Source organism: Podarcis bocagei (genome assembly GCF_964188305.1).
Source record: "Podarcis bocagei genome assembly, chromosome: 7".
NCBI lineage: Eukaryota > Metazoa > Chordata > Lepidosauria > Squamata > Lacertidae > Podarcis > Podarcis bocagei.
This window is the reverse complement of record NC_138132.1, coordinates 21,709,946-21,780,661: the sequence shown is the minus strand read 5'-3', so window position 1 is coordinate 21,780,661 and position 70,716 is coordinate 21,709,946. Positions and strand designations below refer to the sequence as shown.

General features: G+C 43.8%; 3 protein-coding genes and 2 long non-coding RNA genes across 8 annotated transcripts in view; 4 read left to right on the top strand and 1 right to left on the bottom strand.

Annotated features, from left to right (window-relative positions):
- Positions 1-1,944, top strand: part of CITED4 (Cbp/p300 interacting transactivator with Glu/Asp rich carboxy-terminal domain 4) — a 5,780-nt gene extending 3,836 nt beyond the window's left edge. The window contains exon 2 of the mRNA XM_081202070.1: positions 1-1,944. This exon is cut by the window's left edge and continues 148 nt beyond it. Coding sequence (XP_081058196.1) covers positions 1-531 — 531 coding nt within the window. The 3' untranslated portion in view covers positions 532-1,944.
- Positions 1,945-13,435: 11,491 nt separating this feature from the next.
- LOC308591365 lies at positions 13,436-15,120 on the top strand. Its single transcript, XR_014010145.1, has 2 exons — positions 13,436-13,940; positions 14,926-15,120. It is a non-coding gene; the product is annotated as an uncharacterized lncRNA (long non-coding RNA).
- Positions 15,121-21,978: 6,858 nt separating this feature from the next.
- LOC308591356 lies at positions 21,979-34,529 on the bottom strand. Of its 2 annotated transcripts, none has more exons than XR_014010133.1 (3): positions 33,470-34,529; positions 23,858-23,938; positions 21,979-22,013 (listed from the first exon to the last, which is right to left on the bottom strand). It is a non-coding gene; the product is annotated as an uncharacterized lncRNA (long non-coding RNA). The 2 variants fall into 2 exon arrangements; XR_014010134.1 differs by lacking the exon at positions 21,979-22,013 and adding an exon at positions 22,461-22,656.
- Positions 34,530-34,642: 113 nt separating this feature from the next.
- On the top strand, positions 34,643-49,777 carry STX12 (syntaxin 12). The gene is made up of 9 exons (XM_081202052.1): positions 34,643-34,906; positions 39,170-39,239; positions 39,949-40,048; positions 41,805-41,942; positions 43,098-43,141; positions 44,156-44,261; positions 45,508-45,580; positions 46,755-46,837; positions 48,303-49,777. The coding sequence occupies exons 1-9, from the start codon at positions 34,798-34,800 to the stop codon at positions 48,393-48,395; spliced, it is 816 nt and encodes a 271-aa protein (XP_081058178.1). The 5' UTR covers positions 34,643-34,797; the 3' UTR covers positions 48,396-49,777.
- A 910-nt stretch (positions 49,778-50,687) lies between these two features.
- PPP1R8 (protein phosphatase 1 regulatory subunit 8) lies at positions 50,688-63,986 on the top strand. Of its 3 annotated transcripts, XR_014010102.1 has the most exons (8): positions 50,688-50,825; positions 55,439-55,499; positions 56,752-56,905; positions 58,866-59,086; positions 59,564-59,708; positions 59,908-59,972; positions 61,493-62,127; positions 62,173-63,986. XR_014010102.1 is itself a non-coding variant. In XM_081202013.1 (7 exons), exons 1-7 carry the CDS (start codon positions 50,737-50,739, stop codon positions 61,844-61,846), a joined length of 1,089 nt encoding a protein of 362 aa, XP_081058139.1. In that variant the 5' UTR covers positions 50,688-50,736; the 3' UTR covers positions 61,847-63,986. The 3 variants fall into 3 exon arrangements, 2 of the variants coding, with proteins under 2 accessions (XP_081058139.1, XP_081058140.1); XM_081202013.1 differs by having other exon boundaries at positions 61,493-63,986; XM_081202014.1 differs by lacking the exon at positions 50,688-50,825 and adding an exon at positions 50,857-52,950 and having other exon boundaries at positions 61,493-63,986.
- Positions 63,987-70,716: the final 6,730 nt, after the last annotated feature.

The window sequence follows — 70,716 nt, the reverse complement described above, 5'->3', positions numbered from 1 at the left end:
CAGATGATGCAGTACGGAGGCCCTGCCCTGGACGGAGGCATGAGGCAGAGGCCCAACATCAATGGACAGATGGGGCACCACCAGGTCCCAGGCGCCATGATGTTCAGCAATCCGAGCCAGCAGCAACAACAACAACAACACCAGCAGCAACAGCAGCAGCAGCAACAGCAACAATACTTGGGACCGGTGGGCACTCAGCAGCTCATGGCTAGCATGCACTTGCAGAAACTGAACACGCAATACCAGGGCCACCCCCTCATGGGCATGAACAACGGGCCCATCGGGGCAGGGGTGCCGCAATACAGGATGGGACCCGGGCAGCACCTGGGGATGCAGCACCTGCCCTCTCCGGCCCTGACCTTGAACGTTATGGACACGGATCCCATCGACGAAGAGGTCTTGACGTCTCTGGTCATGGAGCTCGGCTTGGACCGGGTTCAGGAGCTGCCCGAACTCTTTCTGGGACAGAACGAGTTTGACTTCATCTCGGACTTTGTCAGCAAACAGCAGACCAGCGCCATCAGCTGTTGAGATGGCTCTGCTGTGGGAGCTGGCGCTTCTCTTTGTGGCTTGATCTCCACCACCACACACCCCTACTTCCTGATCTTCCCCCTGCACAGATCTACAGGCTTTCCCAGGTCGCCCTTGCCCCCACCTCCTGGAAATAACAATGGACAATCATTTGGAGGCTTCCCCCCCCCCCGCCCTCTTTTTTGCTTTGCACTGTCGTGCTCCTCTTGTGTAGGGGAGGGGGGAGGAATCGGAAAGGTGTCTGTGTTGTTGTTTTTTGCAGACGAGACGGCGCAGAGATGGAGTCGTGTCCTCGGGTTGTGCCTATGGCAGCTACAGAATTTCAAGAAAAACAAAATGGCCTTTTTTCCACCTGCATGGCCTTCTCTCTCCCCCCACCCTGCAAAAAACAACTACTGCCTTGAGTTTGGACTACAAGGGGGGGGGCAAGTTGCTGAGAATCCACTCCGCTGTTGGCTTTGTCAAGAAAGTCTAGCAAGCCCCTCTACATTCAGTGTCTGGTTTTTGTTTTTAAGCCATTCTTTCACTGAAAGAGTGGGCAGGAGGTAAAAATAAATAAATGGCTTGCTCTTCTTTGTAAGCCTCAATCTCTTTATTGCTCCTCAGTACTGTGGAATTAGCAACCAGTCTCTCTCCTTGACTTGAAGAGATCATAGATCATTGCCCTCAGGTTGTGTATTGTTCTGTGTTCTTTTTTACTTCCATCAGGTTTTTGTTTTGTTTTTAAAGCGAAACTTCAGCGGATGACATTTTGGGGTTCGGTGCAGGGGAGAGTGGGATTAACCAATCGGTTATAAGATCCTTTGACTTCCTTTTCCGGCTACTACAAACACGGGCTTTTAAGATGCCATCGGAGCTCTTCTTTCTCTGCCTCTGAAACCAAATAAAATCCTTGTAATTGTGTATATTACTGATTCTTTTTTAAAAAAAAAAATCTTATTTATCACTTGTGTGTTTCTAGTCCGTATTTATTTGGAAGGGCTCGGATTTATTTGCCTTCTGAGATTATTGGGAAGGGCTAACGGTGAAGGCTGGGGAATGCATGCCCCTCCAACACTTCCATGGGGTTTTTGTTCTGCTATCAGTAACTGAGAGCAAGGCTGAAAAAAAGAAAAACCAGCACCCTATCTATCTATCTCCCTCCCTGCTGGGGCTCAAATGTAAATTCTTAGTTCTTAATTGTGTTTCTCGGAAAAGAGGAAAATAAGTTTGCGGCGGAGCGGCTTGTTTCCTTTCTCGGTCTCGTTTCCAAAGGCTTTTGGAAAGTTTGCTGCTCAGGTTGGCGGGCCTCTGGAGCTTCTGCTGTCCCCTCTTGTCGCAAGCACACGGTAGCACATCATTGTTGATCGATGAAGTGAGAATGTACAGGTGATTTTTTTTTTCCAAAATAAAAGCTAAAACCTCAACATTGAACCTGTTTTGTTTGGGCCGTGCCTCTTGCTTTTTAAATCTCCCTGTTTAGAAAATGCAGCGTGGGTCCTGGAAGTGGTTGAAAGTCTCTGGGTTTCCTGTCTTTTTTTCTAAAAAGTGACTTGGGTGAGCTTATGTCTCTCTTGGACACGTAAGTAGTCCCGTTTTCTCTACGAAACTGACAACCAGCACATGTGCAAAGCTAAGCGAGAGTTTCTCGCTTGTCTGGAAACAAAAGGAGGGACTGTGTGCTCAGCACCTCACTTGCACGCAGAAAATCCTAGGTTCAGTTACGGCAGATCCCATTAAAGAAAGATCTCCAAGGAGCAGGTGCTGGGAAGAACCTCTGCCTGGTGGCCTGGAGAGCTGCTGCCAGTCCATGTACAGTACACAATGCTGGGCTCAGCGGATTAGTGCCCTGCCTTTGTATAAGGCAGCTTCCAGTACATTCAATGACTTCACATGAGTTGCGGGGGGGGGGGTTATATTAAAGATGCCTTTTGAAATTACCTTTATACCTCCCGCTGTCAGCTTCAAATGTGTGTCTTCTATATAGAACTGGCAGGGTAGTCTCTCTGATCTAAATAAGATGAGTCAACAACATTTTGGCGTTTGCGGCCAGACTAAATTTAGGTTTTGTTGGTGAGCCTCGAGTAAAAGGGAAACGGAGATAAACTAGCAGTTAACTGCTTTCCTGCCTGGTTTGCAAATGTACACAATTAGTAACTCAATCCAGCGCCGGTTCTTTATTCCTACTGCTGTACCACCTGCCCCCCAAAAAACCCACTTATGGTAATTGTTGATTAAATTTAGCATTTTAGTTTCTTCCTATGATAATGGTTTAGTGAGTTGACTAGCTTACCTTGGCCGTTTTGCTGATTCCTGTGTGTCTGTATGCCCTTGTTAACTGGCTGCCTTAATACTTTGCGGTGAAGAGCTTCCAGAGAAGCAGATGGGGCAGAGATGTAGAATTCAGGGCAGAGCGAAACAGGGTAGATTTTAGGTCCTTCACATTAAACAGCAAATTAAAAATTTCTCCTGACCTGTCTGTACCCCTGTCTGTGCTGCCATTTTGCCATGCTTGTAAAATTCGATCTTATTGCAACTTCTCAAAAACTGGACACCCCATGTGTCCCTTATGCAAAGTCTAGTGGTGACCTCTGAGGAAGTATTTTCCTAGGAGCATAGTTTTAATTCCATTTATATCCCTCCTTCCCTCTGAGGTGCTTAAGGTGGCTTTCTGCCCCTCTCCACATTAACCTCACCTCCCTCTCCTGTGGGCCAGCACAGCTATATGTGTGAAATGTATTTAATTTATTGATGAAAACCTCCAAGTGGTTGCATAAAATATCCAATGAAAGCAGACGTTAAAACGCCTAGCATTTATTAAAATAAAAACAGCTGTGTTAAAAAGATGAAGCAACATATGAAAATGAACACAGCTTCTAATGTATAGTTCAAAACTGCTGATTTTACGCAGTGTACCTGTGATTAAACAATACAAGTCTGTGTTGCTTTAAAAGTGGATAGGTCTGCAGTCAAGCAGGAGATAAAACAGTTTTCCTGGAAGTTCCAGTACAAAAAGCTATTGGCTCCTGATATTGGCCAGTGTTATGTAGCATTCCCGTGCGCTGCTCTGGTTTGCCAGAAGCGGCTTAGTCATGGTGGCCACACGACCCGGAAGCTGTACGCCGGCTCCCTAGGCCAATAAAGCGAAATGAGCACCACAACCCCAGAGTCGTCCGGGACTGGACCTAGCGGTCAGGGGTACCTTTACCTTTACGTAGCGGTTAGAGTGTCAGGTTAGGACCTGGGAGACCAGTGTTCAAATTCCCGCTTCGGGTCAGTCATCGCCTCCCAGCCTAACCTACCTCATAAGGTTATTGTGGGGATTAAATGAGGGTGTGTGTGAAAAGGATGTATGCCACCTTGAGCTCCTTAGAGGAAAAAGTGTGGTAATAATAAAATTATTTCTATTATTATTTGTAACCAGCCCATCTCCTGGGTTGTCCCGGCCACTCTGGGCGGCTTCCAACACACACAAAAGCTTAATAAAATGTCAAATATTAAAAACTTCGCGATACAAGGCTGCTTTCAGATGTGTTCTAAAAGTTGTGTGGTTCTTTATCTCCTTGACATCTCATGGGAGGGCGTTCCACAGGGAGGGTGCCACTACCAAGAAGGCATTCTGCCTGATCGCATATCAATAATTATTGTTCTGGTACAGTTACCCTATTACATGCTTGCACTGGAGCTGTAAAACAACAGCTTGGTCTCAGGCTATGACTGAAGCAACTTTCTCCAACCTGATGGTGCCCCAAACTTCTGGAGGGCACCTAATAGGGGAAGGATGGTCTGCAGGAATGCGATGCAAAATTCTTGAAAGTAAGCAGCTCTGGGACGACTCAGGGTTTGGATAGGAGGCAACAAAGAAATAATTCTTGGTTCCTAGATGTAAAGTATTACGTGACCCTGTGTACAGGGCACAGCGAAAAGTGCAAAATGGGCTATCAAGAAGAAGTAGCAAGGGTCTCTTTGGTAATGAGCAGTTGGACCTCTTAATACCTACAGATAAACAACACCTGAAAGAGGAATTGGAAAACAAACACCACAAGGGATATATTCACATTTTCAGGAAATGTACAGTTGTTGCAGAGAAGACACTGTTTTTGTTTGTGTGTGAGAGGTGGGGGGGAGGAAATACAGTGGTACCTCGGGTTACATACGTTTCAGGTTACAGACTCCGCTAACCCAGAAATAGTACCTCAGGTTAAGAACTTTGCTTCAGGATGAGAACAGAAATCGTGCTGCGGTGGCAGCAGGAGGCCCCATTAGCTAAAGTGGTGCTTCAAGTTAAGAACAGTTTCATGTTAAGAATGGACTTCTGGAACGAATTAAGTACTTAACCCGAGGTACCACTGTAACTTCCAACTTTTGTCATATTTTACTTTGATATATGGCATCTTCCCTCTGTCAGATGAGACCGTTTCTCTATCTAGCCCACCTCCAGGATTTCAGGGAGAGAGAGAGGTGTTTCACATGGCTTGCAAAACTGCTTCTTTAAACAAAAAAATAAAACCCAGTTCTGGCACCTCTCAGGTGGGCGCCATTCCAAGAGAACGAGGGAGGCGTTCATGGTGAGACCTCTTTGTAACTTTAGAACTCGTGGATTTCCGATGAAGCTGAACGTGTAAACGTTCGGGGCAGATTTTACAAAGTAGTCACACAGCACATAGTTATAGACTATGGAACTGGCTTCCACGGGAGGCAGCAATGGCCGCCAAGTGGGTTGCCTTTAAAAGAGGATTCGACAAATTTGGGGGTGGGATAGGGCTATCCATGGCTACCAGCTATGATGGCTGTGCTCTGCCTCTGTGGTTGGAGTCTGTATGCTTCCAAATGCTAGGAACTAGAAACCACAGGAAGGGAGAGTGCTTTTGCTCATGGGTCCTGCTTGAGGGGCTTCTCATAAGCACCTGGAGACCCATTGGGAGACTAGATGGGCCATTGGCCTGATTCCGCAAGGCTCTTCTGTACTCAGATGATGATGACCTGACTTGCTAGAAGGCAGTTTCCAGTGTTGTGTCTTGGCATGTTTTAAGAAGCCATAGCATCACAGAACAGATGCCAGCGCTGAATCCTGGCTTATTAACACCCCTGGCAGATCTGTGAACAAATGTTATGACTCCCGAGCTGCCGCCTGCTTTCAATTGCATCATGGATCGTTCTGAGCCCAGTCACCTTCTGAGCCCGGCTGACTAGCGGTCAACATACACAAACCCCAGCCTGCTGCGCAACAACAGGAAACGCTCATGACAAAGGGCCACTTCATGCGCTTCTTGGCCTGGAACAATTGTTCATTGATGGGATTATTCTCTGCTCCTCTCACATGAAGAGACTACTTCTCCAAACAGCGTTTGGCTTGCTCTAGTTATTGCCAGGTATGTGAACTGGAGCTTCTCTCCAGCTCTTAACAGCTTGCTCTCAGCTTGTTGCCATGATCTCTGCGACTGGGCGCACAGCACACATTTAAAGCACATGACTTCCCCAAAGAATCTGGGCAACTATAGTTACTTAAGGGTGCTGGGAACTATAGCTTTGTGAAGGGGAAAGTACGGTTCTCAGGATTATTGGGAAGAAGCCTTATGCTATAACTTGTTTTAATTTTTATTATGTATTTTGTGGTTTTATATCTTGATTTTATTATGTGAACCGCCCTGAGACCCCTGGGTATAGGGCGGTATATTATTATTATTATTGTTGTTTGTTTAGTCGTTTAGTCGTGTCCGACTCTTCGTGACCCCATGGACCAGAGCACGCCAGGCACTTCTGTCCTCCACTGCCTCCCGCAGTTTGATCAAACTCATGCTGGTAGCTTCAAGAACACCATCCAACCATCTCATTCTCTGTCGTCCCCTTCTCCTTGTGCCCTCCATCTTTCCCAACATCAGGGTCTTTTCCAGGGAGTCTTCTCTTCTCATGAGGTGGCCAAAGTATTGGAGCCTCAGCTTCACGATCTGTCCTTCCAGTGAGCGCTCAGGGCTGATTTCCTTCAGAATGGAGAGGTTTGATCTTCTTGCAGTCCATGGGACTCTCAAGAGTCTCCTCCAGCACCATAATTCAAAAGCATCAATTCTTCGGCGATCAGCCTTCTTTATGGTCCAGCTCTCACTTCCATACATCACTACTGGGAAAACCATGGCTTTTACTATACGGACCTTTGTTGGCAAGGTGATGTCTCTGCTTTTTAAGATGTTGTCTAGGTTTGCCATCGCCTTTCTCCCAAGGAGCAGGCGTCTTTTAATTTCGTGACTGCTGTCACCATCTGCACTGATCATGGAGCCCAAGAAAGTAAAATCTCTCACTGCCTCCATTTCTTCCCCTTCTATTTGCAAGGAGGTGATGGGCCCAGTGGCCATGATCTTCGTTTTTTTGATGTTGAGCTTCAGACCATATTTTGCGCTCTCCTCTTTCACCCTCATTAAAAGGTTCTTTAATTCCTCTTCACTTTCTGCCATCAAGGTTGTGTCATCTGCATATCTGAGGTTGTTGATATTTCTTCCGGCAATCTTAATTCCGGCTTGGGATTCATCCAGCCCAGCCTTTCGCATGATGAGTTCTGCATATAAGTTAAATAAGCAGGGAGACAATATACAGCCTTGCCGTACTCCTTTCCCAATTTGGAACCAATCAGTTGTTCCATATCCAGTTCTAACTGTAGCTTCTTGTCCCACATAGAGATTTCTCAGGAGACAGATGAGGTGATCAGGCACTCCCATTTCTTTAAGAACTTGCCATAGTTTGCTGTGGTCAACACAGTCAAAGGCTTTTGCATAGTCAATGAAGCAGAAGTAGATGTCTTTCTGGAACTCTCTAGCTTTCTCCATAATCCAGCGCATGTTTGCAATTTGGTCTCTGGTTCCTCTGCCTCTTCTAAATCCAGCTTGCACTTCTGGGAGTTCTCGGTCCACATACTGCTTGAGCCTTCCTTGTAGAATTTTAAGCATAACCTTGCTAGCGTGTGAAATGAGTGCAATTGTGCGGTAGTTGGAGCATTCTTTGGCACTGCCTTTCTTTGGGATTGGGATGTAGACTGATCTTCTCCAATCCTCTGGCCACTGCTGAGTTTTCCAAACTTGCTGGCATATTGAGTGTAGCACCTTAACAGCATCATCTTTTAAAATTTTAAACAGTTCAGCTGGAATACCATCACTTCCACTGGCCTTGTTATTTGCAGTGCTTTCTAAGGCCCATTTGACTTCACTCTCCAGGATGTCTGGCTCAAGGTCAGCAACCACACTACCTGGGGTGTACGAGACATCCATATCTTTCTGGTATAATTCCTCTGTGTATTCTTGCCACCTCTTCTTGATGTCTTCTGCTTCAGTTAGGTCTTTACCACTTTTGTCCTTTATTATGGTAATCTTTGTACGAAATGTTCCTTTCATATTTCCGATTTTCTTGAACAGATCTCTGGTTCTTCCCATTCTGTTGCTTTCCTCTATTTCTTTGCATTGCTCGTTTAAGAAGGCCTTCTTGTCTCTCCTTGCTATTCTTTGGAAATCTGCATTCAATTTCTTGTATCTTTCATTATCTCCCTCGCATTTTGCTTGCCTTCTCTCCCCCGCTATTTGTAAGGCCTCGTTGGACAGCCACTTTGCTTTCTTGCATTTCTTTTTCATTGGGATGGTTTTAGTTGCTGCCTCCTGTATAATGTTGCGAGCCTCCACCCATAGTTCTTCAGGCACTCTGTCCAGCAAATCTAAATCCTTAAACCTGTTCCTCACTTCCACTGTGTATTCATAAGGGATTTGGTTTAGATTGTATCTTACCTGTCCAGTGGCTTTTCCTACTTTCTTCAGTTTAAGCTTGAATTTTGCTATAAGAAGCTGATGATCTGAGCCACAGTCAGCTCCAGGTCTTGTTTTTGCTGACTGTATAGAGCTTCTCCATCTTTGGCTGCAGAGAATATAATCAATCTGATTTCGATGTTGCCCATCTGGGGATGTCCATGTGTAGAGTCGTCTCTTGTGTTGTTGGAAAAGCGTGTTTGTGATGACCAACTTGTTCTCTTGGCAGAACTCTATTAGCCTTTGCCCTGCTTCGTTTTGATCTCCAAGGCCAAACTTGCCAGTTGTTCCTTTTATCTCTTGATTCCCTACTTTAGCATTCCAATCACCTATAATGAGCAGAACATCCTTCTTTGGTGTCACTTCTATAAGGTCTTGTAAGTCTTCATAGAATTGGTCAATTTCAGTTCCTTCAGCACCAGTAGTTGGTGCATACACTTGGATTACTGTGATGTTAAAAGGTCTGCCTTGGATTCGTATCGAGATCATTCTATCATTTTTGAGACTGCATCCCAGTACAGCTTTCGCCACTCTTTTGTTGACTATGAGGGCCACTCCATTTCTTTTACGGGTTTCTTGCCCACAGTAGTAGATATGATAGTCATCCGAACTGAATTCGCCCATTCCCGTCCATTTTAGCTCACTGATGCCCAGGATGTCAATATTTATTCTCGCCATCTCATTTTTGACCACATCCAACTTACCCAGGTTCATGGTTCTTACATTCCAGGTTCCTATGCAATATTTTTCTTTACAGCATTGGACTTTCCTTTCGCTTCCATGCATATCCGCAACTGAGCGTCCTTTCGGCTTTGGCCCAGCCGCTTCATCAGCTCTGGATCTACTTGTACTTGTCCTCCGCTCTTCCCCAGTAGCATGTTGGACACCTTCCGACCTGAGGGGCTCATCTTCCAGTGTCATAACTTTTATATGCCTGTTGTCTTTGTCCATGGAGTTTTCTTGGCAGGGATACTGGAGTGGCTTGCCGGTTCCTACTCCAGGTGGATCACGTTTGGTCAAAACTCTCCACTATGACCTGTTCATCTGTTCATCTGTTCATTATTATTATTATTATTATTATTATTAACAACAACAACAACAACAACAACAATCAGTGCTTTTTCTGGGGGGGACGCAGGGGGACACATACTCCTAAACATTTTGTGAATCTAAGTTTCGCCTCATTGAGGGGCAGTATTTCAATATGAGTAGGAAAAGAGAGTACCCCTGAACATTTTTTTTAGAAAAAAGCACTAATAATAATAATAACAATAATAAAAAATGTTATCAATGCATGGTGTATACGCAACCTGTATCCCACTTCTTCCACTGACATCCCTCCCAAATGTCTGCAGAGATGAAACGCATCCCCTGCCCCCCAGTTTAACATAGTTTAACAGCAACAGCAGTAACAGCTTAACCGCAACAGCTCATCATATGCTGAGGAAATAGGTGGATTAATTCCTCCTCTTGTCTGGATCTCTGCTATGCTGGTAATACCCAGCTATGCTGGTACTATCTAGGCTAGCCCTGCGACAGACTATCAGGGTCCAAGAAGAGGCTTCTACGAAGGTGTGAAACCATAGCTGTCAACTTAGTTTTGAAAATAAGGGACCAGCAGCCTCGAAAATAAGGGATCAGCAGCCAAAATAAGGGATTTTGCTTCCCCAATTCCTCACGATGCGCCCCTGAGGGGGGAAAGGGAGAGACGGAGACGCGGCAGCTCGTGGGCGTGCTTTCTCTGGTGGCAGAGGACCCCGAGCCGCTGCTTCCCTCCCAAGCCGGGCAAGCATGAAACCCGGGGAAATTAAGGGACATCATCAATAAGGTAAGGCACAGCAGCAAGACACGGCGCTGGGATAAGGGAGTTTCCCGCCAAATAAGGGACGGTTAACAGCTATGTGTGAAACCCACGTTCTTTGCCAATGGGGAGATTCGAGAACTGAAGCAAATCAGAATAGGGCAGGATTTCAGCAGTCCAGCTTGTGCGTCTGAGTGGCGGATCACATGCGAAAGGTCCCAGGTTCAGTCCCTGCCTAGCATCTCCACTTCAAAGGACCAGGCGGCAAATGATGGGGGCAGTCAGAGCAGACAATGTTGGCCAAGACTGACAGCAGGGGCGAAATTAGGCTTTATTTCACCTTGGTCAAAGACTCAGTTTGGCACACCCCATACACATTTGTGTGCACACACAGGCTGGGAGCCTCAATGGCGCCCCTCTGGAGGCTTCACCCCAGGCAAAAAATGTGGCTATGGCTCTGGATATGACATAGGGGGAGACAGGTATGACCCAGTGTATTTATTCTGAGAACAACAGGAGAGGGCTATATATTGCTTCCTGGAAGCCTCTCGCTGGTACTTGAGCGAAACATGAAACTGAGCAACATGGACCTTTTGCCTCTTACAGGGTTCTTAAGTCATGCTATCCCAATTTCTTCCCTGATCTCCAAGAGCCAGCAAAACTGAACATCTCCAGAGAACTCTTAATGCCAATCCACAGGGACAGAAAAAAGAGCTTCTACCCTATTGAAAAATAAATCCAGAGGGCTAGGGTTCTATCCGCTCTGCAAGATTGCACAATTTTATATTATTTTTACACTGCATACAGCCTGTGCACACTGCCAGCCTGTTCTTGTGCCCTGTTTTCTTTTGCTTTCTTCCTTTTGCTCCAAGGCTCATGTGTGGCACATGTGTGCACATGCATGCACACACCTAGATGCATGTGCATATTGACACACAGTGCCTGGAGTAAACAGAATAATTGGGCTGCCAGGAATTAACTTGCTTGTCATACCACTAAACATTTTTTTTTTAAGTCTCGTGAGTTGCATAATTAGCATTAGACATTGGGTGTTGTTGTTTTAAGACTATGCTGCCATCTTGGGGCATGCTTCCTTTTGTTTTGTTGTTAGAGCTTCAATATGCTGCCTCAGCACACAAAGCCCTTCAAGTCCTTAAGATGCTACAAGGCTTTTTGTTAATTTTGCTGCAACAGACCATCATAGCTACACTTTAGGAAATAGGAAATTGTCATTCAACTCAGATCCGTACATAATCTTCTGACAGGACAGGGATGCAGAGAAAGGAGACTGAGAGTATGGCCGTAATATTCATAATAATGATAAATTAAACTATTTATTCACATTTATATCCCGTGTTTTCTCCAAGGAGCTGAAAGTGGCACCCATAGTTTTCCCCGCCCTATTTTCACTTCACAACAACCCTGCAAGGGAGGTGTCTGGCCCAAAGTTACTAACAAGCTTCCTGGCTGAGTGGGGATTTGAACAAGGGTCTCCCACATCCTAGTCCAGCACTCTGGCAGCGTGGTGTAGTGGTCAAGAGCAGTGGACTCGTAATCTGGTGAACTGGGTTCGCTTCCCTGCTCCTCCACATGCAGCTGATGGGTGACCTTGGGCTAGTCACACTTCTCTGAAGTCTCTCAGCCTCACTCACCTCACAGAGTGTTTGTTGTGGGGAAGGAAGGGAAAGAAGAATGTTAGCCGCTTTGGGGAGTGAAAGGCAGGATATCAAGTCCAAACTCTTCCTCCTCCTCCTCCTCCTCTTCTTCTTCTTCTTTCCCACTCAGTAACTCTCAAAGCGGTTTACAGACAATACAGCACATAAATAAAACAGAAAGTGCAAATCAACGCGTCAATGAAAGTGCTTAACATCCGTAATAAAACAAGAACCGATTACTATACAAATTAAACGGGGAATCAGCAGGGATACAGCTGGTTCCTGAATAGGGTGGCAAGGTTCTGAATTAACAATGGAGCTGGGCAATTTGTTCAGATAGTCACTAAAAGAGCTACAGTACACTGATTGTCAGCTATGTTTCAGGCTAGAGCCATCAAAGTGCATTAGGTTCTCTCAAACTGGGGTTTAACAAGCTGCAAAGTGGCAAGCCCTGAAATCATCCCTAAACTAGGAAACACAGGGTGATAATAGGAACTGCATGGCCAAAAAGAACTGTCTGCAGGTTAAGCGGCCCTCATCTCCATTATTCTATATTTGATACCTTAGAATTCTTATGACAAAAGCCACGGATGCACAACCCTAGGCAGCGCTCAAATACACAACGAAGCTATTGTTATTGTTGCTTTGTAGTTTTTGTGTAAGCACAGGCTTCAGCAACGGGCACAAAACTTAGCATGCCGAGAACGCTGTTTTTAATTTGTTTGCTTTTAAAAAGCAAGCTCCTAGCCCCTTCTGCTTGGAAATGTGTGAGTAACACCTGGTGAGGTTTCAGAACCAGAAAGAGGACTTCCAGAGACCAGGGGGTACTCCTCCTGAGCTCCTTACCCCTCCCTATGATGAAAGTATTAGGCAAAGTAATAAGATATATGCACTTTGGAGTCATTTGCATTTTTAATAGGTGACCCAGATTTCAGATTTCCTTGGTCCTTTGGAACAGAATCCTGACAGCTTTAGCTGGAAAGTAGATCTGCGGTTTTCACAGTACATTTGAGCAATTGAAGTTGTTCCGTAGAGCCAAGGGGCCATTGTCCCAAAAGCCATGGCCTGCCTTCAGTCAGCTTTTACCCACCTGCCTGCCTTAGAACCAGTCCATGGGGTTTGTCCTGGCTGCCACCTTCCCCCTCCATAGACTCAGCCTTGCCTTTGTAGAACGCAGCAGGGAAGAGGATGGGGTCGAAATTAAAATTGGTTGCCTCTGCCTGCAATTGGCTCTGGCTTCCCCTGCAGTTGGACTCCTTGGTTTCTGCCCTTCCAGTTCCAATGGGCACCATCTACCACTGCAGTCGAGTAACATGCCAGAGTAAGAATGGGGCAGCAGAGTGCAAGCAGTGTTTTTCAGAGGCAATGGGTTCAAGCGCCATATTAAAGCTCAGCTCCTTCCCATGCAGCTATGCTATGTTGTTGTTCAGGATGACATGAAAGGGGAGGGAGATGACTCTAGTTAAAGGTACGCACTGCTAGGCACCGTGCCCTCAGGTGCTTGTCGGTCAAACCACATCCTCTGCTGCCACTGCCAAGTGAAGTGAGACAGGGGCCTCCCAAGGAAAGAGCCTTTTTGGTAGTGGCACCCCAGCTGTATAAAAGACTCCTCAGAGAGGTTCATCTGATGACTCTGCAGTGGTTTCAATTTGAGGCAAAGACCCAGGCTTTTAAACTTTGTAGGAAACTCTGTTGTTTGTAGGAAACTTCGTTTGTTGTTCCCCTAACCCAAGTTGTAAACTGTGTACAGTATAGCACTGCCCTTGCTGCAACAAAGGTTTACACACTCTCATACAGTTGTGTTTTATTGTTTATTGTTAATTTTAATTATTGTCAATATTTTCTTTCCCCTCCTTCCCTTCCTTTTTACGGAAGCCATCCAGGGAATATTTACTGATGGGTGACTATACAAATTTAATTAACGTATAACAAAATCAACGAACATATGTCGATACAGCTGCGTGCTGAGCGGCTTACAGAACGGAAGTGGTATGGTCGCCTACTTGAATGTCCTGCAATCTCTGTAAGGGGAACAGGCAGCATTCTTGGGTGGTTGCTTTAAAAAGTGCTGGGAGCCACCATCTTTATTCCCCACAATGCCCTAGGGCAGGGACGGGGACCTATTTCATTCCCTTTTCATCAGATATTAAGCTTCTTCTGGAGAACCTTCTGAGAGCAGCATCCCGGTGGCAGGTAGGGCCACAGGCAAAAATAGGAGGAACAATGCATGAGTGTTATACCTTTGTTATGGTAGGCTACTTTCTCTGCCATAGGTGTAGCCAGGATTTATGTTGTGGGGGGCAGGACACCCACCTGTCATCTGTCTAGCAGATTCAGAATGAAATATCTCAAAAACAGTTGTTTTAAATCACTTTCTTTTGACCCCAAATGCTGGAGCCCACAACAGGTCAGGAAAGGCTACACATAGGACATTTGCCCCATAAAGTACCTATAGAAGAGGATGGGATAGCTGTGCATAATTGGACTACTCGAACCCCACACACCATCTTCTTCATCCCACAAAGTTGGCTTGGTTTTGTTTTGATGCCACTACTGCAAAACGGAGGAAGATGGGTTTCAAAACACAGAAATGTTGTGAATGGTTCTCTGTTGGGTTGCCTCACAGGCAAGCCAGCAAGAAAAAACAGACAGCTCTTCATTTCCTGTCTCTGTTGCAAAATCCAAGCGGAGTTGAAAGCCGTTAAATCGAGGCCAAAACAGAGTGTCTGTATCCATAAGAGCATAGGAAGAGCTTGCTGGATCAGTGTCCTGCTTTCACGGTGGCCCATCACTGTGGGAAACTTGTGATCAGGATTCGTGCAGAAGAGCACTCTCCCCTCTTGCAGTTTCCTGCAAGTGATATTCAGAAGCACTGCTACCTCCAACTGTGGAGGGCAGAGCGTAGCCACTGCAGCTAGCAGCCTTCAAGAGACCTCACTTCCATCTATTTTGAAGCATCCAAGATGGTGGCCATCACTGCCTCCTATGGGAGCAAGGTCCATCGTTTTAACTATGCCATACCCTCCGATGAAAATAGGGACGTCCCATTCCATAATGATAATTTTACTATTTGTACCCCACACATCTTACTGGGTTGCTGCAGCCACTTTGGGCAGCTTATAAAAACATAATAAAACATTGGACATTTTTATTTTTTTAAAAAAACTTCCCTATACAGGTTTGCCTTCAGATGGCTCGGGGATTGGATAACTTCATACCCTCCAACATTTCTCCAATGAAAACTGGAACATCCTAAGGAAAAGTGGGAACAAATCCAGAAACCGCAACGGTGTCTCTAAATCAGGGACATCCCTGGAAAATAGGGACACTTGGAAAGTCTGCTATGCTCTGTATTAAAAAGTACTTTCTTTTATTTTCTGTCCTGAATCTCCCAACATTCACCTTCATCACATATCCAGTGTTAGGGGAGAGGGAGAAAACTTTTCCTCTGTCTAATTTCTCCATGCCATGCTTCATCATCCAAAGGGAGAGACCTTGGGTGGGAAGGGACTCTGAGGGCACATGCTACTCACAAGCCAGTGGGGAGTGAGAGGGATTAAACCTGGAGGTGGGTGGACAGCAGAGTTTCCACAGCACAAGGGTCAATTGTGCAGCCTGAAAGGGCATTGGGCTGCTGAGCTCTCTGAGTGGCTGGGGGCAGGAGGGCTTGCTGATCCTACCAGGAGTCTTTACGTACTCAGTGGAAGGGATCCTTGTCAGTCAGGAGTGGGGGAACTTTTCCAGCCTGAGGGCCATATTCTCTTCCGGGCAACATTCCGAGAGCCACATGTGATTGGTGGCAGGGAAAGAGGCAGTGGTAGACAGGACAATACATGTGCATTCAGGGCCGTCTTAGCCAGGTGCATGGCACCTGGGCGCCAGGCTCTCAAGGGTGCCAGGCCGAGAGTCTGGGACCGAGCTGAGGGGGGGAGGCAGCGGGCAGCTGTGCCCCCCCCAGCATGGAACCCACACCCACCTTCATAAGCCCCTGTGTGGGGGGGCGCTGGCACCCCCGTTGGTTGGCACTGTGAGTCCCTAAAGGTAAATAACTATTCTAAAGGTAAATAACTATTTACTTTTAAAAAAGGTCAACAACTTTGGGGGTTCTATCCCTAAAAAAGGTCAAAAGGACAACAACTTTGGGGTGTCCCCCCCTAAAAAATGGTCAACAACTCTGGGTAACCTAGGGGTGCTGGGCGGATCTTTGCACCCCAGCGTCGCATATGCTTAAGACGGCCCTGTGTGTGTTTCTTCACACACTGACACACACCTCTCGGTCCTCCACCCAGGCAAGGACACATTTCTAGCCAGGCAAAAGCACTAAGGAGAGTGCAAAGTAGAGCCTGGAAGTGACCCAGGAAGGAGAGGATTAGTGTAAGCAGCTTAAATCAGTAGCACTTTTGCACTTCACTCAAGGTGCACCAAAAAAATTAAATTTGACCTTGGCCCTGGTCCTCAAAGGGCCAGGATGGGCTTCTTCACAGAGTTGCGCTTTGGTACTCCAGCGTTTTTTACTGTATGAATGCGGCAACTCAACCCTGCATTGAGTACCCTTTGTGTAAAAGGCATTGCTCTGTTTTCTGTTCCGAAAGATGAATGCAGCTTTGTGGATCTGCTGCATGGGTGGGTGGGTGTGTTTGTTTGACTTGACTGTTTGGCTTGGATGACAAAATCCAAAGGTCTTTTGTCATCTTCCCTGTGGTAGCACATTGCGCAGCCAAGATTTGCAATATAGTCAAGAATATCTGTTCGTTCAGGCCAGGGACCCATCTAGCCTTGCATTCTCATGCATGCTAACCAGGGCATGAGCAAAACAGCACTCCTATTAATGAGCCCCAGCTTCTTGCACCTGCCTCTGTCATACTGCCTCTGATACTAGACTCTGATAGATAACCCTCATGACTTGTAGCCACTATAGGCTCATCCTCCAGGAAATCCAAAGCATTCCTGCATTGTCTCTTCCAACTCTATGATTCTATGATTGCAGGGTTTTGGACTACAGTAGATGACTCTCAGGGTCCCTTCCAACTCTATGAGTCTATGAATTTCTCTATTCTTTAAAAGCTGTTCAACATAGGAACATAGGAAAATAGGAAGCTGCTCTTATACTAAGCCAGACCATTGTCACATCTAATTTAGTACCAGGCAAATCCCCATTTCTGCAGGGGTTGCGTTCTGGGTTAAAGCACACATTAGTAGAGCATGCTTAAGCCTGCCCTGCCCCGCCCCCATTCCTCCCTCTTCCAGGTCCAAAACAACCTGTGCAATTGGAATGAGTTTATACAGAATATAGTATGTTATTGATAATCATATATGTACATTGGCTCCCAGTACGTTTCTGAGCACAATTCAAAGTGTTGGTGCTGACCTTTAAAGCCCTAAATGGCCTCAGCCCAGTATACCTGAAGGAGTGTCTCCACCCCCATTGTTCTCCCCGGACACTGAGGTCCAGCGCCGAGGGCCTTCTGGCGGTTCCCTCACTGAGAGAAGCCAAGTTACAGGGAACCAGGCAGAGGGCCTTCTCAGTAGTGGCGCCCGCCCTGTGGAACGCCCTCCCACCAGATGTCAAAGAGACTACCAGACTTTTAGAAGACATTTGAAGGCAGCTCTGTTTAAGGAAGCTTTTAATGTTTGATGCATTACTGTATTTTAATATTTTGTTGGAAGCCGCCCAGAGTGGCTGGGGAAGCCCAGCCAGATGGGCGGGTATAAATAAATTATGATGATGATGATGATGATGATGATGATGATGATGATGATGTTACGGCTTGGTCTCTCCCACAAACGCGAGACTCTGGCTGTTAATTATTTCAGATTTATCGCTAAAACAACAAACTAAGACGGAGCTCCTCTACTCATCATCCTCCCCAGAAGATGGAGTTGCCCGGGCTGAGCTCCTCCCCCTTCCCCAGAACAGAAGCCCCCACCTTCTCTTCCGGTATCTTTCACGCATCTCTGCCACTTTTGAAATCCTACGAGATTTGGCAGAGGGTATTTCCTGCATTCCAACATCTTGCCCACTATCGTAGTTCTCACACATCTGTCTGTCCCTTTGGTCAGAGCTAAGATTACAGCTGTTCTCCCCCTCCTCTCTGCTTTCTGCTGCTAACTGTTCTCTCCCTATGCCTACTCCTTCTCCTGTCAGCATCTGAGCTTCGCTGACAATGTATTAAGACAATAATAGTACTTTAAAAGTTCTCTTTCCAAAGTTTCCCAATTCTCGGAGCATAGAAAAAAAATCACACTTTCGGTAAGTTGAAATTGGTTCACTTACAAACTCTTCAAAGGTCTGGTTCATGTGTTTTTCCATACATCAGTAAAAAAAAAGTTGTGTTGGCAGTAAAACTTAGATGTTACAAAGTGATCAAAGTTCCTAAATTATTGGTGGCTGGTGATAGCCATGCAGTCTGAGCAGGAGCAAACAACTCAAACCTGTTGACAGGGAGCTTCTCAGGGTAGACTGGAGGAGAACAAATGCTTGGTTATCTAGTTCCTCCCAAGGTGCAGGGGGACATAGCTAAGCCTGGTAGGACAGCTTACTCTATGGTATTAACCACTTCATGCATTACTTAGACTTAAGCACATTAGTTATATGAAGCTGGTTATCTCACAGGGACCACAGTATGAACTGGAAACAGCGAATACAAGTGGGGAGCAGCAGTGCCTTTTCCCACCCAGATTCATGGGTGCTAATCTCAAATACCGGTTCCTGTGCCTTGGCTTAGTAGCAATCATACATGCTTCTCTTTCGTTCTTCATCAAAGGAGACCACTAATGCTGAACTGGTGCAACTGTGAAAAGGCCAGGATAATGAATTACCGTATTTTTCGCCCTATAGGACGCACCGGCCCATAGGACGCACCTAGGTTTTTTTTGGGGGGGGAATAAAGAAAAAAATATTTTTCCCCCCCCAGCCACGGCTTCAGCGCGGCTTCAGCGCTCCCCACGCTCCGGGCAGCAGGCTGCTATCCGCAGCCTAGGGAGCCCTGCGGGAACTCCTGTGGGCTCCCCAGGCTTGCTGATAGCTTCCTGAAGCCTAGAGAGCGAGAGGGGTCAGTGCGCACCGACCCCTCTCGCTCTCCAAGCTTCAGCGAAAGCCTGCATTCGCCCCATAGGACGCACACAGATTCCCCCTTCATTTTTGGAGGGGGAAAAGTGCGTCCTATAGGGTGAAAAATACGGTACATCATCATCATTGTCGGACATTTCTTGTACCAGACAAGATGGATAAAGGAAGAGAAGCTGACATTTACTTACTTACTTACTTACTTACTTACTTACTTACTTATTATCTTTATAGGTCACTCCTGGCGATAAACCTCTAGGCAATGCACAGTATGCAAAAACAATTAAAACACTTCAAAGTACAGCAAACTACAGAAGATCTTGATTCACAAGATCCTTTTCACCTTGGTTTTTGCAGTGTGGCAAGGTGACCTCTTCAAGGTAGCAGTTTTCAGCACAGCCACACATCACTGTATTGCAGGCATGCCAGCTCCCATATCTTCTCAGAGCAGGCAACAGAGATAAGATGCAAATCAGATGCGCATTACAAATGCGTCAAATCCACACTGGTGGCAGCTGCAGAGGTTCGCTCCATCTAAATGTGGAGGATAGGCAGAGAATATGCATCTGGTGCGTGTGTGTTGAGGGAAGAGCCCTATAATCTTTGAAAAAGAGTCAGGCAGTGTATTTTAATGAGAATTAATTTACAACCTTAGCATCTCCATTCCGGAGTTTGCGATCAATTTTGCAAAGGTGTTTGACGAAGCCTTCAGGCACTCATCTATAAGCTCAGATGGAACACCAGACCATTTCAAGGCACGATATATTGTTGTGAATGCACTTTGCAGCCCTCCAGTGATACAGATCTTGCACCCAAGACTGTGCTAACCTTTGTTGACTTGTGGGCCAAAATAAATTGGATTTTTGAGCAGATGCTGTGGGGGCACCACACCCTCAGGTTGTGCCCAAGAGTGCTACCTTGGTGCTCACCTGTTCTGCTATATTCCTTTAGTGCTAACAACTTGCTTGAGAGCCAGTGTGGTGTAGTGATTAAGAGCGGTGGACTCGTAATCTGGTGAACCAGGTTCGCTTCCCTGCTCCTCCACATGCAGCTGCTGGGTGATCTTGGGCTAGTCACACTTCTCTGAAGTCTCTCAGCCCCACTCACCTCACAGAGTGTTTGTTGTGGGGGAGGAAGGAAAAGGAGATTGTTAGCCGCTTTGAGACTCCTTAGGGTAGTGATAAAGCAGGATATCAAATCCAAGCTCTTCTTCTTCTTCTTGCTAGGCATTGTGCAGGAGAGTGTGACAAAGTGCCACAACACCTTCCCAGAAGGCTTGCAGTCAACAATGGGCATAACAGACAGGGAAAGTAGGAGAGAGATCACAGATCTGCAACACACAGGGGAGTGAGGTGGAAATAAAAGCTCACTGTTGTGTCACAGTCAATAGACTCTCTCCTCCACCACCCTGACCTCCCCCCCCCCACCTTATTGCACATATTAGTTGCAACATCAAATGCAGCTGAAGACTAATGCCGCAGACCGTTAAACAGACGGCTTCAAATGTCACAATGCAATAACAGATGGTAACCACCAACCCCTGCCTCTTCCATCCAAATTGTCGGATTCCAAGGAATGAGCTTCATTCTGAGCCTGGGCAAAACAGGGCTCAACCCTAGACCCTGTTTTCAGTGCTGGGGTTTAGCCTGAAAACACAGGCATAAAGGGAAAACGCCTCCGAGTGCAGAGAACTTTCCCCTTCTCACCAAACAACTACATCCCTTCCAACATTTCACAGCTAAAGATAGAAACAAGCTTTTAACACCCTCAACACCCACACCAAGGGCTACTTGCCCAAGCCTCTCCAGGGCCATTTACACATCTGCTTTTGTGCTGTGATCATTTACTCTGCAACAGCAGGTCCTGTGCTATTTTAAAAGCCAATAAAGTGTGCAGTCCTTTGGTTAAATATGTGCTGGAGAGGGGGCAGGTTTGTCCATGGGTAGGCAAACTAAAGCCCGGGGGACAGATCCAACCCATTCACCTTCTCAATCCGGCCCGTGGACGGTCTGGGAATCAGCGTGTTTTTACATGAGTAGAACGTGTCCTTTTATTTAAAATGCATCTCTAGGTTCTTTGTGGGGCATAGGAATTTGTTCTTTTCCCCCCTTCAAAATATAGTCCAGCCTCCCACAAGGTCTGAGGGACAGTGGACCGGCCCCCTGCTGAAAAAGTCTGCTGACCCCTGGGTTTGTCCTACAGCAAGGATAGGGAACTCTGACCATTGGCTATGCTGACTAGAGCTGATGGGATTTGGAGTCAAAGAACATCTGGAGCACAACAGGTTACGCAAGCCCTGTCTGACAATCTGCTATCAACAGTTCAAAAGGCGGTCTTGGAATCGGGCAGAATGGCAAGCTGTGTGCAAGTGTTCACCTATGTGCATTTGCATGCATGTGAGGGAGAGAGAAGATAAAGTGAAAGGGAGGGGGGAGATTAAACAGACTGAGATGCCAGGGTGAGAGCTGGACGCAGGAGAATGGCATTTCTAGGAACTCACACCAACAACATTTTTACCAGCCTGCTGTCACTGGAAGTAGGCTGTCCTTCCCTGGCAGCATTTACTAAGCAGAGACTGGATAGACATCTGTCAGTGCACTAGGTTGCAGGCTAGATTAGATGACCATCACAAAAACAGGGGCAGTAATGTCCGCAAAATGGGGACCAGCCCTAGTAAATAGGGCCGAATGGAACATATGTAATTGCCAGCACTCAGGGTGCGAGTCCCTTGGGAGATAGTGACTTATCGGAACTGTTCCTTGCAAAGTGCCGTGAGCATGTATTGTGAACAATCAAAGTAATCAGAAATAGTGTAAATGGTTATATATGAAGACAGGGGAGATACAGGTATAACTCCTCACCCAGCCAAGGAGCTGGTGACCTTGGGCCAGTCGCTACATCTCGGTCGCACCTACTTCACAGGGTTGTCGTGAGGTTAAAAGTACAGTGGTACCTCGGGTTACAGACGCTTCAGGTTACAGACTCTGCTAACCCAGAAATAGTACCTCGGGTTAAGAACTTTGCTTCAGGATGAGAACAGAAATCGTGCGGCTGGGGCAGGAGGCCCCATTAGCTAAAGTGGTACCTCAGGTTAAGAACAGTTTCAGGTTAAGAACGGACCTCCAGAACGAATTAAATTTACAAATTAAAGAATTAAGAGGTACAACTGTAGTGAATCTCCACAGCTGCCAACTTGAGCTCTGTGGAGGAAAGGAGGGATATAAATGTGATGAAAAAGCAAATGATCAAAGTACTCACATAGCTGGGGGTCAGAGGATGTGGCTGCTGTGGACTCCCTGCAAGAAGAGGGATCGGGAAGCAGTGACATAATAACATAAGAAAAGCCTGCTGGATCAGGCCAGTGGCTCACCCAGTCCAGCATCCTGTTCTCACAGTGGCCAACCCATTGCAGGAAACCTGCAAGCAGGACCTGAGCGAAGGTCCTCCAAATGTTGTTGGATTTCAGCTCCAATCAGCCCCAGGCAGCCAGTGCAGCCAACAGGCAGAGAACACAACATCCAATTGGTCCCAGCTTTCCCATCCCCATTTTTTTGAAATTCAGCATTGATACGTTTCAGTACCCTTTTAAGGGGGGGAATAGCTAAGAGGCAATCAGTCATCACAACAGAGAGGGGGAAAAACATGCACACACACAAATCCTGCACAAATGTTTGTGTTTTTGGAAACCATGCTGACTGCAAGGCAGAGATATTTGAAACTTAATTAGATATTCATTGGACTTTATTAAACTCCCAAACAAGGACATGAATGCCTTTGTTCTGTTGAATGCCTGCAGTAGATCATAATCAAGCTCCATTTTCTTCCGCCCAGATCTGAAACATCCTTGAGTGAATAGAAAGCGGGGAGAGAGAATAACTTTGCAAGCAAGCCCGCTGGCCCCTAGCATGAGCACCAGCAAGTTCTTGTATATAAATAACCAGGTTCAGGAAAAGGCACTTTCCGCTTGGCTGTCAGAAGAACACAGTGTGAATCAACAGCTTTTTGAGCTGAAAATGGGCTGCCTTATCCTTTCGGTTTGAAAGCCTTGCATCTGGTGCACTTTGACAATGACTGGACTTCATTCATACCCACCTGGCTTCACCCATTTCAGATGCCAGTCTGTCCTTTACACACACACACACACACACACACACACACACACACACACACACTGCTGAAGGGGACGCCTTGTTTCTTGCAGGGAAGCAGTGCTCAAATTATGGAAGGAAAGGTAGAGGAGCCCTTACTGAATTTCACAACTTCTGACTCCCCCAATTTCTTAAGAGCATTTCTAATACCCTAGTCAGGACAAATGGCTCCCTGAACAGCTTACACCGATCAGTTAAAGCAGAGGTGGGAAACATCTGACCCGTGGGTCAAATTTGTCCCACCAGCCCTCTGCATTTGTCACACCAGGCTGTTCCCCCCCAAAACCACGCCCTCCAGCCCCATACCTGATGTCATATATGAGATGTCAGGTAGAAATGCTAGTGCAGCTGGTCTCTGAAAAAAGCAGTGTTGAATTCCCCACCTATCAACTGATGGATGGGGAGTTTAATCCTGATTTTTTCACTATCTCTTTCGCCCCGCCTTGCAGGCCAACTTTGACAGATGGGGAAGGCCATCCACCTCTCAATCACCTGATGGCATGTGATTTGCAGGTGGGTTAAGGTTGGTCTCTGGGGACGCTGGTGGCGCTGTGGTCTAAACCACAGAGCCTAGGACTTGCCGATCAGAAGGTCGGGGTTCGAATCCCCACGACAGGGTGAGCTCCCATTGCTCAGTCCCAGCTCCTGCCCAACTAGCAGTTTGAAAGCACGTCAAAGTACAAGTAGATAAATAGGTACCACTCTGGTGGGAAGGTAAACGGCATTTCCGTGAGTTGCTCTGGTTTTGCCAGAAGCAGCTTAGTCATGCTGGCCACATGACCCGGAAGCTGTCTGCGGACAAACGCCGGCTCCCTTGGCCTATAGAGCGAGATGAGCGTGCAACCCCAGAGTTGTCCACAACTGGACCTAATGGTCAAGGGTACCTTTACCTTTACCTAAGTTTGGTCTCAGGGTGGAGAGGAGATGAAGCTCTGATTGCAGAAGTCTTTCCCAGCCTCTGCTCAGGGGCTGACAATCTAAAAAGACAGGACACAAAAGGAAAAAGGATTGGAGATGGAAGCCAGGGGAGGCAAACTTGGACAGCAATTCTTAAACAGTAGTTCTAATAATGACCAATTGTTATAGAAATTGTTCAAAGATAGGTAGATTTTAGTCACACCATGCCTCCCTCTCTCAAAAGCCTTCTGACAGCACAGGGGCCATCACAAAAGCAGACCCCCTTCCCACTTTAATTCAAGTACTGAAGGGAAGCAATGATTCTTAGTTCAACCCAGAGATGCTTGAGGAATTTTACCTCTGCAAATTGTGGTGCTGACTGATCTGATCTGCACCTTCTTGATGAGTCTACCTAAGGGAATTTTCTAATCCACCACCTTTCATGCTTCCCAAATGTTGCGATCCAGTTCTTGCTTCAAAAAGGTATCAACGTTTGTTTAGACATTTGAGAATCCAAGCTTCACTCAGAGTGGTACAGTTGGAATTAACGGACCAAACTTAGTCATGTTCATTTATTTCAATGGGTCTGATGCTGTGAGGAGGACTAGCATTGGACACAATCCTTGGAAAATACAACTATGGTGCAATCCTAAGTGTGATCATCCACCACTTTCAATGTTCTGCTACCTTGCACTTTCCAGAATGGGAGATGGGGTGAACTTATCTCCCTACTCCTCTGTTTGTAATTTTCTTCCATTATTTCCATTCCCATTCTGGACTGGTTTTATAAGCTACCCTTGTAGGTAAGGCCATGAAATTCCCTATGCTACTCCATCCTCTCCCAAGGGAAAAAAAGTATTGGCTTGTCTGATGCATGTACGCTTATCTTAGTCATTTGCAGCCTAAAAGATGGAAAATAGCTTTCTTTGAGTAGCTGGTTATAAACCCCAACACTGTGTCTGCAATTCTGTGATCACTTATGTGGGAGAAAGCTCCACTGAACTCAACAGGACTTACATCTGAGTAGAGGCACAGGGGACTGAGATGTGCAAATCAGACGCAATCTTCCCCAGAGGTTAAATTCTCACACATGTCGTGCTCTCAGCAGTTCTTCAAACATTTGTTTTGGCACTAGCACTTGTCAAAGTTCATAGTCACAGATGTGTGGATCACAACAGTTGAATATAAACCAGGTATGAGGAACAAGTGGTGCCATTTATTCAGCAATAGCAAAAATAGCTTACAAATGCCAGGATGTTATCATTAGCACAGCTTCTCAATGGTCACTGATTTTTTATTTTTTTTTACATTTAAGCTTCAATGCAATTATCACAATCTGCATATTCTGCGTTTGGTTTCTTTCTGACCTTACTGCCACCCCTACGGCCAGCTGATAATAACATTCCATGCATCTGATGAAGTGGACTCTGGTGCCCAGAAACTCATATTAAGAGCCCCTCCAGCCTGGTTTTGTTTTTACAGATGCATTCTGCAACATTTATCTCTATTTTATTTCATAGAATTTATATACTGCTTGATCATAAAAACCCCCTCAGTTGTTTACAAAAAGAAGCAACCTAAAAGCAATTTACAAAAATATGTCATTGACTCAAAGATAGTGAATTAGTGGTAGATTTATACTATACAGTACTGGACTATCTATACATCATTCTGCTTTATTAGTTGTTCTGCAATGCTTCCCTGAGTGGCTGGGGAACATAGCTGTCAACTTTCAGATTTGAAAATAAGGGATCAGCAGCCTCGAAAATAAGGGACCAGCAGCCTCACCTGTCCTGGGGGCAGTCTACAGGATATCTAACAATCCGGGATAGCAGTGCTGGAAGCAGCGGGAAATGGTGCTGGAATAAGGAAATTTCCCGCAAAAAAGGGAAGGTTAACAGCTATGCTGGGGAAACCCAGCCAGATGGGCCGAGTATAAATAAATTTAATAATAATAATAATAATAATAATAATAATAATAATAATAATAATAATATCAATGTTATGGTGTCACTGTAGTCTAGAGGGGCACTCCTGAGCTATAATGCAACAAGTGGAACAACAAACAAACAAACTCCAGAACATTTGCAGTATGAAAAGTTACAGGGTTTCATCAGGAAGCAACAGGACAAGCACTGTTTGAAAACAAAGCAGTATTCCTGCCCCCCCCCCCCAAATGTTGCAGCCACAAGCAGCTTTGAAAGCATGTATTACCACCCCGACGCCATCAAGAGCACAAATTTGTATGAATGAAATAAAGAAACATCTGGAGGGGGCCTAAATGTGTCTTTAAGGTATCACATGATTCTTTGCTCTTGCAGCAACAGAGTAACACAGCTACTCCTCTGGAAATAGTTTTTTAAATTTATTATATTTATGTCCCACTTTTCCTCAATGGTTGTCGTGTGTGCCTGCCCCCCACCATTTACCCTGTATTTTAGTCTTGCAGCAGCCCTGTGAGGTAAGTTAGGCTGAGAGATAGTGACTAGCCCAAGGCCATCCTGTGAGCTTCAAAACTGAGTGGGAATTTGAACACGGGTCTCCCAGGTCCTGGTCATTGTAACGACTAGGCTCTCAGAAAAGAGCGATGGGGGAGAGGGGAAGGAAGGAAGGAAGGAAGGAAGGAAGGAAGGAAGGAAGGAAGGAAGGAAGAAAGAAAGAAAGAAAGAAAGAAAGAAAGAAAGAAAGAAAGAAAGAAAGAAAGAAAGAAAGAAGTGGGTGAGTGCCACTTCTCAATATTATTAAGGTATGCTTAGTTTCTGGGCTTAATACAAAGTACTGGTTTTGAGCTATAAATCTTCTGCAGCTCAGGACCCCCTGTATTTTGAGGACTGCCTATTCCACATGAACTAATCTGGACACTACATTTGTCATCTGAGGCCCTTCTTCATGTGCCCTCTCTGTGGGAAGAATGGAAGGTGGCGCCACAAGAACGGACCTTTTTAATGACTGCCACTTCTGGAATGCTCTCCACACGGAAGCATGCCTGGCACTATTGTTGTTTGTCTTTAGGTGCCAGAGAAAAATGTACTTATTTACCTACGCTTTGGGTTTTTAATTGGGAGGGTAGTTAAGATAGGTCAGTGGTCTTAGTTCTGCTCATCTTTCAAGTGGGGCAGATAGGACTTGTTCCTTTTAAGTATATTTTCAGATGAGTATTTTAGCTTTCGTTTACTGTTGTTTTTATATCTGATTTTAATGTCTTTGCTAATTCTATTTTTAATGTGTCACTTTGAGACACCTGAATGCCAAAATAATGCCAACAAATAAATAGAAATATGCTGCTTCTCTAACATTGCTGGTGTTACATACTAATTTTAGTGCAGCAACGTTTAAAGCAAGCAATCAGAGATCTTTTTTTTAAGACTTCAAAGGTATCCCTAATTTGGTGGCAATTTTTTTTAGAAAAAATGCCTATCATTTTTAATACTCATAAAAAATGCAGGTGACAGGCACCCTCTTGCCACACACTGGAGATGTAAACTGCTACAGCACACATGTGTAGCACTTAAAAGACAAATGAAGTATTGCAGAATTTTTTTAATTAGCAAATTTAATTAGCTGAGGGTGGCAGCATATCCCCTCACACAGATGTTACTAGACTATAGGATTTCTTGATCCGATTCACAGGATGAATTGACTAAGATGTCTTTATTCAGGAGGCAGCCCTGACCTCGTTACCTTTCTAACCCACCCTGAGAGCCCAGATAAATAAGATGTGGTTAAAATACTAGTGCACAACTTAAGCTGATGTTCATCCTCATTTTTCCAAAGCCAGCCCACTCAGAGAGCTCAACAGCAATTGCAGACTTTAGTAAGCATCTAGCTAGGAGAAGCAAGTTCTACAGGTGAGACAGCTATCAAGAGGCCACATCTCTCTAGGGTTGTCACATTGTTTTAGGTACAGAGACCATGTATTTTTAACAGCTAAAGGGTAGGCTGAAATCAACAGGTGAAGCTTTTTCCAGTCCCTGCTGGGAAAAGCTTCATATAGCAAGTTATAACTGTGTAACTGTTAAAGGTTACAGTCTATTTATATATTTAAAAGTGTCTATTTATATATTTAAAAAGTGTCTTCCCTATATGGAGTCTGCACACAGACAAGATGGATCCTAAGCAGGAGGTATTTCAGGCTGAGACTAAACACCACAATGGGGCATAAAGGAGGCAGTGGTCTCTGGCATCTGAGTTATTAAAAGCTTTGTAGGATAACAACAAGCCCTGCTTGCTTTAAAGGTCTCTCTTGTGGTGGGGAGCAGCGGCGTAGCGTGGGTTGTCAGTACCCGGGGCAAGGCAAGTAATTTGCGCCCCCTAACCCGTGGATTTGCACCCCCTAACCCTAACCCCCAGATGTTGCGCCCGGTGCGGCCGGCCCCCCTGCACCTCCCATGCTACGCCACTGGTGGGGAGGGTAGTGGCTTTCAAGAGCAAATGTGTCACTGACACATGCCCTGAGAACCAGCTCCTACTATTCTGAAACTTAGCCAGCAAAAGCAAATAAACAAAGGAAGGAAGCTTGCCATTTCATCATAACACTTAACAGTTCTGAGCTCCGCTTATCAAGTCGTATGTGCCCCACTGAAAAGCTTTCACGGGATGCTGCTGCCCTCTGCTGCCTGTTTTCTTCCAAAATGCAATTCTCTGGCAGCAATTCCAGATCATGGGTCACCAGCATGCTCCTACAGGGAGGAGTCTTCCCTGGCACTCGCAGAATGTGCCCATCCCCCTGCTGAAATTAGGCTTGTAAGAAGCATTCCTCTGTAGCCAATAAAACAGGTTGTGGTATGTGTGCAGCCATCACTGCAGTTTCTCTGGCTTGCAAATGTGTCCACGGGCACTGAAAGAGCAGAGACCCCTTTTCCAGAGGGTTTGTGCCAACTAGACTTCCTGCATATGATCTGAGAACAGCTCTCCCAAAACTTTCTTTCTAGGTATCCATATTTTACTTATCATAAAAGCCAAGTCAGCCAAAGAATATTTCAAAGGTTTTTCCGTACACCCCACCCCAACTTTTAGTGTATTGACTATATTGTGTCCAAAGGTTAATACTTATCCTGTGTGACCTGTTTCGATTGTTGTCCTCTCTGTTATCAAGGCTAACAATTATTTTCCTTCTGGGATCTGACAAAGAGTTGAAGGGAATTGCCCTAAAGCCATTGTGCTTTGTTAACATGGTGATCCTCAGCAAATGCACCCATGGACCCAAACAAACACAACTGGAACCTCCCACCTTCCCAAGTTTATTTGTTAAAAAATTAAATTTAAATCAGCTGCAGCATGCACAGGAGTGTCACCAGGTGCTCAAAACACTCAGGCCTGCCACAAATTTGCACAAATATACAGAGTGCCTGTGGGGTCAATAAAATAAGCTGTGCACACAGCATATGTTTTAAGCATAGCTGTCAACCTTTCCCTTTTTTAAAGGGAAATTCCCTTATTCCGAATAGGATTCCTCGCAAGAAAAGGGAAAAGTTGACAGCTATGGTTTTAAGTACTGTACATGACAAAGAATCCTTGCAACTGTAGTTGCTAAGTGAGGTATAAACTACAGTTGCTAGAATTCTTTGGAGGAAGTCATGTGCTTTAAATGTATGCTGTGTATAGAGCTGGGGTAGGAGTCTGGGGTCTCAGCACAGCATTTTGCAGTGTGCTCAGTGTTTCAAAAGGGAAAGAAGGGGGCAGGATAGCTAAGCCCATAGGACCTGGGTGACCACCTAAAAATACCCCTATCCAGGCAGCCTTATTGATGCATAGCAAACTGCTCAAAACAGAGTTTCTTCTGCAAAATTTGTTCTAGGTAACCTGGGAGTCTGCCTTGTTAAACTTAACAGGGACTGAAGTCTGAGTAGAAACGTATAGGTGCATCTGTCTCACTCATTATTAGGTATATAGCAAGCTGCCTTATACTGAGCCAGACCATTGGTTCATCTAGATAAATATTGTATATAATGAACTGGCTTCAGTTCAGTTATATTGTATATAATGAACTAGCATTTCAGACTGGGGTCTCTCCTAGCCCTAAATGGATATGCTGAGGATTGAACCTGAGAATTTTAAAATGCAAAGCAGGCGCTCCCCTACCCCAAGGAAATTTCAGGATAAATTTTAAAATGTTCTAAAATGTCTACTGAGGCATTTGATGGCTAAAAGATACCTTAACATTAGTAACAGTGGGGCACGTGATCACTTTCAAATGTTTGTAATGTTCTTTAAATTGCATTATTTTAACATTTTGATGTTTGCCACCCTGGACTCCTTTGGAAGGAAGGGTAGAATAGAAATTTTAATAATAATAATAATAATAATAATAATAATAATAATAATAATAATAGGGTTGCACTTTTAGTCCTGGTTAAAAGGGATGTTACTATGGAAAGACCTATTGGCGAAGATTATCTGCAATCTGACAAGTGTGGCCCATTAATTAGAACAGCTAACAATAGCAGATAATGCTATTTTGAATTAACATATGCAGAACGTATGTGAGTTATGTTTCTGAGTGTCAAACTAGATGTTCCATGATGAGAGGAAAGAAATCTAATACTTTCTCCCATGCCGTGACCCAGATCCAAAGCACACACACATATATCAAAGCTGCTGTTATCTGTGGAGAGAAAATATATATACAGGCACCTGTACTGTGCCTGTCCTCTTGGCTGGGAAGGATATGAATTCAATCAATCCCCTCTCCCCACTATGCTGTGGCCCTGATCTAAACTGAGCTCATTGTATCTACTTTTAGAAGATGAAATTTGCCTCAGGAGATCCAGTCACAGCACAGCATCCCTCACTGTGAACTCACAAGGACTACAGAGGCATCCAGAGACAAGGCTCCTTCTTCCAAGTCAGACAACAATGCAGAAAATTATCAAGGCTGGAAAATTTGCACAATAAAGCAGGCTAGTCTCACAGGGGGCTTTCTGATTGTCACCTCATCAAATCCCTCAGTATGCAAAGCAGAAGGCAACAAAAAGATCCTTTTTTTGTCAAGTCATTAGGCTTCAGGAAAAGGAAAGGAAGTTGAATTTCATCAATAATATACAATGCTGAAATGAAGCCCTTTCAGAAGACTAGATGTGTCCTTCAATCAAACAGCTTCAATGTCATTTTCATATCTTGCTGTGATTTCGAGTGATGTGTGCAAACCCATGCTGCCTGGCCCTCAAAAACATTCAGGCTTTTAAAGCTGGACCCAGTTTATTAATTTAAGCTGTTTATATAATGCTTAGTCCCCAGTGTTTATAAGCGGTACACATAAAAATTACAAAAAAGCATAGAGTGGATAAAATTAATTAAAAGGAATCATACAAACAGTTCAAAATAAGGCTTGCACAGTTAGGATGCAATCCTACCCAACTGTTATGTACTGAGTTGAATATGATCCAAATTGCTGCTGTCTGATTGGTCATAGAACAATAGGATTCAGAATGCAGCAGTGTGATTGGTCCTAGAACAATAGGATTCAGAATGCAGCAGTCTGATTGGTCCTAGAACAATAGGATCCAGAATGCAGTAGTATGATTGGTCCACAGGAGCCACCCAATCCAGCTCCAGGTGGAAGTGAATCCGCAACCTGATTGGCCTACAGGAGAATCCCAGAATTAGCCAATCATGTGGCGCCCACTGTGTAAATAATATATATAAAGCAGACATTTTGGGGGAACTTCCATTCCTCACTACTATGAGCTGAATAAAGAGCATGAAATGTTCTCGACTCTGAGTATATTTCAACAACTCACCCCGCACGCTGGAGAGTGACACAGACATGGCTGCATCTTCGCGGGGGGGGGGGGTAGCAGAATGACTAAGCCCAATTTGGACCAAATTGGTGTACAAATGGGTGCTGATGCCACCACATGACAGCACTGAGACCAGCTCAGAATCAAGCAGATCCTCTTGGCTAATTAAGCTGAGATGTGATTGTTTGAAAACAACTTCATTGTGTGTTTATAAATCGGGTCTGCCAGTGCTTGAGAATCCCAGGCTGATGAAAGAAAAGTACTCTATTGAATTATTACTTTACTATGTATTAAATTTCTATACCGCCCTTCATCCAAGGATCACAGAGCAGTTATAACATAAAAAACACAAAAATACATAACATAGTAACAAACATAAAGGTAAAGGGACCCCTGACCATGAGGTCCAGTCGTGACCGACTGGGGTTGCGGCGCTCATCTCGCTCTGTTGGCCGAGGGAGCCAGCATACAGCTTCCAGGTCATGTGGCCAGCATGACTAAGCTGCTTCTGGCAAACCAGAGCAGCACACGGAAACGCCATTTACCTTCCCGCCAGAGCGGTACCTATTTATCTACTTGACTTTGACGTGCTTTCAAACTGTTAGGTTGGCAGGAGCAGGAACCAAGCGGGGATTCGAACCGCCGACCTTCTGATCGGCAAGCCCTAGGCTCAATGGTTTAACACACAGCGCCACCCGCGTCCCAGTAACAAACATACACCCATTTAAAAGGCCAGATTGCTTAATTGGCCAAAGGCCTGGGAGAAAAAGAGTATTTTTGCTTGATGCCGAAAGATATGTAACAAAGGTGCTAGGGAAAGGATTCCACAAAGGGGCAGCCACTGCAGAAAAGGATGTTCTCATGTTGCCACCCTCTGGACCTCTCATGGAGGAGGCACAGATGAGGCTTGCAGGGTCCGGGTTGGTTCATATGCTGAGAGGCGGTCCTTGACGTATTACGGTCCTGAGCTGTTTAAGGCTTTATAGGTCAAAACCAGCACTTTAAATTGGGCCCTGAAACTAACCGGCAGCCAGTGCTGTCGGGCCACTGAAGTTACTGTGGCAATCCAGATGCTGCTGGAGTACAATTCTTTTTCCCTGACGGTTGCCCATGCTGGCTGTGGCTGATGGGATTTGGAATCCAACAGGTTTCCCATCTCTATACCCTCATTTTTTTATTATTATATCACGTATCATAGAGCTGATCCCTAAGAAGAGATTCTAGGGCTAAGTGCTGCTATAAATTAAGCCTTGCAATACAACAGATACAACCAGTTAACAGTGAATTTGGGGGCATCTTAAAGACTCAACAGATTTATTGTGGCATAAGCTTTCATGGACCAGAGTCCACCACATCAGATGCATTCAGTTGGCAGATATATAAATACATAAATTATGAACAGGTGGAGCCAAATGGAAACGACGACTTCTGTGCCTTCCAATTTGCATGAGTAATGACTGCACCTCTCACATTTTATTACCTTTTTGGCTCTGTTTTACAACTCCCCATGCAAGCATATACTGTATCTGCCACTTCATGCATATGATTTGACACTAGCTCACAAAAACTTCTGATGCCACAGTCAAACTATTAAAGGTACTATGGACTATTGTTTCTGCAGCAACAACTAATAGTGCAATATTACACCCAAGGCAGCAATCCAATGCGCACCATCCTGAATATAGTGGGATTTCCAGTTAATTAAACTTATAATGAAATGTGCTGGATAGGCTGCTATTCTGCCCAAGCCTACTTCCGAGGAAGCCTTGCTGAACTCACTGCTAACGCATGTCAGTACTTAGAATAAACAATCTTGTTTCTCAGTAAATTTGCAGAGGATTCTTGAGCTGATGCAATCCTATGTACATTCACCTGGGAGCAAATTCCTCTGAGCACAGTGGAACTTGCCTCTCAAGGAGCATGCACAGAATTTCGTGCCAGAGATGCAATCCGGTGCACGTTGATCTGGAAGCAGGGCTCACTGCATACACCAACAGTTACCCCCAGGAAAATATGTTGTTGTTTGTTGTTGTTTAGTTGTTTAGTCATGTCCGACTCTTCATGACCCCATGGACCAGAGCATGCCAGGCCCTCCTGTCTTCCACTGCCTCCCGCAGTTTGGTCAAACTCATGCTGGTAGCTTCGAGAACACTGTCCAACCATCTTGTCCTCTGTCGTCCCCTTCTCCTTGTGCCCTCAATCTTTCCCAACATCAGGGTCTTTTCCAGGGAGTCTTCTCTTCTCATGAGGTGGCCAAAGTCTTGGAGCCTCAGCTTCAGGATCTGTCCTTCCAGTGAGCACTCAGGGCTGATTTCCTTAAGAATGGAGAGGTTTGATCTTCTTGCAGTCCATGGGACTCTCAAGAGTCTCCTCCAGCACCATAATTCAAAAGCATCAATTCTTCGGTGATCAGCCTTCTTTATGGCCCAGCTCTCACTTCCATACATCACTAAAGGGAAAACCATGGCTCTAACTATACAGACCTTTGTCAGCAAGGTGATGTCTCTGCTTTTTAAGATGCTGTCTAGGTTTTGTCATCGCCTTTCTCCCAAGAAGCAGGCATCTTTTATATCATACGGATAATCGTGCTTTTGACCTGGAGAGGAGCCTTATCACAAAATCCCTGGCAAGGCGCAGCTGAAGCCAAGGGCCGCCCGCATAATCTGTGGGGGCACCAGAAAAATAATGCACGAGCGGGGCGCAAAAGGGGCAATGTGTATTTCTGCATATTAACGGGTGCGGAACCAGCTCCATGGGGCCCCCTATATCCGCCCTTGGACGTACAGTACATTCACTACAAAGGCGTCGTCCGCGTTTGCGGCCTGCCCCAAAGCAGCGACATCTCCGAGCCGCATCCCGTTGCCATGACGCCCAGCCTCCATTTTTTTTCAGGCCGCGCGCGTCTTGCTGGGCGGGGCGAGGAGGGGAACGCGACGCACGCGCAGAACCCGCCTAGGAAAGGGGAAGCCGAGGGCAGGTCGCGTCGCAGGCTGTCACTTGCGGGGCGGGTGCGCGCACTTCTTTCCCGCGCCTGCGCGGAGCAGGGCAAAAGAAGGCAGGGCCTTGTCCTTTGCGCGTGCGTCTTCGTGAAGGCGGCGGAAGCGGCGCTAGTCAGATTCGGCTGACCCTGACACAGATCCCGTGTTGTTTATCGTGTGTTTTTCCTTCTTTCGTTTTCTGTCCGGGTTTCAGGCTCGGCCATGTCGTACGGCCCGTTAGAGACGTACCGGCCCGGGGGGCTTCCGCCCCGGGACTTCAGCGCCATTATCCAGACCTGCAGCACCAATGTACAGCGCCTGGCACAATGCAGTGAGTGAAAACCGCTTCCTCCCCTTCCCCACACGACCCGCTGTGTCTTAAGTCTTGTCCCCTCAGGCCTCCTGAATTCTGTCCCCCGACCGCCTAAACAATCTCTGTTACCGCCCCCCTGTCATGGGTTCCACCTCCCAACGCCACCTTATCCTCCTCAGATTCGTCTTTTTTTTTTTTAAGATCCCGCCTTTCCGTTTACAATACGTTCAAGGCGGCTCACAGCTCCCTAAGGCAATTTTTCGACCTTCTGTAAACTTGATTCCTTTAGCTGCAGTGGCAGGCAGTTCCAAGGGCCCCCTTTTAGCGAACTTTAATCCGCAGTGACTGCCCGCTCTCTACCCCGATGGTCTATTAAAGACAATATTTAAAACCGATAGAAAGCCATTACAATCACTCACCCCCATGGCTTTCTCTTTTTTTTTAAAGGCCCGCTTTTCCCCCAATAGGTCCGTCCCCCCCCCCCTTATCTACACCCCACACACCCCTTTCCTTCGTGTTTCTGTCCTAAGGGTTCTTTTATTTATTTGGTTTGGTCTGCATCATAAAGTATTGCTTTCAAAAAATACAGTAAAATAGACCAACATAAACAAGAGGAAGCAAGATCTGTATTTATAAAAAAAGAAGAAGTTAAAGCCACAGGCAGTCTCATTATTCATATTCATATGAGTGGGAGAATTATTGCAAAGGGATGAGTCAATCTCTGCTCATTGCTACCTTGCCCATGCTTCACCTAATAGCTTCCTAACAATTATAAATATCACTGAGGCCGCTTCACGTGTTCTTTGTTGACTAAAAGGCAATCACTTCATTGTAGTCAAGAGGTGTGACCTGCATATAGAATATAATGGCCCTGTGGTTATGTATTTCATTGTGTGTCTTAATTCTGCCAAACCATTGACATCTCTTCTGGTTTCCCTATGTGTACATGTAGCAAAATACACTTGCATGTGATCACTGCGTAACAGTCTCTATATATTGTTTCCAGCTACACAAAAGTGCTTTTGAGGAAGGCAAGAACAGTCTCTGAAATTGTCTTGAGTCTAGTTAGTAAGGGCCCATCCAACCTCATCTTAATATGGAATATGTACCATTTAATTCCCCCTCATCTATACAATCATCACCAGAGAGAGCTGCTGTCCCAAACTTCCTACTTCCTAAATCTGAAGTTTCCCTGTCCTTCAAAAATCCAAAAGGGACATATGCTTCCTTTTAAAAGTGCCCCTGTCAGCTTGGGGCATCTTTGGTTCTCTTTTTTTTTTTTAGTGTGAAGCAACTTCTTCAGAGGTGGGGTTGCTTGAACCAGCATATAGTGGAAAACAGGGAGAATGAATGCCAAAACTCTGGGTTAAAATCACATCAGAATATAAACTGTTCAAGTATAGATTGTAAGAGGATGGGCCCTAAGAGACCTATTTGCCATGTCGTTTCTTTGACTTTTATTTATGCCTAGAGCTCACTCAGTCTTAAATCTGACAACAGTGCCTAGAAAATATACATAGTTACCTGTCTGATCCCATTCTCCTGCTCCCATTTACAAATGCTACAGAAGGAAGAAAGGACAGACTTCTTGAGCTTTGAAAGACTTTCCAATTTTTATGTATAAATTAATATCTGAAGTGGAAATGTAGAGAGGAACACAAGCTACAGTCATACCTTGGGTTACAGCCACTTCAGGTTGCATTTTTTCGGGTTGCGGACTGCCGAAACCTGGAAGTACTGGAACGGATTACTTCTGGGTTTCGGCAGTCGCGCATGCGCAGAAGCGCTAAATCGTGCTTTGCGCATGCACAGAAGCGCAAATCACAACCTGCGTGTGCGCAGACGCGGGTTGCAAACGCTGCGGGTTGCGAATGTGCATCCCGCACGGATCACATTCTCAACCCGAGCGTCCACTGTACTACTTTTGTGGCTGGGAAAAAATAATCTTGCAGCTCCTACTCTACTGCACTGCAGCCTTTCCACTAGTCCTAATCTCAGATGCTGTGGAGCTAAATAAGGGCTGGGGGGAGTAGACAGTTTGCATAAACAGTTAGTTTCAAGAATTAGCTACCTTTAGTAACATTTTGTGTCTGCTTTGATATTGGTAGGTATATATATATATAAAACAACCTCCAGAGGTTACATTTTGCCTCTGTAGTTCATGACTGGGAGCATGAGAAGTATGCTAGAAAAAAGACAAGTGCCCTTTCCCCAGAGGCATCCCATTTTATTTTTTGCAATATTGTAAACCACTCTGATTTTTTAATATAAATAATGGTGTATAAATATTTTAGTAAATAATTTGTTACATATGTTTCTCATCTTTCTATCAAAAAATGCCCAAAGCAGCTATTACCAAGGCACACAAAAACCAAGCAATATATCACAACAAAACTATATAAGATCAGGTTAAGGTGTTCAGCGTGAGGCAGAAAAAGGTCCTCCTTTCCTTCCTCTCTGCATTTTTAATCTGAAATCTTAAGCGCAGTATTGCGCCCAGAGCTAAGAAACTACTCACGCTAATGAAATTCCCTGGTGCAAAATGTGCCTGGAACAATGGGCGTTTCGAACACTGGGTGGCTCCATTTGGGGTCAAACAGCAAGGGGGACAAAACTGAACCCTGTAGGAAACCACAGGTCAACTTCAATGGCATTGAGCAACAATTGCCTGGTGCTGTTCCCAGGAAACAGTCCTAGTACTAGGAGCAGACCCACCGTAACATGGTGTTCATCTACTTCCCACTCACCGAATCACTCAAGGAGTTTACTGTAGTTGATGGTATCAAAAGCTGCTGAGAGTAAGAGAACCAGCGGGGTTGTCGTCCTCCTGCCCTTCTGCCACCTAGGTGTCCAGTGCAGTTTAGGTGTTATACCTGGACTTGAAGCTGGACTGAAATTGGCCTAGATAATCCACATCTTCTGAGCAGACTTGTAGCTGAACTGCAGCCACACTCTGAAACTAATTGATTAGGAAGCTGTGGCCCAGTTTGCACATAATGCTAAACTGTGGTTTGATGAACCTCTGTGAGCACAAAGTGTTTGGCTTGCATGCTTCCCATCCCATGTAGCCACAAGATGGGGAGCAGCAGCATGCGAGTATGACACTTTCTTGGGTTCATAGAGATTTGTCCACCTAACACTAAACCAGGATTTAGTGTTATGCTGAAACAGTCAAATGTGCATGCTCTGCCAGACTAATATTCAAGACAACTGTTCTGTGATTCTGCACAAGTAATTCACAATTGCAAGATTTTTTTATATTTTCGGGCTTTATTTAAGCATTGTTACAGACTAGCTTGATCTCATCATGTTCGCAACCTAGCACAAGCAAGCCATGAGTGTTAGGACTATATATACTGTATTTGCTTATAACTCTCAGAAGGTGTTTATTATGTCTGATTTAATTATCTGTTCTGTGGTTTACTGACATAAGGCCAAAATAAGCATCAACCTGGGACTGAACAGTTTTGAAATGTGAATGCAGAATAGTTCTCTTCCTGTCTCTGTCTTTGGACCTGTCTCTACCTCATCTCAATTCATCTTTCAAAAAGTTGCTAATTTGTACTAGAAAAAAGGAAGGAAGTCACTGAAATATATATTAATATTAAGTTCAAAGAAAGACATCCTGCACATTCCTATGGAAATTTACAAGAAGTCAGTCCCATTGAATTCAGTGGGGTATGGTTTATTAATCTGATGCTCTCTAGTTATTTGGGTCTACAACCCCGATTGGCCATGTTGGCTGAACATGGTTGTTGGCTGTGCTGGTTGGGGCTGATATGAGTTGTACCCCAAGGTATCTAGAGAGCACTAGGGCAATGAAGGCTACAATAGGGCTCCCAAGTCTGTCGTCTTCTCCCCAACCTCCCTCCCTTTTTATTTTAGATTTAACCTTTGCACTGTCACTTACTTGTTTTATTGCTGCTTTGTACTTTGTCACTTATTGCCGACAGATGTAGTGATTTCAGAAGTAGTTTTTTAATCGATTGAAGTTTTCTTCCAGTACTCTCTACAGTCATAACAATATTTTTTTTAATTAATTCATTGAAAGACAACTTTGTGTTGCCCCAAAGAATGTCTCCTTCTGAAAATAGTCAAATCCCCTTTAAATTCCTTTTGAAGCTTTAGGCTAAACGCACCACTGAAATGGATGCAACCTATCCTCAAGTAATTATAGTTAGGATCAGGCTATGATTTGAGCAATGTTTTTTTTCCCTGGCAATATGTCCTTAGAGAACTTTTATGCACAATGATAACGCACAATCAACTTTGCTTCCACAGCTTCTCAGATAAAGAACTTGATGAGTCAGCTGGGAACTAAGCAGGACTCCAGCAAACTGCAGGAAAACCTGTACGTATGACCAGAGCAGTTCTTAAAGTGCACATTACAATGGCAAACCCAAATACTTGGATAAATTTTGAATATCCTGCATGGGCAGTAGAATGTGGTTGGTTGAAGAGATGATGCCACTTCAGTCTGCAAGGGGAGGCATAGCATTTTTTAATACTCTCCTGTTTGTGTATCCCACAAAATAAAATAGCTATAGTATTTTAAGGAGGGGGTTTTAGCCCAGACTGCTGCCTGTTGTGCTAGTACACTACTTTGGGTAAGTTCATATAGGGCAGGGATGGGGAATCTACAGATTCTGTTGGACTTTTAGTCCCATCAGCTTCTGCCAGCATGGCTAATGTAGCAGAACATTCATGAATGTGATTCTCCACCTGCAGTCTAAAAAACTGCCCATTCTACATCAAGACTTCCCCATCTCATGCGGCTGCATCTGTAGGCCATTGGACACAGTAACAAACTGCTGTACAACTTGTTAATTCCAAAGAGACTAGAAATGCTTATACGGAAGGAATGTCTATTCACTTCTGGGGGAAATGAAATTTAGTATTGGGAGGCACCCAACAAGAATCATGTGGCTGTCCTAAATTGCTGCATAACCGAGTGAATGAAAAATTAGATTTGTGGGTAGCATAGTTCCTGTTTATGTGCTCAAGCTTCCATTTTGAAGAGTCTAGAAATCAAAGCTGAAAAATGCATTCTTTTTTCATAGACAGCAGTTGCAGAACACAGCAAACCGGCTTGCCAAAGAGACCAATGAATACCTGAAGGAGCTGGGCTCCCTGCCACTCCCCTTATCTGCATCGGAACAGGTATCTGAGTCTTCTGTGCTGCGATAGGTTGGAAGGAAAGCTTATTTCTGAAAATGGCGATATTAGTGATGTTTTTAATGGAATACCAACTTCATTGTTTTGATGGGATGTGTAGGATACTGTGAAAAGGTGAGTGAGGTCCATTTAGAGCAGGGATGGTTAACCTGTGGACCACAGCCACCAGCATAGGCAACAGTCAGGAATGATGGAGATTGTAATGCACCAACATGGGGAGCCCACAGATTTCCCATCCCTAATTTAAAGGCTGAACTGTTTATATCTGCAATTTACTGGCACATGGTGGTTTTTCCATTGGAATGTAATTAGTATTCTGGGGAAGAGGGTTAATCCCTCATTTCCATCTGCTGTAGTGAGTGAGGAAACAACAGATGGTTGAAGGCAAGGGAATCTTTCAGTATCTGCTAGTGCATGGAATGGATGTAAACACTCAGTTTAAATGCTAGTCTAAAGCTGAATGTTATCTAGGCCAGTTCTTTTCCCTTCCCAGGCTGCTAATGTTCATATATCGAGCCATAAATGCAGACTGGTATTTGCCTACAGCAGATATGAGATGCTGTGGGTGTCTAATAACAAGCAGGATCTGCTGCTCTCCTCAACACCTGACAAGCAGATGAGGTGACTAGCTTTGGGCAAGACACAGTGCAGAGAAGTGTTTGAAATGATAATAGGAAGATTCAGCACATGGGCTAATACTAATACTAAAGTTAAGAGGCCAGCTTTTAAGACTGCCTGTGTATTGCCTGTGTACCTCTGCTTGTGTGTAACAAGGCTTTATCCACTTCTGTATTATTTTGCTTTGCAAACCACGGAGGAAGGGAGAAAGAGGTTAAATGGGGGGGGGGAATCACTTCTCCTTAACTATGACCTATTGATGAACTCCCCCATGTCATATCAAATGGTAGCACAGCTGAAAGTGAGGGGTTTTTATTTCAGTGTGTAATGCCAATAAACAATAAGAGAGATTATTGCCCAAGTAGCACTGCGATGATAGTCAGCTGAAACTCCTCTTTCACTTCCCTGCCCCATTCCTGCCTACAGCTTCTGTAGAACCTTCTTAAGTAGTTTGCCTTTTTGCTCACTGCTGCACCAGCAAACAAAAGACAAGTTGTCTATGAAGCTGCAAAAAAAGTTAAATAAATATGTATCCCACTAACTTCAAAAGAAGATGGAATGGAGGCTGGGCAAAGGAATCCAAGCCCTTGATGTGCTGTGCTGGAGGGGGTTTGGATGGAGCAGAGGTCTCCTTCCGCCCAGCCCTGCTGGGCTTCACCAGCTATGTCTAGGGGAGAAGCTCCAACATCAGCAAGGGAGTTCTACTGGTGAGGAGCACCTCAGTGCACCCATCTGCCCAAATGTTAGACCAGAGCTATTGAACTGGTATGAGCAATCGGGCTGATCAAGCATAGCCAGAGGTTAGGATTGCAGCCTTAGTCCACTTTGCTCAGTTGCATTTCTGTTGTCAGATGCCTATAAACTACAGTATAGACCCAGAAACATGTACTGGAAATGCTGTGGTTTGTGTGTCTCCTCCCTCACAGTTTGTGAAGCTGTACTTTGATCTGTGGAACAAGGTGTTATTTCCACCTTGGAAATAACCCTTGGAAATCCTGTTGGATTACTGTTACAAACAAAATCCATAAAAGGTAGAAATAAGGCATATACATTCTCCTTGTTATTGGATGCTCCTTTTTGCTGTTCTACACAATAAGCCATGGACATAATTTGTGTTTTCTAGCGCCAGCAGAAACTTCAGAAGGAACGTTTAATGAATGACTTTTCTGCAGCCTTAAATAACTTTCAAGCAGTGCAAAGAAGAGTGTCTGAAAAAGAAAAGGAGACTGTTGCCCGGGCAAGAGCTGGTTCTCGTCTTTCTGTAAGTTTGTCATCCAAGCCTCTCCTAAAGAAAAAGGCTGTTACAGGCTCCGTTCAAATGTTTCTTTTTAAGCATTTAAATGTTTTGCATTGTATCCTGTAAACATGACAGTTCTTGACCTTGGTTTTAGCTAGGGTTCATAACAGATCCTATACTCTGCCTATTCTGTGAGGTTGAGATTACTCTTTCAGCAAACACAGTACAAAAATATAGTTGAAGTGTGTTCAGAATACACCATGATTCCCACTTGGAGGCAATACATATAATAACAACAACAACAACACCCCCTGCCACAAACAAATTTTAAAGGTCAGAGATTGTTTAATCAGCCAAGGGCATCATACCTTGGTAGGTCATCCTACCAAGAACAGACTTCTGATGCGTTGTATTGATCTGGGAAGCCTACCAGGGTAAGTGCTTTGCTGAGAGACAGTTACTTCCTGGGACTATGAGTCAAAGCCACCCCTTGGACCACAGTAATTAGGCGAATTCTCCTATCTGTATTTTTTTAATGTTGAGTAAGGTTCCTGCTCCCACTATAACTCTTCCAAAACACTGCATTAAAATGGTTTCTCCCCTGCATTGGGGAGTTTGTCCCTCCTTCAGCATTGAGGTCAGCATTGGCCAAGTTGGTTGAGTAGATAGGAGTCTGACTAATTCCCATATTTAAGGACAGGAAGCAATACTCCTAGTCATATGAGTAGTGACCCTGGATTGCATATGTTTCCCTTGCACACACTTGTGGCACACACAGGATTAAGAGGATTAATTCTAGTGAGTGATCATGCCATGCAACAGAGGGCTTGACTGATGAGATTATTATCCCTTGCTATTTAGTTTTGCTTTGTTCAAGTTATTGGTGTTTTTTAGAAACAAAAATACCCAACTTCCTGTACTGGTTTATTAGCTACCTTGGAAGCTTAGTTTGAAAGGCAACCTTAAAATATTTTAGTTAAAAATAAGTTATCTTCTCTTGACTATCACAAAGCCTTTTAATCTATCGTTCTTTGTCATGCCCATTGAAACCAGCAGGACATGAAGACAATACTGATAGTGATCAGGCATTATAATGCTTCAGTGTTTCATCACATCCTCCAGCCTACTTAGTACAAACCTTACCTTGTTGACTGATGAGAACTAAATTGTTTTTTCCAGGGAGATGACAGGTCCAGGGAAGAACAGTTGGTCTCATTTGACAGGTAATGTTTCCTTCTTTAAGGTGACAAATCATTTTTATCTCTTCAAATGCAATCATATCTCTTAATCATATCTCTTGACTTGGGGAAAAATGGGTGGGGAACAGGAAAAAAACAAACAGGCATTGGTGAATTAACAATGTGTTCCAATAGTACATAAGCTTCTTACTCTTGAATCAGAACAAAAATGGCCCATTTCAGATGTCAGACCAGTGTGCTCCCTTGATATGCTCTCTGATTCCCTCACTTACTTCCCAGTTTGCATCAATGACGGCCAAGACCTGAACCATGGTCTGTATCCAGACTTTGGAAATTGAGTTTGAACCATGGCTTGAATTCTGGCTTAGAAGCAAACTGGTTTGTGGGCACTTGTTCACGGCATCTGGTTTGAGCAAGTAATTGTTAACGCAAACCAGGAAGAGAGAGAGGTAATTTGGGGGGGTTAGGAGGGAGCATGCCAGTCTTGGACAAAGCTCTGATTGTCAAACTATGACTGAGCTGTAACATCTCAGTCAGACCTGTTGCACTTAAGTATAAATACAGATCCTGACTTTTACCAACATTATTTTTACAATTGACTGTTGGGGGCAGAGTTGCAAAAAAACTCTGACTATGTCATAGGACATTTCAGATTATTTTCTTGGTACTTTCAGTCCCAATGAACTATTAGCATGCATACGGTTGCCAGTTTATGTGTTTTAATTCACTTTAGGATGATGTCTGCAAGCTTTTGAAACCTAGGTGACAAAAATACATCAATACCTATAAAATACCTATAAAAACAGCTTCAGATTTTTCTGGAGTAGTAGACTCATGATCTGAGCATAGGAATTTTCATTGGAGAAACAGGATAAAACAGACAAATATTTTTTCAATAAATTGTGAAATAGGTAAGTGATTCATTATTTGGAGAGCACTCTCCCTCCTTTAATACAAATCAGGCATTTAGGTGAAAATCCAAGTGAGTATTCAGTAATAGTTGGAATAGCAGACTGTAATGTAGCATTCTCCCTGCAGCAATGAAGAGTGGAATCAGATGCAGTCTCAAGAGGAAGACGTAGCAATAACAGAACAAGATCTTGAACTAATTAAGGAGAGAGAAACTGCCATTAGGCAGTTGGAGGTGAGTGGATTAGGACTTGAACCAGATGCAAAGTTTTAAAAATTGCTTTGTTGTATTTAAATAGGTCTAAGCGAGAAGACTTTGAGATTCTTCTGAACCACACTGGTCCCCTCTGTATTTTCTTTAATTGCATACTGGGATACGCTGTAACTCAGCAGTGGGGAACCTCTGACCCACAGGAATCTTGACCTGCCAGGGGGTAAAATTTGGCTCATGAGGCCATTTTTTTTTGGAAACCATGCCCACATGCCAATCATCGGATATGCGGGGTGGTGGTGTTTGATTCTGCATTAACTGTATGCTCCAGTACCCCTGCTGGTAATGGGTGAATACAACCAAAGAAGAAGAATTCCATGCTGCTTTTTGAACCTCTGAAAGCTACAGGTTTAAAGAGCAATTGGGTGGGGTTTGAAAGCCCCTTTGCAAGCAGTCCCACACTGCTTTTCAAACAACCCAGTACTGCACTTTGAAGTCCTGACAGTTGGGGCAAAGTATCTGTAAAGTATCGGTTCAGCTGTATACCAGTGAAAAAAAGGTTGAGACTTGACAGCTTCCCAGTATTGCCTTGTTGAAATACTTATCACAAATTTATCACACAGCCCTAACATATACACAGTCAAAGATTGGGGTAAGTGTTCAGAAAACATAGGCTGTGACTCTCTTGAAGTTGCTGAAAGGGAGGAGTGAAGGATGTGGCTATCCCAGGCTGGAAACAAATGTAGGAGCTACTAGGAAAAGGAAGGAGATCTGCTTGAAGGAGGTATAAGCAGGTCAGGTGGGCAAGAAGCCGAACTTTGGAATATAGGAACCAGGCAGATGGAACCAATGATGTTTCTTTGGTGTTGAACGGGGGATAAGTTGTAGAAACTCATTCAAGTTTTGAAGACGGAGACTTCTTCATAAATTCTGGAAAATGTGGTTGTAAATGTTTCATTTCAAAGGGATGTGAGGACTTGGATCCAAAAAATAAAAATGTAATTTTTATTTTTGGCATTTTTATACCACCCTATTAACTATGTCATCTCAAAGGCTTGTAAATAATACTAAGACAGTTTCCCAGGAGTCACTTTTCAGAGGATCAAACTATTATAGCAGAAAAGTGGGCAGGAAAGCCTCATCATGTGGGTGTTGTTATTTAGATCTAAACCATAGTAGAGTGGATGTCCATTTGTGTTACTTTTTCCAAATGGGTTCTGTAAACATGCAGTTTGGAGAGAGTAACTCTTCATGACCTTCTTCCCTTCAGGCAGATATCCTGGATGTGAACCAGATATTTAAAGATTTGGCTATGATGATCCATGATCAGGGAGACATGATTGGTAAGATGATACCTGTGTTTGCTATGACAGTTTCCCTCCAAATTGCTGATTGTGCAACTTTTTATGGATGCTTATGGTTATATGTTCAGCCTATGGTGTGTTACTAGCTGAGAATTCATATTGGAGATCTTTGAAACAAATTGAGTGTTCTTTGTGCCAGGCAGTGTGCTCTAAATATATCATTTGACTTGAACTATTGTATATAAGCTGTAGCTGAGAGGACCAGTAGCAGAAACTGATTTGGCTTCTTTTGAGTTGAGTTGATTTGATAATGCTGTAAATGTAAGAAAATGTGTGGACACATTAGATACTTGCACAGGAGCATTCTCATTTTAAACTTTCTTTTTTTTTAATTGGGCAAAATAGAGGCATTTTTACCACTTCAGAAGGTGGGGCCTTAAGTACTTGTTCACGCTATACCTTTTGAAAATGAGCTGGTAGTAGTTTGTCAGTGGATTATGAGACACAGTATATCAGGGCTCATAGCACCTGTGATTTTTATGATAAAACAATTTTATATACTGACTAAACAGACTTCATTACAAAAAGTGAAAACCTGGACACAAAAGTTGATGGGGTTGCCATACATCCATATTTTCCCGAAATTTCCCCAGTTTCCACTTGGACACTGCTTCTGACTGCGGTATGTCCGGGAAATTCTGGACATATGGAAACCCTAATTAAAGCAATGTTATGGGGTGGGAAAGCTGTGTTCCTTGTTCTTATTTCATGCGGGTGGAGGGAGAGTAGAAAGGCGGGGAAGTTCAAAATGGTGCAAAAAAAATGAAAACAGATGGAGCAAATGGAAGGGTCGGGTGAGGAGTTCTCTGCCAGCATTGCCTCAGACCTCTGGCAAAGGTGACCATTCCCTGCCCTGCAAGCCCACCGGGCAAGCATGAAGGGTGATGGGAAGAGAAGCAAGTGACCCCATCCAAGTTAGTTAGTTAGTTAGTTAGTTAGTTAGTTAGTTAGTTAATTAATTGTATTTCATAAAATTCAGAGTTTAACTCTGGCCCCACCCACCACCACTCCTTAGGTTACTCCTGCAGGAATGGAGCCCTCGACAGAACAAGATTCCCAATCATTGATATACAGGCTGTTGTTGTTGTTGTTATTATATATACAGGCTGTTGTAAGAGAATTGTACATCTGTGTGTGCTCTTCTTCCCTATAGATAGTATAGAAGCAAATGTAGAAAATGCAGAAGTCCACGTGGAAAGTGCCAATGACCAGTTACAAAGAGCCGCTTATTATCAGGTAACATTGTCTTCCTTTAAAAGGAAGGGAGGTGGGAGCGGAATCAGTCTTGCTAAGTTTCTTCAGAAAAGAGAAAGCAAAGCTCACTTGAAACCGACGGATTGGATTCCAGCTAACTTCTGTTCAGAGGGAGACCCTTTGAAATTAATGGATCTAAGTTAATCTTGCCCATTAATTTCAGTGAGCTGGCTTTAATATTGGATACCACCCATGGTTCTTCTAAAACAAAAATAAAATGGTATCTACATACTTCTCTTTTTCAATTCCTTGTGACACCTTGAAATTCGAACTGATGGAAAAATGCATAGCTTTTAATGTTGAGATTCTTCCCAGTGAATTTACCCTTTGCACAATCTAGAGGCAGTAAGCACAACTCAAGTCTATATATGAGGACCTGTAACAGAGTGGTGGAAATCTAGAATAGGCCATTGTTGAACCAAGGACCTTACGTACAACAACATCCTACCCACTTGACTGTGTCCTTTCTTCTTTTGAATTTCTAACACATTCTATTTCTATCTCCCGGACTGTGTGGCACCATCTTAAAATATTAATGTTAAAGCTACATGAAAAGTGCATATGATACATGGGTCAATGACATTTATTACAGGTATTTATGTACCGCCCTTTAATAAAATTCTGCGTGTGGTTTACAATAATATTCAGTAATTAAAATGGCAGAAATAACTATAAAAACAACTAAACTGTAAATATCAAGTAGAATAAAACAAGGGGGGAAGCCCGCTATGAGACACTGAGTTTAAAAGGCTTAAGAAAATGATATCTTTGCTTGGCACTGGAGTTATGAAAGAGTGATGTCTAGCAAACACTTCATAACTGAAGCACCAACACTGAAAAGACTCTGGTAGCCACTTACCTCATTTCAGAAAATTTCCCTATGTTAAAAATACAGAAGCAAAATAAGCCAGTATCCCCACACCTATCAATAAAGCATGTTTTATCTGACAGTCATGATTATTAATATTGCTAGCAATTCAGAAATGTGCACAGAGCAACATATGCATGAACAGGCATTTTCATCATTTTTCTGAACAGCAGCATTTTATTTATCATATGCTGAAACCCACTGGTGTTTTTTAAACTGGGGAATTACAAAGGAGCTTTCAATGCAGTATGGAGCCTTAATGAAAAGGAGAAGGGGGAAAGCCCCACTTTGTGCACAAATCTACCTGGTTGCTTCTCTCAGTCAACACCACTGGCAATAAATTTGTACCTTCTATTGCTTCCTTTTAAATACATGTTAAATATTCAGCCTTGATTGTTTAAGCACTCTTTTGACAATTTCTGTTGTTGTCCTCTTCTTGTTGATATCTTGTTCCTTTTCTCTTTGGTTAAGTATTGCGTCCAAACACATCCCACCTTCCTATTGTAATGAGCTGAATGTTATTTTCTTATCATCTTCCCAGTGTAAATGGATTTTTCCCTATTTGTTTTCGTTTAACAGAAGAAATCTCGTAAGAAGATCTGTATCCTGATTCTTGGTCTGTCTGTGGCTGTTCTAATCCTGGGACTCATTATTTGGCAGGCATCAAAATGAAGCCCTTACGTGGAACTGAATGAATTGCAGAGTTGTTGTTTTTCTCCCCAAAGGGAAAACAAGTAGACAAACCCTGTGGAATGAATTGATTGAGAGGAGATGAAACACAAACTGGTTTTCCTCTAGTAATTATAATATATAGAAACTAACATGAAGATAACTAGTTATTGGATTTAGTGAACCATGAAGACAGTATTTATCAGTTAATGTAAAATTATTTTATGTAATCAAACTTGTGGGGTTTTTTTTGTTTACTATACTATTGCTGTCCTGAATATAAAGTGTTGGAGAGTGTGATCGGTAACCTGTTAATTGACAACATACACTACAAATTTAACGTATTAAAAATACATACTGCTTTTATAAGCGACTTGCATAGGAATAACTTCTGAGAACGCCAGAATCTCACTAACTAAGCAACTCTCCAATGAATTTGTTGCTGTGATCCAGAGATTTGCTTTAAGAGTGTGCGGTGAGCTGCAACTCTTTTTCAGTTCCTCTGCTGCCTTGTATACCACTTCTGAAACTTCCAGAAGTTGCTCTTCATTGCAGCATGGTAGTCTTGTGATTAAAAGTCCAGGCTACACAGTAGCCTTTGTTTTAAACTTCTCAAGAGAACTTTAAACATCTCCCATCTTTTTTAATGGTATACCATGAAAAATGTTTTGGTCACTTGCATTTGGAACCGAGAATGTACTCCGTGATTACTTTTCTGAGCTAGAGGTATTTGTACCTAGTATTCAGTAACAGGTTTTCTCCTTGATCCATTTTTGTGGTGACAGTGAATCATTTAGCAGTGTGTCCAAATGTATTGTTGCCTAATGAAGCTGTATTTGATGGTGGGCTGCTTTACTCTTGTCTTCCCAACTTGTACCTCTAAGCCCATATATTACACATTTGCAGCACGTAAAAAATACAGCACAGAGCCTGTAATGGGTAAAAAATGGAGGTGGCATAGAAAAATAGTTATACATTTTGTGAGCAACTATGGCAAATCTGTCTTTGCAAGAGAACATTTTCACCTTTGCAGGCTAGGAGCGTTACTTATCTCCTTTGGCTGAGAGATCTGACCTAGACTTTTTGTCTGCTCTGAATTGCTGGGTAGAGCTCTTAGGTCTATTCCACTCCTGCAGGATAACCGATGTAAAAAAAGGCTGAAAAGTTGACTTGTTTATAGACTTGTAGCAATTTCTTGGGTAGAATTGTAAATCTTTTTACTGACACACTCACTATTTATTTTTTTTCACATTTTACTTATTGAAATTACTAAACTGTGAAAGTTGGCGCTGGAGAAAATTGATGCCCTCAGTTGCACATCTTTCTTTGCACTATTGCTCCATCATTCCATCCATTTAACTGTCAATAAACATTTTTTAAAAGTGTTTTGACATTGTGTATTTTCTTCAGCTCAGACCTAAATGCAAAGATCAAATCACTTTCAATGCCTGGAGAAAACAACTGTCTTTGGGTAAAGTCTTTGACATTCTGATAATTTATTATGTTGCTAGTTTTTGCTATATTTAACTCCTTTGGGAGGAAGCTCATAATATAATTTAATAAATTTTATAGTTAATGCTTCTGACATGAATTTGTGTCTGGAAGTTTGCATCATAATAAATTAGTTTTTAAAACAAGTGACAGGAACTTCTGAAATGCTGTTCCTGATAAATATAGTGTATGCCCCATTCTGTGAGGGGGTTTTTTTAAAAAAAAAAGAAAAAAAGAAAAGTGAAAGTGGATAATATGCACAGGGTCATCAGCAATTGGGAACCAATGGATTAGAGCTAAGTTTTATCAAAATCTTGCTCAGGAGATGCCAGTGTTACAAAAAGTTAGATAACTTAATACAATGACTGATAACGTGCATCACGACGTTTCTTCCCCTTTTATGTGTAATGTGCTTATACCATTTGTAATACAGTAAGAAATGAATTACACATCAAAAATAAGTGAAGGGGAGGAAAATGAGAGTGAAGCCTGCAGATTGCAGTTAAGGAGCGGGCCGAGTGGGGAAATGAGACGAAGCCCAGCGCTCCGCATTGGGCCGTTTGGACTTCTGCCGTCAACATGGCCGCTACCGCCGCGGCATCCCACGCGACTGACAGACATCGGAGCTTAAGCCTAAGCGCACCGCCAGGTTCCCGCGCTTTTCGTACCGTCGCCTTGACGTCGCTACGCAACGCCGCGCTCGAGCTTCTCTACACCAGACCAGACAGGACCCGCGCAGCTCCCTCCTCCACACACCCACCTCGCCGCGGTGCATCCCGGGATCGCCTCCCGCCCGCCGGGTCTTCCAGCTTCCCGGCGTGCCCCGCGCCCAGCTGAATGGGGGAGTCACAAGATGGCGGCGAACGCGAACTCTGCCGGTGGTGGCGGCGGCGGCGGCAGTGGCGGTGGCGGGATCCTCCCACTTTTTGACTGCCCGACCTGGTGAGGGCGGGGGCCTGTGGCGCTGGAGAGCGGGAAAGGGTCCCGCCGTGCAGAAGGGCCTATATTTCCCCCGGGGAGACGGGAGCGGCATCATGAAGCGGGGAGTGGGCCTGGGTGCAGCAGCCCCTGCAAGCGGGGGAAGGACCGGGAAAGTGCTACGCGCCCTGGAATGTTATGCACCTATATATATTTAATATATATTTTAAAAATCAATTTTTAAAAACCCACGGAGGGTGCTTCTGAGCATGGACAGAGAACGTATTTCTTACACTGCTGTGTGGAGTTAAAGGGCGTCTCTGAACATGAGCAGAGTGCCTGTCTCTTAGTGAAGGGAGGGTATTTCTGCGCCTGGAAGGCAAGGGGGGAAACGACCCGTTTTATCACCGAGCGTGCCTGTCTAGTAAAACAATTTCATTCAGTACTTCTAAACTCGGAAATATGGGAGTGAGTGCTTCTAGTCATGTTTGATCTGCACCTTAAGCATTTGTGGCTGGGTGCCCCTGCGCAGAGGCACATTTTGATCCCGTAGCTGCGATGCTTTGGAGGAGAGACAACCTTATTGCAAAGAGGAATGACGGTTTGTTAAGGTCTGAGTAGCAGGTCATGTTTATGGCTGGGGCGATTAAGCAAAACATGAAACGTGGGGCTCTCTGGAGTTGTGCTGAAAGATGCAGTGACCTGCATCTAAGGGATATATTCTCAGTATTGCCTATGTGTGTTTTTCGCTGTCAGGTACTGGCCAGCACTGTGAATTCTGTCTTTGTTGAGGTGTTTACATGCTAATTGCACCTAGGTGTCTAGGAAAATTCTTTGTTTTATTTGAGAACTGGGTCATGCAAGTATGTCTAAAATTCAGGAAACTTTTTTTTTTAAGTGTTAGTATTGTGGGTTGGAGAAGCAAAAGAAAATGTGTCTTTGGGGGATTACTCCCTGCTGGAAATGGATCGTTTTTTGCTTGTTCGGTATTCTGCTTCAGTGGGTGTTGAGCCTACTAAGCGTGTGTGTCGTGCAGTTTCTTCTTCATACAGAAACAATTTTCTTCTATGCCAATTCTAGGAGTTACGTAGGTAACTGCACCTGTGTTTTCTGGGAATTTGGGTAAGAAATTTTATGACAAAAAGCAGTGGTCACTCTGGTCATAGTGCTTGCCCCAGCTGTCTGAAATTATGCTGAAGGACTGAAAGGAAAGGATGAGTTTTTGTAGTATAACACATTGGAATGCATTTGAGTTATAGAATATGCCCTTTTCATCCTAATACATACATACATACATACATACATACATACATACATACATAGTGACATAGAGATTAAGTTTCTTCCTTCCTCCAAAGCAGAAGGTGTAGTGTAATGTGGTCTGCAACCTACTTTGCCAAAACTGGTCTTGGAAGGACAGGTTTTGATGACAGGACTGGAAGTATGTCATATATGTTCACAGTGAAAGGATTTTGGTAACTGCCCACAAAGGTTTATCTTTTGGTACAGATGTAATGTTTAAGTTTTTGGTTAAACAATGAATTATATAATTAATATCCTTTGAGAGTCTAATGAACACATCTTCCTTTATGATGACGGGGCTGCTAAATCATCAGAAGAGCTCTCTGGGTTGTGACTTAGCAGAGTTTTACCTTCTGTGCTAATTATAGCTGGAGCTATCCACTGTGTCACTCTTTTTTTAATGACAGAAGGAAGAATTATAGTGAGTGGAAGATAGATGACATATTTTTCATATAATCAAGTTCCAATTTATCTTTTTCTGTGGAAGGATATTGTAATATTTTCCCACCCTTGTTGTTAGATGCTTTTTCTTCAGTCTTTAAAAACTATTTTTCCAAAGCAGCTCACAAAGCAGGAAATATAAATAAATAAAAATTTCAGTTTCACACAGCAAAAACAGCAGTATAAAAATCTAATCAATAAAAAACCAACCAGTCCTAAAAAGCCTGACAATAAAAACAAATTATAAAAGGCCGTCTAAAAATGGGAAGGGAGTGGGCTTGTAGGATTTCCCTAGGAAGAGAGCTGCACAGTCATGTCACCACCACCAAGAAGGACCTTTCTCTACCCACCAATCTGAATTTTAACTAATGACAGGAAGGCCTCTGATGCTAACCTTGGGGCTCAGGTAAGTTCATATGGTTGCTTCTATCTGCCACACAGAGGGACAATGCCCCTGGGTATTGTTCTCCAGCAATTAACTATTTAGCAGTGAGTTCTAGTACATATTTGGCACAGATTGGGCAAGAAATGCTTTGCATGCAGAATGTCCCAGGTGCAATCTCTGGCATCTCCAAATACACTGGGAGAACCCCCTGCCTGAAGATGGAGAACCTCTGCCAGCCAGTGTTAACAATACTGAGCTAAATGGACCAATAGTTTGACTCAGTATAAGACAACCCCTGATGTTCCTAAGACATTGTGACATGCACTGAGTGAGCTTCATCTTTCTAATGGAGAAAACCTAAGTAATGAACTCTGAAAAAATTAAATTAATAAGACCTTGTATCGCTTTTGAGTGTTCAAAACACTTCATATACATTATCTTGTTATCCTTACAAATACCCTATAAAGCAAGGGGCAAGGAACCTCCAGCTCATGGAACTAATTAGGCCTAACAAAGCCGTTTCCCCCAAACTACATCCACCAGCCCTAATGTGTGTGATGTCAAGTGTGAGACAGGTAAAGATGTGGCTACAAACAAACAGTTGAAAACTTGATGTGAGCTCCCAGTTGTTGCTTTACAAATGGAGCTCCTTGATCCGTGAGCCCCACTTTGTCCAAGTGCAGGTGCCATTTGAAATCATATGATGCCCACAAATGGACTTCAAAGGGGCTCCACTGTAAAGATGGTCAAAGTGAGCTCCTTTGAACTTTGGCAGGTGAGCAGCTGCGCCCACCTGCCAAAGTTTGTTGGCAAGGTTTGGAAGAAATAAGAATTCGGCCCACTGGCCAAACCCAATTCCTCACTTCTGTTGTAAAGTGAATATTATTATCCCCATGTTATAGATGGTGTGAGACACCTAGCAACTTCGTAGCATATTTGAATGGGGAACTCCCAATTTGTAGCTCACTCTCTTAGCCACTATTACAGGCATAGGCAAACTCAACCCTCCAGATGTTTTGGAACTACATCTCCCATCATCTCTAGCCAACAGGACCAGTGGTCAGGGATGATGGGAATTGTAGTCTCAAAACATCTGGAGGGCTGAGTTTGCCTATGCCTGCACTATTACAAACAAGCTCCATGTTGTAGATGGTGTGAGACACTGAGGCGGAAACACCTAGTGACTTCGTAGCAGATTTGAATGGGGAACTCCCAATTTGTAGCTCACTCTCTTAGCCACTATTACAAATAAGCCCCTCTAAATGAGGTATAATGACTTCTGAATAACACAGAAAACCTTAAGTGTTTGCAAACACAGTTTTTGTTTTCCTCCATACTAAATTGCTTAAATGAGATATCCATTACTGTAGAGGAGTTCTTATCAAAAGGGGTGTGCCAGTAGGTCTTACTCCACTGAAGGTATGCGCAAAGCCCGACTGGATCAGGCAAAAGGCCAGCTAGTATGCAATATCAAAGCAAGCTGCCTTACACTGAGACCAGTGCTCCACCCACCTCAGGGATAGAGAACCACCAGATATGGATGGATACCCATCAGCCCCACCTGCCATGGCCAGTGATCCAGAATTACGAGAATTTAGGTTCAGCAATGCCTAGAGGGCACTGGTTCCCCATCCCTGGTTTACTTTCACTGGCAGTAGCTCTCCATGCTTTCAGATAGGAGTTTTTCCAGCCCTACCTGGAGATGCTGGGAATTGAAACTGGGCCCTTTTGCATGCAATGCGTGTGCTCTGCCACTGAGCTGTGGCTCTTCTCTTAATGCAGATTCTGCTCACTATTGTTGCCAGTAGTCATGAGTAGGCCTGGCCCAATCTATTCCACTTTAGAGCCATGTAAGCTAGTGACCAGCATCTCGTCTTATGGTAGTGCCATAATATACAGTGGTGCCTCGCAAGACGAAAAGAATCCGTTCTGTGATTCTCTTCGTCTAGCGGTTTTTTCATCTTGCGAAGCAAGCCCATTGACGGATTAGCGGCTTTTAGCGGCTTTTAGCGGCTTATCGGCTGATCGGATCAGCTGATAAGTGGCTTAGCGGCTTAGAAAAAGGGGGGGAAGGGGGGAAAAACCGCAGGAACTCGCAAGACATTGTCGTCTTGCGAAGCAAGCCCATAGGAAATTCGTTTTGCGAAGCACCTCCAAAACGGAAAACTCTTTCGTCTAGCGAGTTTTCCGTCTTGTGAGGCATTCGTCTTGCGGGGCACCACTGTACATTGTCTGAAGACCCATGTACATGGCAGTGTCCTAAAGGTGCTGACTATTAATTTCACTTAAGCTCATACTTTTTGTACCAATTTCCTGTGTTAAAGTCCAGGTTTTCCATCTATCTAATTTCAATGTGTTGCAGCATTTATGGTTAACATATTGCTTAAGGGGGGAAAAGCATGAGAGTTGGATTTTGTTTTTATGGCGACTTCAGATCAATGGGTAACTGTAGGGGTTCTAAATGTGACTCTATTCCAAAACAAAACATATTTCTGTTTTTGTTTCCTAGGGCAGGAAAGCCTCCACCTGGGTTGCACCTGGATGTAGTCAAAGGAGACAAACTTATTGAGGTATGAAAATAGATGCAGAACAAATTATCCTGGACTAGGAATACACTTCTAGTACTGGGTAGCTATAGAAACAATCACAAGCATCAGTCACAGCAATAAAATCTCCTGCATCCTTTTCCCTTTTCCTCCCGCAGTGTCTGATGAGCACTTTCAGCAGGCTCCCCGAGTTGCTTCCCATTTTGCTTGAATACCCACTATGCATCCAAGTATCCCAAAGTACCTTAGAAGCAGGTGTTGGTATCCAGTGCTTCTTTCTGGCATCACCTTTTAACAGGTGACAGTTCAGAACTAGAAGGGCAAACCTATTTTTGCTGTTCTGAAGGGTTTGTGTTAGTTTTCACAGTAACTGAATCCCAGATATTTCCATTTTACAGACAAGTATGACGAAGTGATGTGCTGAAGGGCTCCTAGGTCAAAGTTCTATTGTAGCATGCCAAGGAAGGAATGGACTGTGTTGACACAAGAATTGCCCATATCTCTGCTTATTAACATGAGATAATTACCTCCAAACTAAGCACCTGTCTGTTTGAGCTGTAAGCATCCCCTAGGATGGAATACCTTTCGAGCCCCACAAAGCTGAAAGCAGCACACTGTAAATTGTCAGTTGCAACGTACACATGTTGTTCAAGTCACACAGGTTTCTTAAGCACTTGATACTAACCAAGCCATCTTTACCTTTGTTCTCGTTTCGAGTTCAGAGGTATAACTAGTGATTGGCTAGGTCTAAAAAGTGCAACATCAAAACAAGCCATGAAGTAATCAAGCTCAGTGTGTGGAGAATCACACTGGGTTATAACTCAGAGGCACAAATGAGTTTTTACCCATCTTGCGGCTTCAATAGCAGTGAAGCTGAACTTGTAAAAGCTGTTTGTATCTTTACCAATAGCATTGAATCAGAAACATAATTCCTGCATGGAACATAATTTTTAATTTGTAACTGAATATGGCCACTCCCCTGGCTACCGTGTGAAAGGCCTAGCACAGGCACCCCCAAACTCGGCTCTCCAGCTGTTTTGGGACTACAACTTCCATCATCCCTAGCTTACAGGACCAGTGGTCAGGGATGATGGGAATTATAGTCCCAAAACAGCTGGAGGGCCGAGTTTGGGGATGCCTGGTCTAGCAGCACTGATAAAAAATGGATAAGCCTCTGTTGCTGATAGCTCATAGTCTTCTGTAGCAGCAGCAGTTATGATGGAAATGTCTTCTTCTAGTGACCTTATGTTGCTGTCTGTCTGATGTCTTATCATAGAAACTGATCATTGATGAAAAGAAATACTATCTCTTTGGGAGAAACCCTGACCTGTGCGACTTCACCATTGATCACCAGTCATGCTCTCGGGTCCATGCTGCCTTAGTCTACCACAAACATCTGAAGAGGGTTTTTCTTATAGACCTCAACAGCAGTAAGTTGATTGATATTTAACCAAGTAATATACAGGGGTGGGTGGCGCAGAAGGAATGCTTGGGGTGAATTTTCAAGAGATCTGGATTTGTTTATCCTTACATTTAGCTGAAGTAGAAAAAGGCTTCATTATAGGAACCATGGTGGCCAGTGTTAGAAACTGGGATAGAAAAGCTAGGAGCCAAATGGGTTCTGGGACCTGGGTTGTGGGCACCAAAACAGAATGCCTGGTCCCCACTGGGGGCGGGGGGGGTTGGCAACACTTTTTATTTATTATTTTGAAAAGCATAAACTAATATGCAATTCACATAAGTGATACATTGTTAATATCACATTTTTAGCAGAAGTTGTTAATAAATGTCTATTTCTAAATTATTATAAATTTATAAATTATTTATTTATTTATAAATAAATGTTTATTTATTAACATTATTATAACATTATAACATTATTATAACATTATTAACATTGTTATTTATTAACATAAACATTGGTGTTTACAATAAAAATATTGGTACCATACTTCAGTTTTCAAAACACTCTACTCTTTATCGTTAAACTCCTTAACATATTGTCTATCCTTAATATATACTTCGAGGCTTCAAAGCACTTACATTTCAGTAATCCTTGAGTGCCAGCCAGGTGCGAAAAATGGCACCTGGGCTTTTTGAGGTGCTTGCAAATGGAGTACCTTTAGGTGCAAAATGCACCTGGTGCCCTGCTAATTTCGAACCCTGATAGTGTCGTTTCCAAAAAGGATGCCCTGGTGGTTTCCACTATAGCTTTAAGACTCCCATGGCAGTGGGTGGTGGAAATTGGAGAAGGTGCTCTTGAAACAGTACTTCTCTGAGCAACATTCTCAAGTCATCTTTCTTCCCCCTAGCTATATTATTATTATTATTACTATTATTACAGGGCCTTCACTGCGATTGCTCCAAGGCTTTACAATGGCCACCCTAGTGAGCTTCATCCCTGATCTGTTCTTGTGGCTTTTTCAGATAAGTTGCTGCACTCAGCTCACACTCAGAAAGGGACACTGTGCTCTTTTGTCGCCACTGTCAATTTGTATTGTATTTTATTGATTTGTGTTCATTGCTGTTCTAAGGGTTCACAGATTTTGGCTGGCCTTCGTCCCAAAGCCAAAATTTGAGGGTGCCGGAATCCTCCCCCAATTACGAGCTTACATGTTTGTCAAGGACATTCACTTCCCCTCCCCCCCCCCCCCCAGCTCTTAAGTTTGGACCTGGAGCGGTTGGGGCCAACCCCATAGTTGTGGAAACCAAGAACAACTTCAGGAACAATCTCCAGCCCGTTCCCTAACTCCGAATTTGGAGAGCACTGGGCAGGCAGGAAAGTGCTGCTGCTGCCACGACATGTGCCAACACAGCCAGCCCTAGAACTGCAGCTCTTCCTGGAAGCATAGCTCAGCTGTGGTCTGAAGGCACATGAGCCTGCCACTTTACTGAACTAAGCAGATTTAGTCTGATCAGTGTCTGGATGGGTAACCACCAGGGAACACCTATGTACTTTATTTCATATGTATATACCTCTTGATTGTAAGGGGGGAAACGCAAAGCCAATACACCACATTGAGTTCTGTAACAGAAGAAAGGTAGAACAGAAATGTATGAAAATAAACAAACAAAACTAACCTCTTCAATCTGAAGAATTACTCTAACCACCCAAGTTCCTTCTGACTCATACCAGAGGCCAATGGATCGTTTGCCATAGCAAGCAAAATTGCAGAACACTGGCTGTTTAGTGCTGCTTGTCTCTTGGAAGCTGTTTCAAAAGCCTTGGAGAATTGGGCTGCAAATGTTTCATTTAATCAACTAATTCAGATTTTCCTGGAAGAACACAGTGAAATAATTTCATATACTTTCAGTAGGGCCCCACATCTAGCTTTGAATAAACTGACAGCTAATGGACAGTTTCTTCTTTTTTTATTCCAATATTCCCAGCACATGGCACGTTTTTGGGTCATATTCGTTTGGAGCCTCATAAACCACAGCAGATTCCCATTGACTCTACAGTTTCCTTTGGTGCCTCCACAAGGGCCTATACTCTGAGGGAAAAACCTCAGACATTGCCCTCTGCAGTAAAAGGAGACGAGAAGATGACCAATGAGGACGACGAGCTCAAGGGTTTGCTTGGACTTCCAGAAGAGGAGACAGAATTAGATGTGAGTTCACCCACAGCATGACACCCATTTTCCCTTGTGGAGGGAGACGGGGTTCCTTGGCTGGAAGCATGGCATAAGCAACAGCACCAGAACAAAAGTCTTCTGACCTTGCAAATGTCAGTCTGTGCTTGTGTGTGACATACCTACTTTTGCAGCCCCCCATGGTCTGGCAAGTATGCCAAACCTTTTCATAGAATTGTAGAGTTGGAGGGTCTGTGAATGTCATCTAGTCCAACCCCTTGCAAGGCAGGAACATTTTGCACATAGTGGGGCTCCAACCCACAACCGTGAGTCTTGTGCTATTTCAGACCACTAGACCAAATTCCCATTCTCCCCCGGCTAAAGCAAGTGACTTGCTGTTGGCTTGTTCCTATATTATTCTGGGCACCTTGAAGCCTGTCCGATCCTAAATGTTCATGGGGGCAGGAGAAGTTTAATGTTTATTCTTCGTTGACAGTCTCATCTTTGGTTTTTTAGAACCTGACAGAATTCAACACAGCCCATAACAAGAGGATCTCCACGTTAACTATAGAAGAAGGAAATTTGGATATCCAGAGACCAAAAAGAAAACGAAAGAATTCCAGAGTAACATTCAGTGATGACGACGAAATCATCAATCCAGGTGAGCACTGTGGATGTGTTCTATGTAGGCCTCGCTGCATATTGCTATCTGTTCCGTGAGCATTAATGAATAGAGGTTTTGCTGGTAATAACCTTTCACTTTGAGAAAGCTGGCATTAAACCCCCTTCGGTACTGAATACACTCTTCAAAATCCATTTTAAAACTAACCACGGTATTTCAATCTGATTTACCCATACAGAGGATGTGGACCCTTCTGTTGGACGCTTCAGAAACATGGTACAGACTGCAGTTGTCCCAGTGAAGGTATGCTTCTAAATCAGAAAACAGCCTGTTAACATAGCCTGTGAAAACTGCTATCTTAGATAGGGATACTTGTAGCCAGGATAATATTAGATCCAGATGTTTGGTTCTTTTTATTGCTAGACCAATAGAAATACGTTTATAGGTAAGACATGTAAATAAGACTTGCAGCTGCGTCCTAATGACATTTTACCTTTGCTTTGTACTGTGGATTGCAGTTTAACCTTTTTAATTTATTTTTTATTTAGAAAGACATGGTTAAGTTATAAGTAGTCAATTTTTTTAATGCAACAAAAAGGCTTCTGGCAAGCCCATGCTGTGCTCCTTCCTCGATCAATGGTGGTACCTCGGGTTAAGTACTTAATTCGTTGCGGAGGTCTGTTCTTAACCTGAAACTGTTCTTAACTTGAAGCACAACTTTAGCTAATGGGGCCTCCTGCTGCTGCGCCGCCGCTGCACAATTTCTGTTCTCATCCTGAAGCAAAATTCTTAACCTGAGGTACTATTTCTGGGTTAGCAGAGTCTGTAACCAGACCCGTATGTAACCCGAGGTACCACTGTACTTAAAAAGAAAACACCAAAGGCAGCCACCTCAAGGCAGTCACAGTTGCAAGTGACAGCCTTACTTAGGCCTGTGCCTTGGAATTCTTGAACTCAGGAAAGATATGGATTGTCAAAAAAATAATATGTTGTTAATACCACTTCCTGCTGCTCTATAATGCAGTTGTATTCTGTGCAGCTTCCTAGGTGGCTATAATATGTTTCCCACTGTTCTCTGCTTTTTGTCCATGCCAAGTGACATTATGTTCTGTTAGGAAGGAGAGTTGTTAGGTTAAACCAGATAAAACAGATAACATCCTTGGAACCTCTTACTGTGTTGTGACTAAGCAACTACAGTGGTGCCTCGCAAGACAAAAAGAATCCGTTCTGTGATTCTCTTCGTCTAGTGGTTTTTTCGTCTTGCGAAGCAAGCCCATTGACAGATTAGCGCTATTAGCGGCTTTTAGCGGCTTATCGGATCAGCTGATAAGCGGCTTAGCGGCTTAGGAAAGGGGGGGAGGAGAAAAAACCCGCAGGAACTCGCAAGACATTTTCGTCTTGCGAAGCAAGCCCATAGGAGATTCGTTTTGCGAAGCACCTCCAAAACTGAAAACTCTTTCGTCTAGCGAGTTTTCCGTCTTGCGAGGCATTCGTCTTGCGGGGCACCACTGTAATTCCCTGAGGGTATTACTCCTTGCCAGGTTCATTCCAGCAAGTACTTAATGAATGTGATGATGGAACTGACAGGAAAGGGCTTGATGCTACAAAGTAGTTGCATTAAGCAACTCATTGCATCCACCCAAGGGCCACATCAAACATGAAAACCAAGCCGATTCAAACACTAATTCTTCATACACCATATAAATTATGAAGATTTAATATATACCAATGGATATTTGGAAAGAGGGAAGCACAGATTCCTCTGCAGTGGTTTGTATTGGGAGGTTGTTTCAAAAAGTAAAGAGTTGTCCTTTCTACTGCAGAAAAAGCGGATGGACAACTCCGGTTCCCTGAGCGCGGATGAGTCTGCCACGCGGCGCATGCAGAACTTTCCCTATAGCGGAGGATTGTACGGCGGCTTGCCTCCCACTCACAATGAGACAGGCGCCCAGGCCCATAGCATTCACGGCACTGCGCTCATTGGAGGCCTGCCAATGCCCTATCCTAATCTTGCCCCGGATGTGGACTTGACTCCGGTTGCACCCTCAACGGTCACCATGAACCCAGCTCCAAACCCTGCTGTCTTTAATCCCGAAGTTGTGAATGAGCCCAAGAAGAAGAAGTATGCAAAAGAAGCTTGGCCGGGCAAGAAGCCTACCCCTTCTCTCTTGATCTGAGGAGCAGAGCTTGATCTGTCCTGGGAGACAGGAGCACAACCAGCCAGAGTGGACAAAAAACTGTTCCAAGTGCAGCACCCACAGCTTTCAGAATCGGGGTCCTAACTGTGTGTCATAGCCAGGTTACAGGGGTAAGCTCCCCTACAAAACCAACCTCTGGAAGAACTCTACAGGCATCTAGAAAAGAGAAGCGTTCTCTCCCCCCCACCCACTGACTGCGAAACCACACTGCCTAACAGCCTTTTCTTCTTTTCTTCAACCATGGTTATTTTTATCCTAAGGTTATTCATGAATTTAAGGGGCACCGTGGTTATTTTTATCCTAAGGTTATTCATGAATTTAAGGGGCACTGTCAGGTAACACAGAGTCAAAATTAACAACTCTGTCTTACAGAGTTAAGCTTAACCAGCTGGTCTCAAGTAAACATTCATCCTCAGAAGTGTATGTGGACCTGATCAGTTTTCTAAAGAAGCACCTGGTTCGGGTATAAGTAGTACTCATGTAAGTCAGATAACCATAGCTTGCTTTTAAACATGCGGATCATGAAGTGCTCTTAGTCTAGGTACAGCCCGTTGTGCTTGCCTTGTAAGCGAGTATCATCTTGAAGGCTGGAAGCACAGGGAAATGGTAAGAAATGAAAATCAAGCAGATTATTTGCTGCTTAGCATTCTAGATTGAATGCACCAAGAAGGAAAAGAATATCAAATGAGAGCTCTTAAGGTACTTTTAACAGTGGCCCTTCCAGAGAAAAAGCAGTGTACTTGCATAATACTCCGTGTGGGTTGGTTTCCTATACACAAGCAGAATTTGTCACACAGTTCTCCCCCCCCCCCAACTAATCCCAAAGCCCATGAAAGGTTAGCCAGTTTCTTAGTGCATAATGACTGCAGTTCTGTCAAATGGGGATATTGCGTGAGCTAAAATAGTTTCCGGATCTCAGCTCCACCATTGTGCAGTTTGACCTATTGACTTCAGTTTTTCGTTGAACCAAAAGTAGCTCTAAGGCTCTAGTTCCAGATGTTTGGAATCAAAAGACTTGATTGAGATGTGTATATTGTACACACTAAAGTAACTATGGAAGCAGAGTTGTGTTGTCTTTGAGAGTCTTATTATCCAGGCTCTTGGCACTGGGCAGGCTCTTAATCACACTGCTTGATGGGTCTCTTCTTGGTTCTGTGTACTTAGATGGTTAGTATCTCCAGTGATTTACTGTTCCCTGTAGTACAACATGGCAGAACAGTTGTCAAAGCTCAGCCAAAGTCAGGCACATCCTGGTTGGTTTGGTTTTTCCCCAGGGGGGTGGGGAGTTAACCACATTCTTAAGTCCTCCAAATGAACCAAGTGGGGTTTTAAAAAGTGAGTAATACAGCTAGGTTGTGTCTGTTATTGCAGAAACATTACAACTATCCAAGGTTCCATTTACCACCTAAAGTATTGAGCGGGACAGAGATCTGGGGCCAAATAATTCAGGATATCTGCTGCTGCTTTAAAAAATGAGACAACGTATTCTATCAATGGGGGGAGTCTGAATGGAATGTCTTGAAGTCAGTTCACTTCTACACAATCTGCTTTTGTGTCATCTGACGGTGTACATAGGACCCTTTTGTGAAGATGAAGTTGTGTCTATATTGTGTAGTTATATAACAACATAATCTAGGTTGTGATGAAATGGCTCGTGAGCTGTAGGACTCCATACTCCAAATCTTCTGTAGCTTCACTTGCAACCTCTCATCTTTGGGATATTTTTAGTTAACTTTTACCAGGCTATTAAGCAGTCTTCTGGTATGGAAGGCAGCTCTTCAGGATATGTGACCAGTTTAAAGCAGTTAAGGTTTCCCTTGCTGGATTTTAAATGATTATTTTTTTTAAGTAACTTGTTTTGCAAGATGTGTCCCTTGGGATTTTACTGATTGCTGGTCTTGGCCCCTCACCTCCGTGGGATGGTGCAGACTTTTAATTTCAAAATTTTAATTTCTTGGAAGCCAGTTCTGGCCAACATTGAGCATGGGGGAGGATGAATGAAAGGTGTGGGGCTCTGTACAGAAGTTTGTACATTTGTGTAATAGGCCTTTTCACACTCTGTTGAGCTTTTTACCTGTAACCTTTACTACACTGTAAATTAAATGACTGTTTTGCCAAATTGAGAGTTCAATGTGTGTCCCAAATCTTAACAGCGCAGTCTGCCCAGGAAATGATCCTTTGCCATTTCTGGTCTATTTGTTTTAAATATTTCTTTTCCCAAACCATCTTACAGTATTTTCTAAAGCAGCTTATCATGTTTTTTAAAAACCAGGAAGAACGTCAATCCATGAACAAGCTAAAAGAAAATAATAAAAACAGCAATAAGCAAGAGTCCAATAAAGACATTTTTAAAAAGCCTAGGAATATAAAATGGCACCTAAATGACAGAAGCATTGGCCCAAAGCATAGTGTTCCAAACATGTGCTTGCAGAAGAAGTCCTTTCTCATGTTGCCATCCATTTGACCTTGGAGGGAGAGGGGTACCCAGATCAGGTCCACCAGCCAGGATCAAAATTGGAAGCAAGCAACCTGTGGCCACCCAGATTTTGGGTTCCCATCAGTTCCAGCCAGCATATCCAGTGGTCAGGGATGATGGGAGTTGGGAGTCCAGACGCATCTGGAGGACAACAGTTTCCCTTCCCCTGATCTAAGTAAACAGGCAGGTTCATAGAATACAATCTAAGAATACAGTGGACGCAGGCTGTTTAAACACTTCATGGATCAAACCCAACACTTTGAAGTGCAACCAGAAACACACTGAAAACCTGTATAGCTCTTTCCGCACAAGCAGAGCATGTTCATTCTGGCAAATTCCAATTAGCATGGTGAACTTCCATATTGTTGGGCTTGCGCGGCTGATGTATCAGATGGCCCAGGTTCCTGCTGGGGGCGTGTAGCTTCAATGGAAAGGAGAACCAGGAAACCCTGTTTTTTCTTTTACGAGAGTGGTCCTCTAGGCTGCTTTAATTCCCACTCATTCCTTAAAGAAACTTGACTCTTCTGGTTTGCTGCGTTTTTGGCCACCATGGTTGCACCAAGGCCACTCTACATGCCTTGCAGGACGATATGACCACCAAAGTGCAGGAAACTGCAGAATGTTGGTGCATTCAAAGCCAGGTGGCAGGGTGAAATTAAACAGGTGTGTGCAGCCTTTCCCACTATGGAGGTGCAATGGTGGGAACTCTTCATCTGTAGAATTTCAGCCTGTCATAATTCTGTTGATGGTGCAGGGGGCAAATCTAGTACATTTTGTTTCCCAAGTAAAGAAGTGGGGCTCAGGTGTTGCGGCTCCATCGCACCCTGCTGAAGGAGAGAGCCAGAGCTTCAGCCCCTATGGATAAAGGTAGGAAAACCACCCATCTTTTGACTTTTTCCAGCCCCTGGTCCTTCTTGCATCCCCTCAGAAGCCTTACTCAAATGTAGAGTTTTCCCTCTCTGAAAATAAAGGTGCATAGTCAGGTTGCATATTTTATTATAAAGCCAAATGGGCTTGCAATCTTATCCTGTTTACCTGGGAGTAAGCACCACTGAACTTGATGCACAGGGTGATGCTGAAAACAAACTGGCTAAACCTGATTTAAAGGGTGGCTGAGGGCTATTTATTTTTGTACTATGTTTTGTTGTGCAAGTTTTTAATAGATTTCTACCCCCTACCCCTGCAAAAGAAATGATTCCTGATCTTTTCTCAGGAACTGAAAGGTACTACCTCCAGATTGGTAAATTGAGAATCTTGCAGGAAATTAAAGGAAAAAACCAACACACACTTTGTATACAAACTATAGCATTTCAGGTCGGAGGAAAACAATATAAACTGAAGGCTTTCGCAGATGATTTGGTTTTGACACTACAGGAGCCAGAACCTAGTACAAAAAGAGCTTTAGAACTAATTTCGGAGTTTGGTCGGGTGGCGGGATTCAAGTTGAACAAACAAAAAACTAAGGTCTTGGCAAAAAACTTGACACCTTCAGAAATAGATGGGTTCCAGAAGGAAACAGAATTAAATGTGGTAACAAAAGTGAAATACCTGGGGGTTAATTTGACTGGGAAAAATTTGAATTTGTTCAAAGATAATTATGAAAAATGCTGGTCTGAAATTAAAAAGGACTTAGAAACTTGGTCAAGATTGAAACTTTCCTTGTTGGGAAGAATTGCTGCAGTTAAGATGAATGTATTGCCAAGAATGTTGTTTTTGTTCCAAACCCTCCAGATCGTGGACAGAGTGGAGTGTTTTGGAAAGTGGCAGAGGGATATTATGAAGTTTGTCTGGCAGGGCAAAAAGCCCCGAATAAAATTTAAAATACTAACAGACGCAAAGGAAAGAGGGGGATTTGCCCTGCCGGACTTAAGGTTGTATTAGAATAGAATAGAATAGAATAGAATAGAATAGAATAGAATAGAATAGAATAGAATAGATTCTTTATTGTCATTACACAAGTGCAACATTGTACAAAGTGCAACGAAATTGGATGCCATCCCTTAAAACATCAAAAGCAAAACAACAACAACAACCAAACAAACCACATTCCAGCCACACCCACACCACACCCATCAAACTCCCAGGTCACACTATCGAGTTACAGCATTCAAAAAGGCCACAGCTCTTGGATAGAAACTGTTTTTCAGTCTATTTGTCTTTGACTTGATGTTTCTATATCTCCTGCCAGAAGGCAGTAGTGCAAACAGACCGTGTCCCGGGTGAGATGAATCATGCAGGATGTTATTTGCTTTCCTAAGACAACGGGAACCGTACAGTTCTTCCAAAGATGGGAGAGGATGACCAATAATCCTTTGGGCTGTGGTTATGACCTTCTGGAGCACCTTCCTCTCCCTAGCTGTACAACCGGAGAACCAAGCACAAATACAGTATGTAAGAATGCTCTCTATGGAGCCTCGGTAGAAGCACACCAGCAGTCTCTCACTCAGATTGTTCTTCTTTAAAAGTCTGAGGAAATAAATTCTCTGCTGGGCCTTCTTCACCAGAGCGGTGGTATGTGCGCTCCAAGTCATGCCCTGATCGATAGCTACTCCCAAAAACCTGAATTCCGCCACCCTCTCCACCCGTTCCCCGTTGATATACAAGGGCTGAATGTCTGCCTTTTTTTTCCTGTAATCCACCACCAATTCCTTGGTCTTAGCCGTATTAAGAGCCAGATTGTTCTCTCCACACCAAACACAGAGCCGCTCCACCTCGTCCCGATAGGCGGACTCATCCCCTCCTGAAATGAGCCCCACCACCGTAGTGTCATCAGCAAACTTGATGATTTTGTTGCTGGAATAGATGGCTGTACAGTCATACGTATAGAGAGTGTAGAGCAGGGGACTCAACACACAACCCTGTGGTGAGCCGGTGTTAAGGCTAAGGGCTGTGGACATGTGTGACCCTACTTTAACCCTCTGAGAACGTTCTGACAAAAAATCCAAAACCCAGAGACAGGTGGAGTTGGAGAGTCCAATCGCCTCTAGCTTGGACACCAGTCTATGGGGGAGGATAGTGTTAAAAGCAGAGCTAAAATCCACAAACAGCAGCCTCACATAACTCCCCGGCTGCTCCAGATGGGACAGAGCAGCATGGAGAGTGGTATTGATGGCGTCTTCTGTGGATCTATTTGCTCTGTATGCAAACTGGTAGTTGTCAAAAGTTGATGGAAGACAGGAAATAATGTGACGGCGCACCAGTTTCTCAAAACACTTCATTATGAAGCTGCATCCTTCTGCTGGATGAAGGATTGGTTTTTGTTAGAAAACACTGATGTCCTAGATCTGGAAGGGTTCAACAATGCTTTTGGGTGGCATGCATATCTGTGGTACGACAAGGTAAAGTTTCACAGATTGTTCAAAAACCATATTGTCAGGAAAGCTTTATTCATTGTCTGGATTAAATATAAGGACTTACTTGAAAATAAGACCCCGAGGTGGTTATCACCGATGGAGGCTAAGACCAGAAAACTAATTAACATGGAGAGTGGCTGGGTAAAATACTGTGAGATAATAGAAAGAGTTGGCGATACTTGGAGGCTGCAGAGTTTTGAAAAATTGAAAGGAAAGGTGCGAGACTGGTTTCACTATGCCCAAATTCTAGAGATTTTTAAAAAGGATAAAAAAATTGGTTTCCAGGTGGAAAAATCAAAATTAGAGTCAGAACTACTTGAACCTAAGACGAAAGTGCTTTCAAGAATGTATAACTTGCTGCTTAAATGGAACACTCAAGATGAGACAGTTAAATCAGCCATGATAAAATGGGCACAAGACATTGGGTACAACATTATGTTTGAAGACTGGGAAAGGTTATGGACCACCGGTATGAAATTTACGGCATGTACTGCCTTAAAAGAAAACATTATGAAAATGATGTACAGGTGGTACATGACCCCAGTCAAACTTGCAAAGATATACCATCTGTCTGATAATAAATGTTGGAAATGTAAGGAGGCTGAAGGAACATTCTTCCACCTCTGGTGGACATGCCCGAGGGTGAAGGCCTTTTGGGAAATGATTTATAACGAGTTGAAAAAGGTATTTAAGTATACCTTCCATAAGAAACCAGAGGCCTTCCTCCTGGGCATTGTAGGCCAGAGAGTGTTAAAGAAGGATAGAACTTTCTTTTTATATGCAACTACAGCAGCAAGAATCCTTATAGCCAAACATTGGAAGGCACAGGAGTTACCCACGCTGGAAGAGTGGCATACGCAACTGATGGGCTACATGGAATTAGCCGAAATGACTGGCAGAATCCGAGACCTGGGAGAAGAGGCAGTGGAAGAGGATTGGAAAAAATTTAAGGACTATTTACAAAAACATTATAAGTTATATGAATGTTGAGAATTTGCTAAGTTTTGGGAAAAACATGCTTCAGTATTGAGATTTGTAAATGATGGAAATTAAGTTATGACTGTGAAAAGTTTAAATTTTAGAGTATATAATTAGATGAAAGTACAAAAAACACATAAAACAAGGTATCAATTTGCTGTTTATTTTTTATTGCAAAGAAAACGGGATGGAAGATGTGGGGAAGTCCAGTTGATTATGAAAAAAGATTTGGAAAAGTGAATTTTCTTGTATTTAATTTTTTCTTTCTTTCGGTAAAATCGCTTTTGCTGTATCATTGACGATGCATTCTGACCTTGGGGAAAAAGCAAATAAAAATATTATTAAAAAAAAAAAAACTATAGCATTTCAGAAAGAAACCCTAATCTTACATCCTACACTGTATATGCATGTTCCTGTATTAATTGGGACTTCCAAGATAATAATAATAATAATAATAATAATAATAATAATAATAATAATAATAATAATTTTTTTTTACCACATCTTCTCCAAAGAGCTCAAGATGATGAACATGGTTCTCCCCATTTTATCCCCACAACCTTGTGAAATAGGTTAGGCTGAGAGATGGCAAGGTCACCCAGTGAGCTTCATAGCCGAGTTGGGGGGCGTGTCCAACACTCTAGCCACTATAGTACACTGGCTCTTAATATATACTGAAAGAAAACTGCTAGCACATTTGTACAGTGGTACCTCGCAAGACGAATGCCTCGCAAGACAAAAAACGCACAAGATGAAAGAGTTTTCCGTTTTTTGAGTCGTTCCGCAAGACGAATTTCCCTATGGGCTTGCTTCGCAAGACCAAACGTCTTGCGAGTTTGTTTCCTTTTTCTTAAAGCCACTAAGTCGTTAATAGCTGCTAAGCCGCTAATAGCCGTGCTTCACAAGACGAAAAAACCGCAAGACGAAGAGACTCGCGGAACGGATTAATTTCGTCTTCTGAGGCACCACTGTAAAGCCAAGCAGGCTCCGGTATGTTAAGAATTCCCTGAATTGCAGAGGATTGAACTAAGACTACCCTTGGGGTCCCTTCCAACTCCACAATTCTATTACAGTGGTACCTCAGGTTAAGAATTTTATTCGTTCTGGAGGGTCCGTACTTAACCTGAAACTGTTCTTAACCTGAAGTACCAGTTTAGCTAATGGGGCCTCCTGCTGCTGCTGCCACAGCGCTACCGCACAATTTCTGTTCTCACCCTGAGGTAAAGTTCTTAACCCGAGGTACTATTTCTGGCTTAGCGGAGTCTGTAACCTGAAGCGTCTGTAACCCGAGGTACCACTGTATTCTAAGTTTTGCGGGGTCTTTAGAACTCTGGACGTTGCATAAAGCACATTGGGCTGGTGTTGTGAATAAGTGCATTAAGCTTCCTAATTAACCCCTTTGGTGGTTGCAAATAAATGTGTTAGGCCACTGCTCTGTTCACCCTCCATGTGGGCTGCCCAGTCCACTGGGGGGGGGCAATACTAGCCCCCACCCTGTGGACGCCAGCAACCTACCCTATATCACTGCCTTAGGTAAAGGGACCCCTGACCATTAGGTCCAGTCGCGGAATACTCTGGGGTTGTGGCGCTCATCTCGCTTTACTGGCCGAGGGAGCTGGTGTTTGTCTGCAGACAGCTTCCGGGTCATGTGGCCAGCATGACTAAGCCACTTCTCGCAAACCAGAGCAGCGCACAGAAATGCCGGTTACCTTCCCGCCAGAGCGGTACCTATTTATCTACTTGCACTTTGACGTGCTTTCGAACTGCTAGGTTGGCAGGAGCAGGGACCGAGCAACGGGAGCTCACCCCTTTGCAGGGATTCGAACCACCAACCTTCTGATTGGCAAGCCCTAGGCTCTGTGGTTTAGACCACAGCAAAATGATAGCCCCAAGTACCATGGATCATACCACTGAAACTCTATCTTGTAACAAGGGTGACCAAAACAGACTCACTTTTTTTATTTTAAAGCCATTATTGAGTTTACAAAGGTTGGTCATGAATGTGTGTGATTCTGCCTTGTGATGCATAAAAATAGGTGTGC

Excerpts from the sequence above, each read along its gene's own strand:
- STX12 (XM_081202052.1), top strand. The coding sequence starts at position 34,798 with ATGTCGTACGGCCCGTTAGAGACGTACCGGCCCGGGGGGCTTCCGCCC. Across the intron at positions 41,943-43,097 it reads GAGCTGGTTCTCGTCTTTCT|GGAGATGACAGGTCCAGGGA; the intron begins GTAAGTTTGTCA and ends TGTTTTTTCCAG. Across the intron at positions 43,142-44,155 it reads CAGTTGGTCTCATTTGACAG|CAATGAAGAGTGGAATCAGA; the intron begins GTAATGTTTCCT and ends TTCTCCCTGCAG.
- PPP1R8 (XM_081202013.1), top strand. The coding sequence starts at position 50,737 with ATGGCGGCGAACGCGAACTCTGCCGGTGGTGGCGGCGGCGGCGGCAGT. Across the intron at positions 50,826-55,438 it reads CTTTTTGACTGCCCGACCTG|GGCAGGAAAGCCTCCACCTG; the intron begins GTGAGGGCGGGG and ends TTTGTTTCCTAG. Across the intron at positions 56,906-58,865 it reads TCTTATAGACCTCAACAGCA|CACATGGCACGTTTTTGGGT; the intron begins GTAAGTTGATTG and ends CAATATTCCCAG.